Source organism: Dendropsophus ebraccatus, chromosome 6 (genome assembly GCF_027789765.1).
Source record: "Dendropsophus ebraccatus isolate aDenEbr1 chromosome 6, aDenEbr1.pat, whole genome shotgun sequence".
Classification (NCBI taxonomy): Eukaryota; Metazoa; Chordata; class Amphibia; order Anura; family Hylidae; genus Dendropsophus; species Dendropsophus ebraccatus.
Window position 1 is genome coordinate 66973041 of NC_091459.1, and position 72089 is coordinate 67045129.

The following is a 72089-nucleotide window of genomic DNA, read 5'->3' on the forward strand; positions in this document are numbered from 1 at the left end:
TTGTCAGCTTTTAATTACAGCTATATTCTCCTGGTCCTTCCTCGTCTCATCATAACAATCCTCTCCTTTCTGCTGGACTATACAATGCTTCAAGTAGCTGCGGCTTGGGGCTCTAATCCATGGAAGGCTTTGGTTCTCCTGGCAATGTCTCCAGTGACTCAGTTTTTTTACACCAGAACATTCAGCAATGCTGTAGAGGGGGTACTCTTTGCTCTTCTCCTGCTCCTTATATCACCTGGTGAAAGGAACCCTGTGACCAAGAATTGTAAAGCAAAGTCTCATCATCTTATTGGCCTGGTATTGACGGTCGGTTTTTTTAACAGACCCACTTTCCTCTGTTTTGCTTTTGTGCCATTGATATACCAGGCTGTCCAAAGGGGCAGCCGCAGGTCCCAGTTCTCACACACGTCCACTATTCTTACCATCATGAGGACAGTGCCTAGTGCAGTTCTCTGCTCAGTCCTATTTATAATGGCTGACACTATATACTACACAGGACATTGGCCACTTTCTCTGAACAAGAAAGAAGGCTTCATTGAGCAGCTAGTGAAAAACTCAATTATAACGCCTATAAACTTCCTGCTTTATAACATTAACCCTGAAAATCTTGCCCAGCATGGAGTTCACCCCCGAATAACTCATATTGCAGTTAATGGCTTCATGCTCTTTGGACTGTTTCATCTGTCTGCTCTGTGCTCTGGGATGAACATGTTAAAAACCAGGATGCGGCATAGATCTAATGATGAGAAGCCTTCTCCCCAGCTATCTGGTAACAGTTTACTGCTAATGATTTACTTTGTGCCGCTCATGCTTCTGTCGCTTTTTAACCACCAAGAACCTCGCTTCCTCATCCCCCTGGTAGTACCATTGGTATTATTAGTTTCCAATTATAAGAGAACAATGAAAACAAAATGCATTATTGTCTTGTTTAATGTCACTGGAGCCCTTTTCTTTGGCTGTCTCCATCAAGCTGGATTAATTCCTGGCTTGTTCCACCTCCAGCAAATTGTGCAGTCTAAATCCACTGCTGGCAACATGTCACACCATCACACTGTCGTCTTCACGCACACATACATGCCTCCCATGTACTTGCTGAACCTAAAAAAAAGGCAAACATCCGTGGATATTATCGATCTTGCTGGCTGTACTGAAGAGCTCTTGTGCCAAAAACTTCGAGAAATACAAGGTACAAGGAGAACTTTCAGTGAGAAATGCACAGGCGTCGGGGAAGACAGTGCATCATTTCATAGCTGTATTTCCTGGCACTATTACAGAAGTTGTGGAAAGTTGCAGATTAGTCCACAAGTATGAAGCCTTGTTCACACCACATCTGTCAATGGAGGACCCTCCCAAAATATCTCATTTGCTTACAGGCAGCTTAAAGAGTCAATTATCACTGTATATAATTGAGGTTGTTGTGGGGTAACGGGGATAACCTCAGAGTGGTGCACTTGCCTCCTTGGTTACAAAGAAAATATATACAGAAAGTGGATTACACATGGAAAACGGTTGGTTATTTTTTCCTTTAGCATTTGATAATGATATCAATGTAGTCTTCTGTAAAAGTGGTTATCCACCACTACAAAAACACGGCCACTTTCCCCCTACTGTTGTCTCCAGATTGGGTGGGGTTTCAAACTCACTTCCATTAAAGTAAATGGAGCTTAATTGCAAACCGCACCTGAACTGGAGACAAGAGAGGGGGAAAAGTGGCCATGTTTTTTGTAGCGCTGGATAACCCCTTTAAAGGGGTACTCCAGAGACTTTTTTTAAACCAACTGGTGTCAGAAAGGGTACTCCGGGAAAAAAAATATCTTTTGAAATCGAGGAACTTTCTGGTGTCAGAAATTTATACAGATTTGTAATTTACTTCTATTAAAAAAATCTCAAGTCTTAAATTACTTATCAGCTGCTGTATGTCCTGCAGGTAGAGGAGTTTTATTTCTTGTCTGACAAGAAATGTGTTCTCTGCTGCCACCTCTGTCTGTGACAGGAACAGTCCAGAGCAGCAGCAAAAAAATACTGGAAAAAATACATGACTTCCTGCAGCTGATAAGTACTGGAAGACTTGAGATTTTTCAATAGAAAAAAAATTACAGCTCTGCATAACTTTTAGACATCAGTTTCAAAACATTTTTTCCTTCTGGTGTCCCCCTTTAATCCAGACCAATAAAACTGAACAGGTTTTTCTGACAGTTTTGTAAGTTATGCTATGTGAAATATTCATTACTGGTGTATAGTATTAAACAGACTTATCTCGTATGTATTGAGCAGAGCACTAAACCTTGACTACAGCACTTAGTATAACAATCAATATGCATATGTACGTACCAGCATGGGGCTGTGACGGCAGTCTCTCCCCTGATGGATGGCATATTTCAAGGATCAGCTATGTTGGGTTTCAACATGCTCCATCATTTGCTTGTGTGGGATATAAGCCCCCACTTTATTTCTCCTCATCTAGGTATTCCAGGATTTTTGAAAATATAAATTGCTAAAGGTCTGATGGGGATTGTCACTATTGTGTGTACAGCGCCCATCAGAGGATTATCATTATTGGTATCAAATTATTAACTTTAAAAAATGCCAAAAACAGGGATTATTCCAAGTTAACCTAGACTTCACTTGTAAAAAAAAAACATGTTTTAAATTGCAAAACATCATAAAAGTACAGGAAATGTTTTGGTGCAATTAGAAAAAAACATTTTGGGGTAGATTTATCAAACAGGTGTAAAGTAAAATTGACTTAGTTGCCCCTAGCAACCAATCAAATTCCACCTTTCATTCCTCACAGATTTTTTAAAAAAAAATGAAAGGTGGAATCCTATTGGTTGCCAGGGGCAACTAAGACAAATCTCCCCCTATGTGTAAGAATTTATTTTAACTGACTAGTGTCAATGAATGTAAACAAATCACTAAATATAAAGTATACAAAATCTCTATGTTGTTAGAGGCCATGACCTTTGTATTAAAGGGGTTGTCCGGCGCTAAAAAATTATTCACAGAATAACACACATTACAAAGTTATACAACTTTGTAATGTATGTTATGTCTGTGAAAGGCCCCCTTCCCCGTGTCCCACCACCCCCACCCGGAAGTGTGGTGCGCTATACATACCTGTCACGTGCCGACCACGGTCTCCGATCCTCAGCAGTGACGTCTTCTTCGGGAGGCCGGCGGATCTTCCCGAGTGCCGGCCGCCCTCTGCAGCGTCATCCGAAGCTCAGCCGCGATTGGCTGAGCATAACTGTGCTCAGCCAATCGCGGCTGAGCGGCTGATGACGCGGCCACGTCATCAGCTGCGATTGGCTGAGCACAGTTATGCTCAGCCAATCGCGGCTGAGCTTCGGATGACGCTGCAGAGGGCGGCCGGCACTCGGGAAGATCCGCCGGCCGCCCGAAGAAGACGTCACTGCTGAGGATCGGAGACCGTGGTCGGCACGTGACAGGTATGTATAGCGCACCACACTTCCGGGTGGGGGTGGTGGGACACGGGGAAGGGGGCCTTTCACAGACATAACATACATTACAAAGTTGTATAACTTTGTAATGTGTGTTATTCTGTGAATAATTTTTTAGCGCCGGACAACCCCTTTAAATTATAAGTAACCTATTGAGAAATTGGTCTCCTTTGCTCGTATTTTTTAAACACACTCTCTGTAGCTCTTTCTTATAACCTGAAAGGACAATATACACCCATACAGATGTCAGGACAGGCATACATGAAGTCTATCAAATGCACCAGTTCCATTAGTTCAAACGGGCATGGTCATAAGTAGTGATGTCACGATACCAGAATTTTGATTTCGATACCGAACCGCTGTGATCTGTAGTTTTATTTAGTACCATCTTTTTATGGGGTACTGAATTGAGTGGTCTCTGCACTTGCTCGGTTTACCGTGCGTGATCAGGAAAGTGACAGGTAGTATGGACAATAACACTTCAGCTGCCAGGGATGGGGATTGTAGTCATGTAACACACAACTGCTATCAGGTGGGAGGATGGGGGTTGTAGTCATGTAACACACAACTGCTATCGGGGAGGATGGGGGTTGTAGTCATGTAACACTTTAACAATCAGAGGGTGATGGGGGTTGTAGCCATATAACACACACCAGCCAGCAGGGGGGATGATAGGGGTTGTAGCCATATAACACACACCAGCCAGCAGGGGGATGATGGGGGCTATAGCCATATAACACACCAGCCAGCAGGGGGGATGATGGGGGTTGTAGCCATACAACACACACCAGCCAGCAGGGGGGATGATAGGGGTTGTAGCCATATAACACACACCAGCCAGCAGGGGGATGATGGGGGTTGTAGCCATATAACACACACCAGCCAGCAGGGGGGATGATGGGGGCTGTAGCCATATAACACACCAGCCAGCAGGGGGGATGATGGGGGTTGTAGCCATATAACACACACCAGCCAGCAGGGGGGATGATGGGGGTTGTAGCCATATAACACACCAGCCAGCAGGGGGGGTGATGGGGGTTGTAGCCATATAACACACCAGCCAGCAGGGGGGATGATGGGGGCTGTAGCCATATAACACACCAGCCAGAAGGGGGATGATGGGGGCTGTAGCCATATAACACACCAGCCAGCAGGGGGGATGATGGGGGCTGTAGCCATATAACACACACCAGCCAGCAGGGGGGATGATGGGGGCTGTAGCCATATAACACACCAGCCAGCAGGGGGGATGATGGGGGTTGTAGCCATATAACACACACCAGCCAGCAGGGGGGATGATGGGGGCTGTAGCCATATAACACACCAGCCAGCAGGGGGGATGATGGGGGTTGTAGCCATATAACACACCAGCCAGCAGGGGGGATGATGGGGGCTGTAGCCATATAACACACCAGCCAGAAGGGGGGATGATGGGGGTTGTAGCCATATAACACACCAGCCAGCAGGGGGGATGATAGGGGCTGTAGCCATATAACAGACACCAGCCAGCAGGGGGGATGATGGGGGTTGTAGCCATATAACAGACACCAGCCAGCAGGGGGGATGATGGGGGCTGTAGCCATATAACACACACCAGCAAGCAGGGGGGATGATGGGGGTTGTAGCCATATAACACACCAGCCAGCAGGGGGGATGATGGGGGTTGTAGCTATATAACCGACATCAGCCAGCAGGGGGGGATGATGGGGGCTGTAGCCATATAACACACACCAGCCAGCAGGGGGGATGATGGGGGCTGTAGCCATATAACACACACCAGCCAGCAGGGGGGATGATGGGGGCTGTAGCCATATAACACACACCAGCCAGCAGGGGGGATGATGGGGGCTGTAGCCATATAACACACACCAGCCAGCAGGGGGGATGATGGGGGCTGTAGCCATATAACACACACCAGCCAGCAGGGGGGATGATGGGGGCTGTAGCCATATAACACACACCAGCCAGCAGGGGGGATGATGGGGGTTGTAGCCATATAACATACCAGCCAGCAGGGGGGATGATGGGGGTTGTAGCCATATAACACACCAGCCAGCAGGGGGGATGATGGGGGCTGTAGCCATATAACACACACCAGCCAGCAGGGGGGATGATGGGGGCTGTAGCCATATAACACACCAGCCAGCAGGGGGGATGATGGGGGCTGTAGTTTTACTATTCCTGGTGTCAGGGCATGCTTACCGGTGACCTGGATTTGTCTGTGATCTGCAGGTTACAGCCCCCCTCCCCCTCCCAGTCAGAGTCAGGCCGACTGTAAACCCCCCACATTGTGTCTGCTCCGGAGTCTCCTGCCGGCCCCGGCCTCCCCCCTCCTCACACTCCTGCCGCCCCCACCACCTCATAGTCCGGTGCAGATGTAGTGGCTGCATCTTCTGCCTACCCCTGCTCCAGCCTTCTCCTCTCCCGGACACCGCTCTCCCTCTCCAGCCCGTGACCCTGCTCTGCCCGCAGTCATTAGCAGCCGGGGTCTGCTACACACAGTAGCCGACCCCCGCTGTATATGGAGCGGGCTCAGGAGGGGGGAAATGCCGCTGTCAGTGTGACAGCGGCATCTATATAGTTACATAGCCGGCAATAGCTATGTGCCGGCTATTTGAATTTGGCGCCGACGGGGGAAGAGGGTGCGCGCTGAGGAGGTGACAGGTGGGAGCAGGGGGCGGCACACAGATAACACGGCCGGCGCTGATATAGCTGCCGGCCGTGTTCTCTGCGCTATACTTTATGTTAAACTGCATAATAGCGCAGTTTAACATAAAGTTTCGATACCAGGAAATCCTGGTATCGAACTGTTTTTCGGCCCGGAATATCGATAGTAGTATCGATATTTCGGTGCATCGTGCAACACTAGTCATAAGTCTTAATCAGTCTAGGTCTGAGCGTTCATACCCGTACCATATCGGGAGAAGGAGTGGGAGAGTCCCATGGTGCAGCGTGTTCTCTCCCTGCTCTGTGTAAGAACAAAACAGTCAGGCCCAGAATGAAAGTTTATGGAGCCCAACTTTTTCTTCTTACACAGAGCTGAGGGAGGACGAGTTGCAGTGTGGTCCTCTTTCGATCGGTACGGGTCTGAAAACTCAGATCTAAACCGATCAAAACTTTTGACATGTATCTATGACATCAATAGTAAAATATTCAACAGCATCCGATGGGAGTAGTAGTCTTCAGTAGAGCTTTATTGCATATTCCAGACAAGTAGCAATGTTTCGACCATCAGTTGGCCTTTGTCTAGCATACCTTGGGGGCTGTTGGACTTTACATTTCTTTGTTATGTCTCTATGACACATCAAAAGTTTTTACAAATGACAAGTACACAATTTTTTTTTTATATGTCAGAGGGACAAAATGTAATCATAGGTTGAAGTTTGATTTTTCAGACCTCAACCTATCAAAGTAAGCCAGGATAAGTTTTTGCAGGGCACCCTAGGGGTCCGTCTAGGTCACAGACACATAACAGAGAGAGAAGCATGTGGCAGTGCAGTCATCTCCCTACTAATTCTACTGATCAGTCTCTGCTGACACTCTTAGATAGCTGTTAGGTCAAGGAGAGACTTGGCACCTTTTATATATTTAATTGTGCTACCAGAATGTACAAAACTGCTTTGATTCTCTGGTACAAGGAGTCAGAGGCTTTTCCAAGCTCCTGATCTGCTGCAAACTAAATGCCTCCTCCCCCTCCCTGCTTGATTGACATCTGGAAGCAAAGACCCAAGCAGAGTCAGGTATGGAAGGGGGAGTAAGGAGATATCACAGCTTGCTGCACTTAGGAGCTTGGGAAGGCATCTTTTTACTATAGAAGAGCATTTTATATGTTCTTGAGGCACAGGTAAACTTGTGTAACTTGTGTCTCCTTATCTTAAAGGACAAGTGCCATGAAAAACTTTTCCCCAGTAATTGAAGCACATTACAAAGTTATATAACTGTGTAATATGCTTCAATCACCTATCTGCCTCCCTTCCCTGTCTTTTCCCCCCTCCACCCCCCACCAGGAAGTGTCCTGACTCACACAGACCTGATTACTGTCGTCACGGTCACCAGGCAGCTGCTCCTTCTTGTGAGGATGAGCCATCAGCAGGAGGGCTGCTCTAGATCCTGTTACACCAGCCTCCCCCTCCCCCTCCTTGTCAGGTGACTCTGCTTGCTCAGCTTATCTTCTCTAGTGACATGACTCCCTCACTGAGTCCACGGCAGCAGGAGAGAGGGGATGAGGGGAGGGGGGAGCTGCCTATGTGCCGAGTCAGTCGGAGGGAACATAAGCAAGTGACATGTGACAAGTGATGGCTTGCAGTTGTTCAGCCAATGGGAGCTGAGCAAGCTGTCATCTGACAAGGCAGGGGAGGGGGGAGGCTAGTGTAATAGGAGAAGGAGCTGAGAGAAGAGCTTGGTGATGGTGACCACCGTAATCAGGTCTGTGTGAGTCAGGACACTTCCTGGTGGGGGGTGGAGGGGGGAAAAGGCAGGGAAGGGAGGCAGATAGGTGATTGAAGCATATTACACAGTTATATAACTTTGTAATGTGCTTCAATTACTGGGAAAAAGTTTTTCATGGCACTTGTCCTTTTAACAGCAGATCCCCTTTAACCCTTTGAGGACCAGGCCCAAAATGACCCAGTGGACCGCGCAAATTTTGATCTTAGTGCTTTCGTTTTTCCCTCCTCCCCTTCTAAGAGCTCTAGCACTCTCAGTTTTCTATCTACAAGCCATGTAAGTGCTTGTTTTTTACAGTTGTAATAGTTGTACTTTGTAATGGCGTCATTCATTTTACCATAACATGTACGATGGAATTCCAAATATATTATTTATGAAGATATAAATAGGTGAAATCGTAAAAAAGAATGCAATATGGTAACGTTTGGGGGGTTCCTGTGTCTACGTAATGCACTATATGGTAACAGCGACATGATACTATTATTCTATAGGTCAGTCCGAACACAACCAAATGCAGGTTACACAGATTCTCTAATGTTATATATGTATTTTTTTATTAAATCCTTTTTTTGGCAATTAAATATTAATAAAATGGGCCTATTGTGACGCTTATAACGGTTTTATTTTTTCACCTATGGGGCTGTATGGGGTGTCATTTTTTCCGCCATGATCTCTAGTTTTTATTAATATCATATTTGTGAAGATCGGACGTTTTGATCACTTTTTATTGATTTTTTTAAATATATAATGTAACATAAAATCGGTAATCTGCGCACTTTTTCCCCTCTTTTCGTGTACGCCGTTTACCGGTCGCAATGACGCTTGTTATATTTTAATAGATCGGACAATTACGCACGCTACGGTATATTATATGTTTATCTATTTATTCATTTTTATATGTTTTATTTATATAATGGGAAAGGGGGGTGATTTAGACTTTTATTGGGGGAGGGGTTTTGGGGTAGTGTGTTAGTGTTTTGAACTTTTTTTTTTTTTACACTTTTGAAGTCCCTTTGGGGGACTTGTACATACACTACTTTGATTTTTACACTGATGAATGCTATGCCATAGACATAGCATTGATCAGTGTTATCGGCGATCTGCTCATTGAGCCTGCCTGTGCAGGCTCAGTGTAGCAGAGCGCCGATCGGACCGCATGGAGGCAGGTAAGAGACCTCCAGCAGTCCGTTTCAACGATCGGGATCCCCGCAGTCACACTGAGGGGGTCCCGATCGGTAAGTGACAGGGGACTCCCCCTGTCACTTACACTTAAACGCTGCGGTCGCGCCGCGATCGCGGCGTTTAAGGGGTTAATGACACGCGGCAGCGCGATCGCTGCAGCGTGTCATTACCGGTGAGGTCCCGGCTGCTCACTGCAGCCGGCCCCCGCCTCCTATGAAGCGCGCTCCGCTCCGGAGCGCGCTTCATAGCGGGAATAACACCCATGACGTAAGGTTATGTCATGGGTCGTCTGGGGACAGACTTCCATGACGTAACCCTACGTCCAGGGTCGTCTAGGGGTTAAATAGCTAACATGCAGGGGAATGTGAAAGCACAATTTATTCCAGTTATATAAGCCCAGGCTGATATTAAAAAACAAAACCACACACACAACACCGAAGCAACAGGAGAAATGTAAAGTGAATATGAACAGATGGGACAGATTTGGTGGAGATGTCGCTGAATCGGATAGTTCAATTCAGGAAGCAGAGCTGTAATAATGGGAAGGTGTAGGCAGCCTGGATATAGGGAATCTGACACTGTAACCGTTAGGACAAGGAGAGATATTGTATCTTCCATATATCTAGCTGTGCTTCCAACATGGAGAAACACTTTTATTCTTTTATGCAAAGTTTCAAATAGGCTGAGCAGCTGATGACGCGGCACAGGGGGCGGCGGCAGGAGGGACGGCCGGAGCGGTTCGGCCAGCCTCCCGAAGATGTTTTCATTGTCCCAAGATGGCGGCCGGGGGCCGACAGTAATGCGGTGAGTATAATGCACCACACTTCTAGGGTGGGGGGGGGGAACACGGGGAAGGGGGCCATTCACAGACATAATACACCACACTTCTGGGGTGGGGGGGACACGGGGAAGGGGGCCATTCACTTACATAACACAGATTACAAGGTTGTATAACTTTGTAATGTGTGTTATTTTGTGAATAAATGTTTAGCTCCACACTCCCCCTTTAGGTTGCTCCCTTCAGCGTGTGTGTTTTTCTGTTGGACAGAATAGCGCAGACCTCTGAACTTTTTCCTAGAGAGAGATAAATTTGTTGCATTTACACTATACAGTTTAAGGGTCCTATTAGATGGGCCAATGGTGGCCTGATCAATAATGTAAAGGAACGTAGATCTGCTACATAGATGCTCGTTTACTGAGCCTATTAAAAAGCTCAATAATTATTTAGCAAGGGCTGCATGGCCATCGTTAGTAATGTCTGTGCAGCCCCTGCCCTAAACCGTATACCTTACCCCCACCATGATCCCGATGTTCTTCTGTTCTCTCCTCACTTCCTGGCACTACCGCTGTAACCTCGAAGCCGGTCGTTGCACTGACAGGTAACTCAGCCAGTCACTAGCCTTTCAATTCAGAGACCTGCCCTGGCTCCAGGAAGCAATCAGACAACAGAAGAATATCGGGAGCATAGGGAGGTCATTTATACAGTTTACACAATCATCAGCGACCAACAATTTTAGATGAGGACCAAAAGACATGAACAGCCGATGATTACTGTCCTCCCGATGGTCTGTGCAGCCAAGAAATAAAAAAAAAAAAAACACACACACACTTGTCTGAACTACCCCTTAAAGGTCTATTATGAAATATTGCATTCAGGATTGGATATCATTTTGCTGGATGGAGACCTTATTCGCACGTTCTGCAATCATGGATCAACTTGATTTCAATTTTACTACTGAACATTCCGCTTTTTCACTGATCTACAATCTGTTCCATGAGAAAATAGCACACGTCCTAGTGCGTATCATATGAGCCAATAGTAAGCTACAGGATCCTTGGTATTTACAGGCAATAAAATCCAAGCAAACAAGTTTTTTTTTTTTTTTTTTTACAGATGCAATTACAGAATTTTTTTCAAGAACCAGAGTAAAAAAAAAAGTGACCCTCATCTTATAAGGCCAATAGGAGCCACATATATAAGGAATACCCCTTTAACTTCATGTGTATGTGTTGTACCATTATGTGGTGATCCTTCCTTCATGAATACAATTATCATACAGCAGCCATCTCATAAGTCACAACAAGCCTTTATTTCCTCCAAGGTTTGTGGACATGTCAGACGCTCTTCCTGCAGGTAATTCTTGTCCCATCCCCGGGCTGTAACTCGCCCCATGGCCACTAGAGGGCCCCAGTGTGCCAGGAAACAAGTGCGCGGCGGATGAGCAGAGGCTGTAGAGCTCCGGGCAGGAGAAGGTCACGCTGCTTCACCTGCCGCTTCCTTTCTTCATTTGCCCCCTCACCTCCTCCATTCCAGTCTTGAGCTCCTTGACGAATGTGTCTTTGATCCTCCCCACCTTGCGTCCCACCTCCCCCAGATCCCGGGAAGCCCCAGACACCTCCCGCTTCAGCTCCTGGACCGTGCTGGAGCGGAGCATGCGCTGTGCAGCGTCCCTGCCGGTCAGCTGCGCTTTAGTGATGGCGAAGGCGGTGATCTGCGCGGCTCTGCGGATGGGCCGGGACTCGGAAAGCTTCTCGATCAGCTGAGGGTTGTTGAGTAACGAGAACAAGAGCCTCCTGAGCACCATCTTAGGAGGACGTGTGACCTGAAGCACATAGACACAGCTGGTTACACCGGCGACTCTACAGCTCAACGGCCGCCGCATTATCCGGACCTACCTGCGTCTCTGGCCGCTAACCTACACACGCTGTCAGCTGTTTGCCCGCATCAGAGATGGCGGAAGCTGCTTCCGTTTTTTAAACCCGGAAGTGCTTCTTTACAGTGTCTTTTCTGATTGGCCCATCAGTGTCGTTAAACCAGTGTCGCTTTGCGGCTGCAGCGCTTTGTTACGTTTTCCGTGGAGGGTGCGAGTCGGAAGCTGTAAGGATGCTGAACGCATTGAAGAGTGACTCGTATGTGGAGCTGAGCCGGTACCGGGACCAGAAATTCATGGTAACACCCGTCTGCTGTGTCCTGCTGACTGCGGCGCTTCCTTCTGTAGGGCGCTCGCCCGTGGTTTCTCTGAACCGATCACAATCCTCTCATTTCCTGTGCTGTACGCGCAGTGCTCTGCTATCAGGCGCCCCCTGCAGGAGAAGGCGCGCCATGGAGCCCATAGCCAGCTCTGCGGCTGACACCTACATGTGTGTGATGGAGCAGGCAGCCACCCTGACTAGCAGGGACATAGGTAACATGGCAAGGGGTCAGGCCCCCAGTGACGCATGCCACTCCAAACCCGCATATCCCCCCCCCCCAACCACCTCACTCCACATTGCATAATACCACTGTACTATTACTCCATCACATCTACTATACAAAGACCAATATTCTCCCTCAGCAGTGACAATATAGAGGTAGATTTGGCTGGATTCTGCAGACTTTGTAAGTGATACATCCAGTAACTCACAGGGGGCAGCTTCTCCTCTTCTGACGTTTTTGTTAATCAAAGTTTTTTACTCTTCCTTTTCTTCTCCATCTGGCCATAATGAAAACGTCTTCAGCCATTGCTCGTCTCCACAGGATCTGGCAGACAGACGTTTTAGGCTTCTCTTTCCAACATCATTCTCATCTCTACACAAACTCCCCATCTGTATTGCTTCACACAGTATCTGTGCCCCCATATAAGCAGTTACGCTCATTATGTCCCTCCAAATAGTAGACAATCCCCCTCGGTGCTTCTTCATAGCACTGGGCTTCTCTGTGCACCTGTATAATATAGGCCTGGCCTCTATGCCCCCATGTAGTAGTTAGGTCCCGTCTGTGCATCCATCCAGCAGACTTAACTATGTCCCATACAGTGGTTAGGTGCCTCTGTGTCCCCATATAGTGTGTAGGTCACCTCTGTGCATCCCCCTGTTAGTTATCCCCTGCTGGTAAATTGATATACACCGTGTAGGCAATCCCTCTTACCTCCTTGTCTCATAGACAATTCTTCCTGTTATTCCCACTGTAGTAAGACCCCTCCCCTGTAGTATTCCACCCCCATCATGCTAGCCCTATGAATAAAAACACTATCCTGGCTCTGCAGTCCTCAGACATTCCTTTCTAGTGAGCTGAAGGTGTGTGGAACGCGGCATAGGTAGGTAGAATGTCCACAAACTAAGAGGGCAGGCCCGGCAGAGGATGGCACTAGCACACAGCCACAGACTAACGGCCCACCACACATATACACAGATACACCCAGCACTACACACAGGCATCGTCCCACCACACACAGAAACACGGATAGACATGTGATGAATGGGCAGAACACAGCCGGGGCTCCGACTTTTGCTGTTCAGCAGCTGCCTGCATCCATTGGTCTGTGTGACCCATGAATGCAAGCAGCTTGCTAAACTTTGGGACAGAGTGAGGTGGCAAGGGGGGCCCTGCCACAACCGTGACCGCTGTAGCTGCGCCACTGCCCACAAGGGGTTTTTCCTTTTACTTTTGACATGTCATTGAGATGGAGTTTGAGTGTTAATATTCCTGCAGCTAGTTAGAGCTAATAGAAGCACATAGATAAAGGGAACCTGTCACCCCCGTGCCGGGGTGATAGGCTCCCGACCCCCCGTTACAGCCCCCTATACTTACCTAATCCCGCCGGGTCCCGCTTCTGGAGGTGGTTGGGTGATGAAGATCTCAGCCGCTGCAGCCAGGCGCGCGCGCTGAGAGATGAGTCCAACACCCATAGAGAATGACAGGAGAGTCCAGCGCTCCGTCATTCTCTATGAGCGTTGGACTCATCTCTCAGCGCGCGCGCCGGGCTGCAGCGGCTGAGATCTTCATCACCCGACCACCTCCAGAAGCGGGACCCGGCGGGATTAGGTAAGTATAGGGGGCTCTAACGGGGGGTCGGGAGCCTGTCACCCCGGCACGGGGGGTGACAGGTTTCCTTTAAGCACTTCACTCCCTGGCTTGCTACGATCTCCATCTTGCTGTAGAAGATGACCACCCCATAGTCTAACAGTGAAGCTTGTTTCCTGTGGTGACCTGAGGAGAGAAGAGCCTGGCCATCTTAACACCCAGACTCTGACTGAGTTTCTAGGACGTCAAAAGATTTTTTGATTGATGGTGCCCATGTAAGGTGTGGCAACGGCAGAGGAAGGATACGGTCTGCCACTTTCTCCCACTATGCACATGCATCATCCTGTTTCAGCTATGTATTAATAGAGTTCAAGGTGTATACAAATCTAGCAAAAAACAATGTGTAATTCACTGAATTCATTTTTGTCATTCAGTCCTTGAAATATGTAATAAGGTATGCTTCTTTCTTTAATAAGGTAATATGTCTGTCACCACCTTCTTTTGGGAGATTAACCTTCTCTAGGCTGGTGAACCCCATTTAAGGAGTAGTGGCCCTTTAATATAATGGGCTCTATGCTTCTCCTCCATCCTTCACAGGTAGGATGTGTTGTTCAGAGGTCTGGAAGTGTTGTTTGCCATGTACAATGGCACAGTGTTTGGGATTGCAGAGCTCACCTTATCATATCTTTTCCCCCCTTCCCTTTAGGGTAACATAGACGATCAAGAGAAGCTCCTGAAGCAAAGCTGCACTCTGTATGTTGGAAACCTGTCATTTTATACTACAGAAGAGCAAATCCATGAATTATTCAGTAAAAGTGGGGATGTGAAGAAAATAGTTATGGGCCTTGATAAGGTGAAGAAGACGGCATGTGGCTTCTGCTTTGTAGAGTATCCTTTAACCCCTTAAGGTCAAAGCCAATTTTCGTTTTTGCGCTTTTGCTTTTTCCATTTTATGTTTAAAAGTCCATAGCGCTTGCATTTTTTCACCTAGAGACTTATATGAGCGCTTATTTTTTGCGAAACCAATTGTACTTTGCAATTACAGGCATAATTTTTCCATAAAATATGTTGTGAAACCGGAAAAAAATCATTTTGCGCTGTCAAATTGAAAAAAAAACGAATTTGTTTTGATTTCGGGGAGTTTTGCATTTACGCCGTTCGCCCTATGGTAAAACTGACTTGTTATGCATGTTCCTCAAGTCGTTACAATTACAACGATATATAACATGTATAACTTATATTGTATCTGATGGCCTGTAAAAAATTCAAACCATTGTTAACAAATATGTCACTTAAAATCGCTCCATTCCCAGGCTTATAGCGCTTTTATCCTTTGGTCTATGGGGCTGTGTGAGGTGTCAGTTTTTGCGCCATGATGCGTTCTTTCTACCGGTACCTTGATTGCGCATATACGACTTTTTGATCGCTTTTTATTACATTTTTTCTGGATTTGATGCGACCAAAAATGCGCAATTTTGCACTTTGGGATTTTTTTGCGCTTACGCCGTTTACCGTGCGAGATCAGGAATGTGATTAATTAATAGTTCGGGCGATTATGTGTGCGGTGATACTAAATATGTTTATTAATTTATTTATTTATTAATTTATATTTATAAAATGGGAAAAGGGGGGTGATTTGGATTTTTATTAGGGGAGGGGATTTTTTTATTAATAAAAACACTTTTTTACTTTTTTTTTTACATGGACTAGAAGCCCCCCTGGGGGGCTTGTATATACATAGCACTGATCTCTCATAGAGATCAATGCTGTGTATATACACAGCAAAGATCCATTAGATCGGTCATAGATTGCAATGGCCTGCTGCAGGCCACAGCAATCTATTGCCGAGCCGGGATCAGCGACATTCCGACGCTGAGGCCCGGCACGGGCAGAAGAACGGATCTCCCCCCCGCGATGCGATCGCGGGGGGGAGATCCGTGCCACTAGACACCAGGGATGCACGGAGGAAAGCACTTCAATGCAGCTGTCAGGTTTGACAGCTGCATTGAAGGGCTTAATTAGCCGGTGCGGCAACGGGACCCGCGCCGGCTAATAGAGGCACTGCCCGGCTGCAGATTGCAGCCGGGATCGGTGCCGTTCAGAGCACCCCCTGCGGCACCATGACGTATCAGATACGTCATGGGTCGCTAAGGGGTTAAGTGATAAATTTGACATTTGAAATTTAGCATTTTCTTATTGTTGGGCTTCTGAAAATAATAAAACAAATCTGGCTATTCTTGTAGTTACAGCCCATACTTCCATTACCTCCAGATGGCACTTGATATTGCAAGGAGGAGCACCTGTCCCTTATTTGTAGGTCTCCCAGAAGGAAATAGGCAGCACTTTGGGAAGCAAGTAAACAATGATTCCTTTATCAATCCATGTTGTAAAGTTTTAGCTCTTACGGTGCGTTTACACAGAGATTTATCCAACAGATATTTGAAGCCAAAGCCAGGAACAGAATATAAACAGGGAATGGGTTGTAAAGGAAAGACTGAGATTCCTGGCTTTGGTGTAAAAAAAGAAATCTGTCAGATAAATCTCAGTGTAAACAAGGATACTTGTGGATAAGGCCAAAAATACTAATTTTACTAGCAAAATGATCCTTAAAGTGAACCTGTCACAGATAAAAATCTTTGCCATGTCAACGAGACATTTTAAAGGGGTTATTCAGAATTAGAATAACATAGCTGTTTTTTTTCCATCTAAGAACAGTGCCACACAACTTGGCTCCATTCACTTCAATGGAACTGAGCTGTGATACCACACACAGAGAGGATGTGAGTGGAGCTGCTTCTGTAAGAAAACAGCTATATTTTTCTAATCCCGCATAACCTACCCTTTAACCTTCCACACTAGCCCTGTCAGATTAACCTTTGTGACCTTAAAACCAGTCTGTTCCTCAAATCTTCTGCTTAGGCGGACTGGCTGCTAAACTTTATGGGTTTAAAGTATGAGAATACAAAGGGGGAAGGACAGTCGATAAAATATAACTTTTATTCTTTGCAAATATAAAAGATTATTTCCACAAGGTGTATAATACAATAGTGAAATTATTTACATGAATACAAAAATGACGGTCTCAAGTACGTCTGGGAGTCTCCGTGTCTACTATTCAAGGTTCAAACCATACGTATCCAGTATTGTAGATGGTACAAAGGTTAATCATTATAAGAGACACAACCAATCTCCTTAAACAGACGGAGAGAACCAAGCACCGGAAATGATCAACTAACAAGTTACTACCCACTGTTAGGCTATGTTGCCAATTGCACAGAATGGGAAGTCAGGTAAGTCATGTATCCGTCAGATCCGCCAAAAGTACCAATAAACCACGCCCAACGCGTTTCAAAGACCAGTGTCCGTCTTATCATCAGGGGCCAGGTGGTCACAAATGCATGGTACAAATCGCAATCGTGAATTATCATAAACATGTATAAACAATATTAGCAGAGTCACATGTTAATTGGGATGGTGCTTTCAGTGGGGACCAGAAGTGGCCGTATACTCACTACCCAGGGAGCATCAAAAACCTGCTTGTAAAGTGTCCAGAATAATGCAGTGGCTGGTGCTGGACACTGTAAATAAAAACAAAGGGGGGGGGGGGGGGGGGCGTATGAGAGCCCTGCTCAAGCTGTGTTATGTAAGGTAATGCTTTGCCATACTTACTCTAATCAGCAGGATAAATAAGCCAAAGTGTGAGTTAGCCAAGCTGTGTGGGAGCCTAACCTAGAGACAGGATAATTACTGTATTAGCTAGTTCAACATCTATTTGGCACAAGCGAAACACCCACAATGGGGACATACTTACTTTCTGATCCGTCCACTAGTGTGATCGCATCCCCTCATCCTGCAGTGGCAGAATGCCGGGAGCGCTAATCGCGGCCCCGCTAAGTAGCGGGGACGCGTGTTCGTGCGCGTGTGACGTCACAGCAACCGCCGGAGCGCGCCAGACTCGAATCACTCCCCCAACCTGCCCAGTGGGAGTGGCCCGCCCTGTACTGTAAACAGAGCAGCGTGTCGACTGTCCTTCCCCCTTTGTATTCTCATTTGACAGTGAAGGATCTACATTATACTGTGGTTAGATGTGCCGAATTCACATTGTATATTTGGATTTTTGATTTCTTGACCCAGGCATGGCTGGTTTTGTGGCTAATTCTGTGGACCTTGAAAGTTGGCTGACTGAGGCAAAAGAGGTCTTTTCTGAGAAAACCTATTCCCAACCTAGATATACACCATCTTTGAGGGCAGCATTCAAAGAGCTACAGGTGTGTCATAAGCAATACATCACGTCTTGGTGGGAGGTTCAATCATTTGAGAACTACATCAAGAATAAAATTTTCCCTAGAGGACTTAGAAACCCTGTCCTCCCAGCTCCCAGACTACGCTCACCAGCACTCTTAAAAAAGTGGGAAGCAGAGGCGACAGCAAGCTCACTGAGACAATTGGGTTTCCTCCTAGAGGAGGAAAGAGTGAAGCTTGATCTAGCTAGTAAAAAACTTCAGGAGCAAAAGGACATCACTTTGAAATTCAACACTGATCCTGAATTCCCGGGCAAGGAAGCACAACTTAAAGCAGCTATTCAGCGCTTTCAATATCATCTAAAGGAAAGAAAGCATTCTCAATTTGCCCGGGACGTACAGGATTTCAGAGAAAATCGAGCATACTCTGTTCTGGAAAAAACTCATAGACAGAAGGAACAGGATACTGAAGTGTCCTCTTCCGACACAGAATTTTCTGAGTCTGAATCTCGTACCAGGGAGGGCTCTGGTAAGACTAGCGCATCAAAAAGAGGGGGAGGCAATAGATCTACTAGTAGGGCTCCCAACGTAGGCCAGTCTAACCAGTTCCAATGTGTGGACAACTCCTTACCTCCTTCTTCCTCTCAACCTTTTTTAGGCATGAAAAGAGGGAGGGGGAGATATGGTTCTCCATCAAGAAAGCAACCCCCTCGGGGTACCAAAAGCAATTGAGGGCACCCATTGGATCATCACAGATTATGAACCTATTCTCATATCCACTCACACCAACACAAGAACAGGTCCTCCTCCTAGGTCTTTCATTTGTCCCCACAACTAATTTTGATCCGTTTGTGTGGACAAAGGACCTTCACTTATTTGCTAGAAAGTTACGGTGGCACAAGCTGTTTAAACATAAGGATATCAGAGAGTGCCAGGAACTAGGCATCACCTTAGACGACCTTGGAGCGGTTAGAGACCTGACAGACCTTCTTGAATCAAACGAGACACCACCAGGTTGTGGCCCCTTGACTAATTGCAAGCCCAAGAGTACACGATTCCCCCCAGTAGGAGACATCTCAAGTATCGAGATTTTTGTAGACCTAGTAGAAAGAGATCTTAAAGGGCTAATGCCCACTTCTGGATACACTAACCTGATACATGGGGAGAGAAGCACTAAAAGAACTCCAAAACAACCCCCACTTAATAATTAAACAGGCGGACAAGGGGGGGAACACAGTGTTACTAAACAGAGAAGACTATGTTGAAATGTGCCACAGACTCCTTGATGACAGCCAAACCTATGAGGTGCTACCCGGCAACCCGACTAACACGTACAGACAGCAATTGGACCAGATTTTGTGTAGAGCAAGGGGGGCCAACTTGATTGATGACAACGAACTGGGGTTCTTACTCCCGAAATGCCCAGTCACCCCGACTTTCTACGCCCTACCAAAAATCCATAAGGGGACTAGCCCACTAAAGGGTAGACCAATAGTAGCAGGAATTGGGGGGCCTCTCACAAAACATAGGCATCTATGTAGATAAGATCCTGAGAGACTTTGTCTTGAGCTTACCCTCCTACACCAGGGACACCAGTGACCTGCTACAGAAACTCGAGTTCCTAATTGTGGAACAAGAGGTACAACTGGCAAGTATAGACGTGGAGGCACTATACTCCTCTATCCCGCACGACCAGGGATTAAGGGCTGTTGACTATTTTTTGTCATCAAGAGGTACACATATGCGGGCGCACAACCTTTTTGTGTTGGAAGTCCTGATATATATTCTAACCAAGAATTTTTTTCCTGTTTAATGGGAGGTTCTACCACCAGCTCAGGGGTACGGCCATGGGTAGCCCATGTGCGCCTACCTATGCTAACCTACTCCTGGGCTGGAGGGAGGCCACCATCGCACTCTCGGATGAAAGGGAACGACTTGGGGAGATGGTTCTATCCTGGGCCCGCTTTATAGATGATATCTTCATCCTCTGGTCTGGTACAGTAAACTATTTTTCTGAATACATAGCTGCCATCAACATAAACTCTATTGGTTTACATTTCACCTTTGAGATTAATGACTGCACACTAACCTTCTTGGATGTTAGGATCTCGAAAACTTCTCGAGGATACCTTGACACAACTATCTACAGGAAGGAGACCTCTACGAACAGCTTACTGAAATGGGAGAGCTGTCACCCGGTGCCCCTTAAAAGGGGTATTCCGAAGGGTCAATATCACCGTTTCAGGAGGAATTGTTCTAGGGAGAGTGACTTTAAGACACAAGCAAATGACTTGAGACTTAGATTTCAGGCTAGGGGATATCCGGGCTATACATTACGTAATGCATACAAGTCCTCCAAATCCAGGCAGAGAGAGGAACTGCTATCACCCAAACCTAAGACGGAGGAGCAGGGAGTTATGAGGATCATAGAGACTTTCGATAGAGCATCACAAGAAGTGAGAGATGTCCTTTCCCGCCACTGGAATATCCTGAGACTGGACCCAGACCTAAAAGACGTCATTGGGGAACGCCCACTTATTACATATCGAAGGGGGAGAAATATAGGGGACTTGGTCACACAGTCACCTCGACCCCACTCCCAGGCCGAACACCTGGCTCCATACGCTACAAGGTAGAGGGTGCTATGCCTGTGGGCACTGTAAGGCCTGTGACTACGTGACCAGAGCAAAATACTTTAGGAGCACAAGCACAGGGAACACATACACGATTAGCACTTTTCTCAATTGCAGTAGCAAAGCAGTGATCTATGTGGCCACCTGTACCTGCGAAAAACAATATGTAGGTAAAACGATCAAGGAGTGGTGGAGAAGAATTCTTGAACACCTAGGAGACATCAGGCACAAGCGGGACACCCCCTTGACGAGACATATTCATGAATCTCATGGGGGCAGCCTGGGTTGCCTCTCATTTACAGCTATAGATTGCCTTAAATCCTCAGCTAGAGGAGGGGACCTTGATAGAATTCTGCTACAAAAAGAGAGTAGATGGACCTATACTCTACAGACTATCTCCCCCCAAGGGTCTGAACGAAACCATCAACTTCGCCTGCTTTATCACTCACTATTTGAAGTCGCACTGGCTCTATCAGGCAGTTAGGGACGGTCCTAGTGGACTGCGGACTGAGCTAGTTGAGCCAGCAGTTCCAGTATAGGGCATACTATGGTATGACAGGATAGGTTCCTGTGTGGGACCGTCCTTTTTAGGACGGCCACCCCACCTAGGTACAGGGCCTATTGTTGGGATTTCTAGGGATACTATAGACCCCCTGTTATGCCAATCGACCAATTCCTATCTAATCACCAACCGCTAGTCATTTGAGTCATCTTTCTCCCTATGTGTCCAGCCATATCTCTAATGGTCACGGGTCGTGCCACTCCTACACTATTTAACAACGGGTGATATGTCTATTTGGAGTTATATCAGAATAATAGCTGACCTTCTTTAAGCCATTATGCCAAATAAATAGCAATCTCAGACCCCCCCCCTGATAGAAATTAGCTACATCCTAACCAGAATCAGTAAATAACCATTAAGCCTGTTTATTATTGCAGCGCCGATGAATACATTATATCAAGTGGCTGAACGGTGTCCCCCGTCTCCGGAGCACACTCTGCACAGACACGCTGCTCTGTTTACAGTACAGGGTGGGCCACTCCCACTGGGCGAGTTGGAGGAGTGATTCGAGTCCGGCGCGCTCCGGCGGTTGCTGTGACGTCACACGCGCCCGAACACGCTTCCCCGCTACTTAGCGGGGCCGCGATTAGCGCTCCCGGCATTCTGCCACTGCAGGATGAGGGGATGCGATCACACTAGTGGACGGATCAGAAAGTAAGTATGTCCCCATTGTGGGTGTTTCGCTTGTGCCAAATAGATGTTGAACTAGCTAATACAGTAATTATCCTGTCTCTAGGTTAGGCTCCCACACGGCTTGGCTAACTCACACTTGGCTTATTTATCCTGCTGATTAGAGTAAGTATGGCAAAGCATTACCTTACATAACACAGCTTGAGCAGGGCTCTCATACGCCCCCCCCCCCCCTTTGTTTTTATTTACAGTGTCCAGCACCAGCCACTGCATTATTCTGGACACTTTACAAGCAGGTTTTTGATGCTCCCTGGGTAGTGAGTATACGGCCACTTCTGGTCCCCACTGGAAGCACCATCCCAATTAACATGTGACTCTGCTAATATTGTTTATACATGTTTATGATAATTCACGATTGCGATTTGTACCATGCATTTGTGACCACCTGGCCCCTGATGATAAGACGGACACTGGTCTTTGAAACGCGTTGGGCGTGGTTTATTGGTACTTTTGGTGGATCTGACTGATACATGACTTCCCTGACTTCCCATTCTGTGCAATTGGCAACATAGCCTAACAGTGGGTAGTAACTTGTTAGTTGATCATTTCCGGTGCTTGGTTCTCTCCGTCTGTTTAAGGAGATTGGTTGTGTCTCTTATAGTGATTAACCTTTGTAGCATCTACAATACTGGATACGTATGGTTTGAACCTTGAATAGTAGACACGGAGACTCCCAGATGTACTTGAGACCGTCATTTTTGTATTTATGTAAATAATTTCACTATTGTATTATACACCTTGTGGAAATAATCTTTTATATTTGGAAATAATAAAAGTTATATTTTATCGACTGTCCTTCCCCCTTTGTATTCTCGTTTGACAGTGAAGGATCTACAATATACTGTGGTTAGATGTGCCGAATTCACATTGTATATTTGGGTTTAAAGTATGCCCTGCTAATTTTTATTACATACAGTATAACATCTCCCAGGATGCAAAGCCATGAACCATAACTACATACAACAAATCTGCTCTTTGTCAAAGGCCATGGCCTAAATAAGCCTGCTCTGTTTTTTTTTTTCCCTTATTTTTTTCTTATGCAGAAACTGTTCAGTTTTATGTCAGCAACCATGTTTCATTGATTTTAATATACCAAACCTCTGGTTTTTAAAAGCCGCACTGCGTTTTGTTTTTTGTTCCCCTATGCAGAAGAAGAAATGGCATGTTACTACTTCCTTAGGAGCTTTACACGTCTTGTGGGACATTTTTGAAGCTTGCATCCTTAGCGTACACCGTAGAGAAGACACAGAGTCTTCTCTGTGGCATAAATCATGGACAAAATTTCAATCTGCTCAGGAGCAGGTTTAGGTATTGCCGGATTAACTAAGGTGTGCACCTCTAAGGGTGTGTTTACACAGACAGGTTTATTTGACAGATTATTAAAGCCAGGATTAGATTTGTAAAGCGAAATCTTAACCTTTTTTCTCTGAGTCTGTTCCTGGCTTTGGCTTCAGTAGACTGTCAAATAATTCTAGATCCAAATGTGCAAAATAGCAAATGTAAACCCAGCTTCAGCCAGTGCACTGGCTGGAGCTGGATTTACATTTGCTATTTTGCACATTTGGATCTACATTCTTGGATGTGATTCGGCCCATTTTCATCCGTGCTCCACCGAGGGTTGCTATATACAGGCTAAGGACTTGGGTGAGCTGATTTTTCCTTGTTTTTTTGCCATTTGTCAAATAAATCTGTGTAAAATCACCCTTAGTGAGGCTGGTGGAGCCTAATTCAAGACTGGTGTACAAGTACACCAGTCGTAATAAATGTTCTCCTTGTGCTTAGTTGGCTACACTACCTCTTCTGCCCGATCCTTTGATCAGACATGGATAAATGCACCTTTGCACTGGGAAGGTAGGTTGCCCTTGCAGCTGTTATGACATAATTCACTTAGTTAGGCTGCATGCACAAGTCCCATGTTCGCTCCGTGAACACTGGACAAATGATCGTGGCTCTGTCATTGCAGTGGTGCAACCATTCAAACAGTTTCCCCATTCCCGTCATATTAATAAATCATGCCGTTTGGGGAACACTCCAGTATAGGCATTCCACGTCTGTGCTTCACGGAGTGAACATGGGATGTGTGAATGCAGCCCCTTTAGGCTGTGTACACACAGTATTTTTCCTCAGTATTTTTCAACCCAAAACAGGAGTGGATTGAAAACACAGGTTAAAATAACTGTTGCTGTTTTAAAAAAACAGCAATTGCCATTAAATGACGGCCATCCACTAAGTTTCAACAGTGTGTAAATATAGCCTTTCTGTGTTTTCAATCCACTCCTGGTTTTGGTTGAAAAATACTGAACAAAATACTGTGTGGGAACATGGCTTATTTGTTATGCATCAAAAACATAGTGGGATACCACAACACAGTGTTCACCATTATTTACATGTGTTAGTTGTCATTGGTTGCCATATAGTGTATCAGTATGTTCTTTATGCAGACACTGCCGTTCCTTGTATTTAGGAGTTAGTTTGGAACAGTGAACATAGGTTTTTAGAAGCCCGTGCACACAATCCTAATCTCACTCACACCATCATTTGTGCCTCCACTGATAGGTCTTTGCCATCAGACAGTACTCCAGCGTTTTACCTTCTGGATTTCAGTCCGTGTTAAAACTGACCCTTTGCATCTTTTTTGTCTGATAAGTCACCAAGGATCATGATTAACAACCTTATGTATTTGGACCTTGACTCGGACTGTGGTACGCATAGCATTAAATGCATCTGTATACAACTGTATGCACCTAGTGATTATTGTGGTTATTAAAAATACCCACGCAAGATACTCGCTGGGAACTAAATGGTGGCATTGGCTTGTTGTTGCATATCTTTGTGCCCTGTGTGCATTGTGTTGGAGAGGTACTCGAAATAGTGATAATTTCTGTAAACATATTAAAGCCTTAACATTGTACTCAGATACTACACCAGAGCAGACACTGAACATGCAATGAGATTTATTAATGGAACTCGGTAAGATGATAGAATCGTCCGAACAGACTGGGATGCAGGATTTAAAGAAGGCAGACAGTATGGACGTGGAAAATCAGGTGGTCAGGTAAGATTAAAATCCATTTATTTGAAATCATAACTCTTAACGCCTTAAAGACCTGACAAATTTCCATTTCCATGTTTACGCTTTTTCCTCCTTGTGCTTAAAAGGCCATAGCACTTGCATTTTTCACCTAGAAACCCACGTGAGCCCTTATTTTTTGTGTCACTAATTGTACTTTGCACATGAAAAACAAAAGCTGGAGATGCACTACTCTAAATATTCAAAGCACATGTAAATAACAATAAGAAAAGTGGGTGCACAGAGCCCGCATACCACACAAAATACTGAAAACAAAACACTAGTAAGTATGCAAAAGGGGCAATGGCACACCAGTATTGAGAATGAAAATATCTTTATTTAACAAATCATGAAATATAAAGGGGAAAACACTTGAAAAAGGTTAAAAACACTTAAAAAACAGAACAAGAGACCATGATTGTAATCATGTACTCAGGGCCAATAGTGGAGAACAATATACTCCAGGTAAAAGTCTCAAACCCCATCCAACAACAATATGTAAGTCACTAATCACCACCGAAAAAATCGATCTCAGATGAACACATATATGTACAGATAAAGTGCAAATGCATGAAAGATGGATCAAATCAAAGATGATAATGAAAAGTTATGTGACAAGCACAAAAGAACAAAAAACAACCATGCAACACCTAGATGAGATAGGGTACAAGAGATCAAGACGAAATGTGGTGAAAGACAGGGGGGGGGGAGAGGCAAGTAACCAGTAACTATGGCCCAATGATGTCCCACGCGTTTCATCCTGGGAGCAGGACGGAACGCGTGGGACATCATTGGGCCATAGTTACTGGTTACTTGCCTCTTCCCCCCCCCCCCCCCCCCTGTCCTTCACCACATTTCGTCTTGATCTCTTGTACCCTATCTCATCTAGGTGTTGCATGGTTGTTTTTTGTTCTTTTGTGCTTGTCACATAACTTTTCATTATCATCTTTGATTTGATCCATCTTTCATGCATTTGCACTTTATCTGTACATATATGTGTTCATCTGAGATCGATTTTTTTCGGTGGTGATTAGTGACTTACATATTGTTGTTGGATGGGGTTTGAGACTTTTACCTGGAGTATATTGTTCTCCACTATTGGCCCTGAGTACAGGATTACAATCATGGTCTCTTGTTCTGTTTTTTAAGTGTTTTTAACCTTTTTCAAGTGTTTTCCCTTTATATTTCATGATTTGTTAAATAAAGATATTTTCATTCTCAATACTGGTGTGCCATTGCCCCTTTTGCATACTTACTAGTGTTTTGTTTTCAGTAATTGTACTTTGCAATGACAGGCTGAATTTTTGCATAAAGTACACTGCGAAACCAGAAAAAAATTTAATGTGGTGAAATAGAAAAATAAAAACATGGGGGGAGGGGGGGGTTAGTTTTTACGCCATTCGCCCTGGGGTAAAACTGTCTTGTTATATATATTCCTCAAGTCGGTACGATTACAACGATATATAACTTGTATAACTTTTATTTTTTTTAATGGCTTTTAAAAAATTAAAACCTTTTTTAAAAAAATAATTGCTCTATTTTCATGCTTCTAGCGTTTTTATCCTTTAGTCTATGGGGCCCTGTAAGGTGTCATTTTTTGCACCATGATCTGTACTTTCTATCGGTACCTTAATTGCGCATATGCGACTTTTTGATCGGGGGGGGGGGGGGGCAATAGATTACCTCCCACTAGACAACAGGGAAGTAAAAACCCCGCATTTTAAATGCAACTTTGACAGCTGTATTTAAAAAGCTAATTAGCGGGCATGGTGATCGGATGGTGCCTACTAGTAGCCGTGGTCCTGGGCTGCATAAAGCACCCGGGATCGCGGTGGTTCAGAGCGGGGTTGCTGCATGGCCCCCTCTGAACTGTTAACGACCGCAGGGCGTAAATATACGCCCTTGGTCGTTAAGGGGTTAAATAGTACACACTTTAATTACATTTTTCCTCAGGTCCTTTGCCGTAAGTAAACTTGCTCACCTATAGGACTCTAATCTCTCATGTGGTGATGTGTCCCTAAGAAAATCATAGGGATGCACTCGAGATTTTTTTTTTTTTTACCAAGCTTGGACTGTATAGGGAGTCATTTCATTATAGGTGCTTTCCAGTTTCTGTTTACTTCTGTACATATAATGTACCGCAGTGCTTCTCGAACTGTGAGGCGGGCCTCACCAATGAGGTGCCCTTTAGTTGCTGGTAAAACACAGCTTGGGAGGAAGTTCTCACAAAAGTGACCACAAATTGCACTGTCTTTTCCCTGACTGCAAAAATCTCTGCTTTAGGGTGCCTTCACACACATCTGATCCGCAGCAGATTTTCTGCTGCAGATCCGCAGCATATTTAATCTATATAAGTGAACACCGCATGAGATCTGCTGCAGATCCTGTACGTGTGAATGCACCTTTAGGAACATTATTGACTTATTTTGTACTTATTTAATGTTATGCAGAAATTAGGAGACAAATGGAGGGTAGATTAGGCAATAGTTTTTATATTTGCATGGATGTCTATCATAGATGGTGAGGCCCCAGCTTCCTCTTGGTCAGTTTGGTGAGGCCCAGGCATCATTTTGTCTGTTGGCTGAGGCTCCATTAGTAAAGGTTTGAGAAGCACTGATGTACAATGTATACATACGTTACACTGTAATGTAAAGTATATAATTTCTTTTCCTAATAGGTCAGAGACGAATATCGCCAAGATTATGATGCAGGAAGAGGTGGTTATGGTAAAGTCGTACAGACATTCTGAAGGCATGCGGACCTTTCCAACGCATACAATAGAAGTTTGGCGTTTTGTATCTTACCAGCTATTTCTATGAGAATGTTTTAAGCTGGTCTTTATGTAAAGGACAATACAGATGCTTACAGTGCTATTTGTTCTTACCTTTTTGTTTCTCTTGTCCTATGGGTCGTATATTACTACTCACATTTTTGAATAAACTGTAAAAAGCTGTTTAACAATTTTACATCCAGCTGAGGTTATCCTTTATTTCATGGGCTTTTTAGTACTAAGGTTTCTTTAGTGATATTAAACCAGCTTGTGACTAGTAATGAGCGCAGCTCTAGCGTGGTCGGTGCTGATTGTTCAGCACGTGATTACCGATGTCTGAAGAAGTTGGATGCAGCCCTAGGGAGTCTGGAAAAACATGGATACAGCCGAATAGTAGACTGCAGAGAGCATTCAGGCCATAGTCTTGAACTCAAAATGTGGAGTTTATGTTGGTTTAACCCTTTAAGGACAGAGCCTGAAATGGCCTTAAGGACAGAGACAAATTTTATGAATATGACCAGTGTCACTTTATTCATTAATAACTTCGGGATGCTTTTACCTATCTGGCCGATTCTGAGATTGTTTTCTCGTGACATATTGTACTTTACATTTCTGGTAAAATGGAGTCGATACTCATAACAAATCTTTATGAAAAACACCAAAATAACGTGAAAAATTGTGAAAAAATGCATTTTTCCAACTTTGAAACCTTTCTGCTTATACAGAAAATGGTTATGCCACATAAATTAGATATTAAATAGCATTAGCAACATGTCTACTTTATGTTGGTAGCTTTTATTAAACTATATTTCATTTTTTTTAGACAATAGGAAGCTTAAAACATTAGCAGCAATTTTCCAAATTTTCTGTAAAATTTCTAAATCAGATATTTTTAGGGACCTTTTCAGGTTTAAAGTGTATTTAAGGGGACTGTATGTTAGCCCCACAAAGCACCCCATTTCAGAAACTGCACCCCCCAAACTCTGCAAAAGCACATCCAGAAAGTTTTTTTAACCCTTTAGGGGAGTCACAGAAATAAAAGTTAAGTGTGTAAGAAATTTGAAAATTGTAATTTTCTGTGCAGAGATTTTATTGTAATCCAATATCTTTCATAATAATAAACCTATTAGCAGAGAAATGCGCCCCAATATTGATTGCTCTGTTTCTGCAGTTTATAGAAATATCCCATATGTGGCCCTATTGCGCTATTTGACGCAACCACAAGCCTCAGATATAAGGGATCGCCTAGTTAATTTCAACGCCTCTGTTATATTTGGTCATTTTTGACTGTACCACTTCAGGTTGGCAGAGGCTCTGGGGTGCCAAAACATAAAAAACACCCTTAAAGGGACACCATTTAGAAAACTAGACCCCTCAAGGAATATAACAAGGGGTCCGGTGAGCATTTGGACCCCACAGGTGCTTCACAGATTTTCAGAACAATGTGGTGTAAAAAAGGAAAAATTCTATTTTTCACACTAAAATGTTATTCTAGCTTCCATTTTTACAAGGGGATAAAAGAAAAAAAAAAAAACACCAAACGTGTAGCGCAGTTTCTCCCGAGTACGGAAATACCACACATGTGGACATAAAGTGCCAAGCGGGCGCAGGACGAGCCTCCAAAGGGAAGGAGCGCCAATTGGCTTTTGGAAGCTGGATTTCACTGGAATGTATTTCAAGGGTCATGTCACATTAACAGAGCCCTCGTGCTGCCAAAACACTGGAAACCCCCCCACAAGTGACCCCATTCTGGAAACTACACCCCTCAAGGAATCTAACAAGGGGTGCAGTGAGCATATGGACCCCACTGGTGACGGGCACAAATGTGGAACAATGTGACGTGAAAGGGAAAATTTTCATTTTTTCACTTTCACGGCACAAATGTGCCCGTCATCAATGGGTCCATATCCTCACTGCACCCCTTGTTAGATTCCTTGGGTGTAGTTTCCAGAATGGGGTCACTTGTGGGGGGTTTCCAGTGTTTTGGCAGCACGAGGGCTCTGTAAATGCGACTCCAAAATCCAAATGGCGCTCCTTCCCTTTGGAGGCTTGCCCTGCGCCTACATGGCGCTTTATGTCCACATGTGGGGTATTTACGGACTCAGGGGAAATTGCTCTACACATCTTGTGTGCTTTTTTTCTCTTGTAACCTCTTGTGAAAATGAAAAATTTAAGGCTAAACCAACATTAGGGTGCATTCACACCTACAGGATCCGCAGCAGATTTGATGCTGTGTTCAGTTAATTAAATAAAATCTGCTGCGGATCCGGTAAGTGTGAACGAACCCTTATAGTGTAAAAAATGTAATATTTCATTTTCACGCCATATTGTTTCACATTTGTGCCGTCACCATTGGGGTCCATATGCTCACTACACCCTTGTTACATTCCCTGAGGAGTGTAGTTTCCATAATGGGGTCACTTGTGTGGGGGGGGGGGGGTTCAACTGTCTTGGCAACACAGAGACCTTTTAAAAGCAACGAGGCCCTCGAAATCTATTCCAGCCAAATCCAGCCTCCAAAAGCCAAATGGCGCTCCTTCCCTTTGGAGGCTTACCCTGCACCCACATGGCATTTTATGTCCACATGTGGGGTATTTCCGTACTCAGGGGAAATTGCTCTACACATTTAGTGTTTTTTTTTAATCTTTTAACCCCTTGTGAAAATGAAAAAATCCAGACAAGATCAATGATTTAGTGTAAAAATTAAAAAATTTTTATACTAAATGTTGGTCTAGCCTTGATTTTTTTCCTTTTCCACAAGGGGTTAAAAAAGAGGATTTTTTACTCACCGTAAAATCTCTTTCTCGTAGTCTTCATTGGGGGACACAGATACCATGGGTGCTGTGTCCCTCAATAAGACGCACGAGAAAAGAGGATTTTTTACTCACCGTAAAATCTCTTTCTCGTAGTCTTCATTGGGGGACACAGCACCCATGGTATCTGTGTCCCCCAATAAGACGCACGAGAAAAGAAAGTGAACACAACGTGTAGGGTAATTTCCCCTGAGTACAAAAACACCCCACATGTGGATATAATGTGCCATATGGGCACAGGGCATGCCACCAAAGGGACAGAGCGACATTTAGAGGCTGGAATGGAGGATGGAGGCCATGTCGCAATTACAAAGCTCCTGTGCTGCCAGGATAGTAGAAACCCCCCACAAGTGACCCCATTCTGGAAACTACACCCCATAAGGAATCCAACAAGGGGTACATATGACGGGCACATATGTGGAACATGTGCCGTGAAAATAAAAAATACAATTTTTTCATTTTCACGCCACAAATGTGCCCGTCACCAGGGGGCCATATCCCCACTGCCCCCCTTGTTAGATTCCTTATGGGGTGTAGTTTCTAGAATGGGGTCACTTGTGGGGGGTTTCTACTGTCCTGGCCGCACAGAGGCTTTGTAATTGCATCATACTATCCTCTAATGGGAATGGCGGCCATACCTATTTAGCTGGGGAAAAGGGACAATTCTAATTTATTTGGGGGTATTAGGCCAATTATTAGTTTATAAGGTTGAAAATGACAGGTGTCCATCAAATTCAACCTGTGTTGATCCAGAGGAAGGCAAAACACCCTCGTAAGGCAGACGACAGTAGCCTCATCACTGGGAAAAAAAATCCTTCCTGACTCCATAATGGCAATCAGAATAATCCCCAGATCAACGTGACCCCTGAAATAGGAATAAAGGACAGAATTTATAAAATGTAGAACTCCAATGACGTGTGGTGCGCCTTGAAGCGATCCAGTACGCAGAGGCCGGGGTGATCAGGACAGGTGCCACACTGGAAAATGGTATCCTTCCTGATCCCCCTGTTACGCCACACTCTGCACTTCTTCTGGGGTCTCCTGGTTTCCAGTGTGGGACGTCACCTGGAAAATGTTGCCCTGGTGCGATATGGGGTCCTTCATATCCAGAAGTGCTGGGTCCGCTCCATGGCTGCTAAATATTAGGGCTTTATTACTACTTCTGATATTTTCGGATCGTGCCACAAGCTACAGTAGCTCGGACAGCGAGGGACCAGAAGAGGGGGTGCTGGTATAAAAGTTATCCCCGTACAGGTGGTAACCTTTATCCAGCAGTGGGAAGATCAGTTCCCAAACGATCTTCCCACTAACTCGGAGGATGGGGGGGGGGGGGACATCTGGGGGCTGGATTCGGGTGTCCCTTCCTTCATACACTCTAAGGGTACGTGCACACTGCGGAATGGTGAAGGATAACCCGCCGGCGGACTGATGCAGACGCGCGTCTCTTCTCGTGTCGCACTCCATTCTTTGCACGGGCGGATTCATTCTTTGGACGGACAACGGAATCTGCCCGTGCATAGAATGGAGTCTATGACACGGGTGGAGACGCGCGCCTGCATCAGTCCGTTGGCGGGAGCCAGCTGCGGAATGCACAAAGGGTTATGCTTCGCCATTCCGCAGTGTGCACGTACCCTAAATCTGTAAGTTTACCCTGAGGTACTCTCAGAGTTTGGAGAATTTCACGCCATACCGTCATCTCTTATTGGGATGGTTCTGGCGGAAAAGACTTATCTGGGGGGCAGCATACGCTACGCTACCCCAGACACGTCACTGGATGATGATGATGGGGATGAATGGAGGAAAGAAGGATCCCCCCATTCATCCTCACTGGCTGTTTCGGTGTCGGAGGCAATAATAACGTATGCCTCTGACGCCGAAAACACCCTGGGGGCCATCTTTATACGAGGATTGGTATATGGGGTATGTAAATGTGTAGTGGTGTAGTGTAAAACTTTATTCCATGTAGTGTGGTGTAGTGTAGTGTTTTTTACATGTTTTTTTGACAGTAAGAAAAAATATCCCTACGCCAAGAAAGGAGCTGCTGATAAATGCCGCACTTATGTGCGGCACTTATCAGCAGACAGTGGCGGTAGGATATAGGGGGGGAAAAACGCCCCTACGCCAAAATGGAGGAGTTGCTGATCAGTGGCACACTTACATGCGATGCTGATCAGCACTCAGCGGCGTTAGGGCGCAAAAAAAGAAGAAAAAAAATTGGAAAAAAAAAAATCTTTTTAACCCAAAGCAACTGATCAGTGAATGATATTCACTGATCAGCCGCTAGGGGGCAGTAGAGAGACACTGCCGGAGATTGCAATGCCCGCCGGACGCCCAGATCTGGTGAGTATGGTACACCTGCACCACACACACACCTGTTCTGCACCCCTCAGCTACCTAGCTGAGGGGTGCAGAACCCTGCAAAACAGTTTTTTTACAGTATGATCTCCGTGATGGGCCGGCCAGTATTGGCCGGCCTATCACGGCGATCGTGGGGGTGGCATCTGCGCCATCTTTGGTGGGGGACACTAATGGCGATTGGTGCTATCTCGGACAGCACCAATCGCCATTGCTTTCCGGGTCACCGATGACCCGGAAAGCTGTTTTCAGCTGCTATATGCTGATCTGTATTGATCAGCCTATAGCAGCGATCGTTGGCACGGGAGGGGTTAATCACCCCCCGTGCCGACGAGCAGAGATGCTATACATTATAGCAGGCCATCTTCCCCGACCGTTGTGTGTGAACACACAGCGATCGGCGAAACATCGGGTGTAAGTATACGCCCGTTCGCGTTAAAGCCCACCCTGCGGGGGCGTATACTTACGCCCGATGTCGTTAAGGGTTTAAAGTAACAGTGATTATTACAATCTCTGTGCAAATACATGAGATTATTCAGTAATGAGCAGCATATGAGTGAATTTACAGTATAAACAAAGCAGTTCATTAGCTTGGCAGTCAGCTTATCAGCCAGCTGCCTTTGAACTCTGTGCCGCTCCTCTCCAGGTGCCTGGAAAAGCTGGTGCCTGGAAAAGGACCTGGATCCAGCTTTTCCAGGCACCTGGAGAGGCACTGTGTACTAAGGCATCCAGCTGATGAGCTTCATTTATACTGTAATCTCTAGTCAGCAGTCAACTGCTGTTTCTCCAGCTGTTATGAATCTTCTATTCCCATCACAGCTGCAGCTCATGAAGAAAGTTGTAGTTTCATCATAGTTGGAAGGCTACAGATTACTGAACCTTGATCTATGTCAAACTAATGTGGCAGAACACTCTTCATTTAATTCAAGAAATCTTTAAAGGCTGTTCGGGGGGGGGGGGGGGGGGGGGGTGACTTACAATCGTTGTACGTATGTCTTTTCATATATAAAAGTCATACATTTTTGTCCAATCACTTCATTGTGTAAAAATTAGCAACTTTTCTAAACCATTACATCTATTCTCAGAAAAGAACTAAATGAAAGGAAGGTGTTAAGAGTGTACCTGTCTGCACACCCGCTCACCTGATTGGTGGTAAATTCCACTCTGTGCCCAGAAGTTCCATGGCTATGAATAGAGATGAGCAAATCTACAGTAGGAAGCAAAGCATTTCCTTCCTATCTGCATTCTGCTTATCAGGCTGTGGGCTTTAAAGTCTTCTTTGCTCTGTGCCGCTCCTCTCCAGGTGCTGGAAAAGAATGGATCCAGTCCTGGGAAACTTTTTCAATTTCTCAGGACTGTATCCATCCTTTTCCAGTACCCAGGGAGGAGAGCAGGGCAGACAGCAAAGCCCTGCAGGCCAATGAGCAGAATCCTGATAGGAGTGAAACACTTAATTTTACTACTGTAGATTCGCTCGTCTCTAGCTATGAACATGCTGAGACTTTAATGTGCTGATTCTGATTTAATTGCACTTTAGAATATCCGAGTCTATGGAACAGGCCATGTGGTCTTCCCTTAAAATTTCGGAACATGTTCTTTAGTGGGAACATACCCTAAAGCAGTATGTCAGGTCCTGGGACTGTAGGATGAGCACACATATTCAATAGTTTGTACAGTTGGATACAATGAAAATAAATTCAAGTAAAGCAAAAGGTATTCATAATTCCATATTTTTTAAATCATGCGTTAAAGTGGATTTTATCTTTTAGGATATGTATACATGCTGCAGGTGGCATTAACCCAAAATATCCCCCCAGACAACCATAATACAACCACAACTGCAGTTGCAAGCCTGACAGGATCTTTTAACCTAAAATAACATATAAAACTAGATTTGCATTTCCAGGGAAATACATAGTGCTTGAAAAGAGCGCCCCTTTACCAGTGACTTCTCTTTAAGAGAAACTTTAACCCTTGATACCCTCCCTTTAAGAGCGACTTTGGTACAGTCTCTTAAGGAGCGACTTTGGTGACAACGCTTTGAGTAACCTATATAATGTCCCAATAAGACCAGCTTAAGTACTCTCCCTTTAAAAGCACTTAGGTACCACCCTTTGAAGACCAGCTTAAGTACTGACCCCTTAAGAGCGGCTTGGGTACAGTCCCTTTAAGAGTGGCTTGGATACAGTCCCTTTAAGAGCAGCTTGGGTACCGTCCCTTTAAGAGCGGCTTGGGTACCGTCCCTTTAAGAGCGGCTTGGGTACCGTCCCTTTAAGGGCGGCTTGGGTACCGTCCCTTTAAGGGCGGCTTGGGTACTGTTCCTTTCAGAGCAACTCATGTAATGCCCCTTAAAGGGTGACTTGGGTATTTTCCCTTTAAGAGCGAATTGAGTACCGTCCCTTTAAGATCGAATTGGGAACCATCCCTTTAAGAGCAACTTATGTAATGCCCCTTTAGGAGCGACTTGGGTACCATTCCTTTAAGAGCGAGTTGGGTACCGTCCTTTTAAGAGCGACTTGGGTATTGTCCTTTTAAGAGCGGCTTGGGTATTGTCCCTTTAAGAGTGGCTTATTTAATGCCCCTTTAAGAGCAACTTGGGTACCGTTCCTTTAAGAGTGACTTGGGTATCGTCCCTTTAAGAGTGACTTCGGTACCGTCCCTTTAAGAGCGACTCAGGTACCGTCTCTTTAAGAGGGGCTTGGGTACAGTCCCTTTAAGAGCGGCTTGGGTACCGTCCCTGCTACATGGCTGCCTCACCTGCTACTGACTGACCTCTGCTACTTATAATGGTAAAGATCATTGCTCAGTTACCATGACAATCTTACTCATGTCAGGGAGACAAAATCATTAAGGACCTTCCACATATTACATCATCTATTGGCCAATAGTGGACATGTGACTGTGGATGTTGTGATACATGCCTGACGGGACCTTAGAGTTCCTATTGGCTGCTATATTTCAGCATATTTGCTGTGATTGGCTGTCAGCGGTTAGATGTGGCCATTATTTCCAACGGGCCATTATTTTCTATGGGAAATTAGGGGTCTTTAAACCTAAATTTCTTAAAAATGACAAATCCGATGGGAATCGAAAATAGATAGCACACCTCACACCGCCGAGGGCTTCGAAACACAGTTTGAACGGAGTCTGTGCGCAAAGCGGTTCGGGCTGTATTAATCGCAGAAGAATGTCTGGAAGAAGAAGAATACGGATTACAATATAATACTAGATTTGCATTTCCAGTGAAATACATAGTGCTTGAAAAGAGCGCCCCTTTACCAGTAACTTCCATTTAACTTTAATCCTGGGTGCCGTCCCTTTAAGAGCGACTTGGGTTCCGTCCCTTTAAGAGCGACATGGGTCCCTTTAGGAGCGACCTGAGTCACTTTAAGAGCGACGTGGGTCCCTTCGCTCTTGAAGGGACCCAGGTCACTCTTAACGGGACCCAGGGCGCTCTTAAAGGTACCTAGATCACTCTTAAAGGGTCCCAGGTCGCTCTTAAAGGGACCCAGGTCTCTCATAATGGAACCCATTTCGCTCTTAAAGGGACCCAGATCACTCTTAAAGGGACCAATTTCACTCTAAAAGGGACCCAGGTCGCTCTTAAAGGGACCCATTTCGCTCTTAAAGGGACCCATTTCGCTCTTAAAGGGACCCAGATCGCTCTTAAAGGGACCAATTTCACTCTTAAAGGCACCCAGTTCGCTCTTAAAAGGACCCATTTTGCTCTTAAAGGGACATATTTCGCTCTAAAAGGGACATATTTCGCTCTTAACGGGACCCAGGTCGCTCTTAAAGGGACCCAGGTCGCTCTTAAAGGGACATATTTCGCTCTTAAAGGGACCCAGGTCGCTCTTAAAGGGACCAATTTCACGCTTAAAGGGACCAATTTCGCTCTTAAAGGGACCCAGGTCGCTCTTAAAGGGACCCATGTTGCTCTTAAAGGGACATATTTCGCTCTTAAAGGGACATATTTTGCTCTTAAAGGGACATATTTCGCTCTTAAAGGGACATATTTCGCTCTTAAAGGGACCCAGATCGCTCTTAAAGGGACCCATTTTGCTCTTAAAGGGACCCAGGTCGCTCTTAAAGGGACCCATTTTGCTCTTAAAGGGACCCAGGTCGCTCTTAAAGGGACCAATTTCACGCTTAAAGTGTCACTGTCGTGAAATTTTTTTTTTCAGAAATCAATAGTCCAGGCGATTTTAAGAAACTTTGTAATTGGGTTTATTATCCGAAAAATGCATTTTTATCATGAAAAAGCAGTTTGAAGCTCTCCCCCTGTCTTCATTGTTCTCCTATGGAGAGAGCTAAAGAAAAGACCAAAACAGGACAACAAAGAGTTAATCTACAAATCCCTCACGGGATATCTCCTGTGACAGTCACCAGTGACCTGTCTGAGCTCAGATTACAGCTGTCACCCAGCTCCGTGCCTGTAATCCTCTGTTATCTGCTTTCTGCTGCCGGCTAACTCCCTCCTTCCTCCTCCCCCCTCCCCTCTCCCTAGAGCAGACAGGGTACGTCTCCTGCAACAAGTCACAATTTTCAGATTTTTCAGAGTGGATGAAAAAGAGGAAGGAGGGGGGGGGAACTGGGAAAAGGCTTTTTACATGCAGATAATGGCAGATTTGGCTAATAAACCCAATTACAAAGTTTCTTAAAATCGCCTGGACTATTGATTTCTGCAAAAAAAAAAAAAAAATACGACAGTGACTCTTTAAAGGGACCAATTTCGCTCTTAAAGGGACCCAGGTCGCTCTTAAAGGGATCCATTTTGCTCTTAAAGGGACATATTTTGCTCTTAAAGGGACATATTTCGCTCTTAAAGGGACATATTTTGCTCTTAAATGGACCCAGGTCGCTCTTAAAGGGGCCCATTTTGCTCTTAAAGGGACATATTTTGCTCTTATAGGGACATATTTTGCTCTTAAAGGGACCCAGGTCGCTCTTAAAGGGACCCATTTTGCTCTTAAAGGGACCCATTTCGCTCTTAAAGGGACCCAGATCGCTCTTAAAGGGACCCATTTTGCTCTTAAAGGGACCCATGTCGCTCTTAAAGGGACCCATTTTGCTCTTAAAGGGACCCAGGTCGCTCTTAAAGGAACCAATTTTGCTCTTAAAGGGACATATTTTGCTCTTAAAGGGACCCAGGTCGCTCTTAAAGGGACCCATTTCGCTCTTAAAGGAACCCATTTTGCTCTTAAAGGGACCCAGATCGCTCTTAAAGGGACCCATTTCACTCTTAAAGGGACCCAGATCGCTCTTAAAGGGACCCATTTCACTCTTAAAGGGACCCAGGTTGCCCTTAAAAGGACCAATTTTGCTCTTAAAAGGACATATTTCGCTCTTAAAGGGACATATTTTGCTCTTAAAGGGACCCAGGTCGCTCTTAAAGGGACCCATTTTGCTCTTAAAGGGACATATTTTGCTCTTAAAGGGACATATTTCGCTCTTAAAGGGACATATTTTGCTCTTAAATGGACCCAGGTCGCTCTTAAAGGGGCCCATTTTGCTCTTAAAGGGACATATTTTGCTCTTATAGGGACATATTTTGCTCTTAAAGGGACCCAGGTCGCTCTTAAAGGGACCCATTTTGCTCTTAAAGGGACCCATTTCGCTCTTAAAGGGACCAAGATCGCTCTTAAAGGGACCCATTTTGCTCTTAAAGGGACCCATTTGGCTCTTAAAGGGACCCATTTTGCTCTTAAAGGGACCCAGGTCGCTCTTAAAGGAACCAATTTTGCTCTTAAAGGGACATATTTTGCTCTTAAAGGGACCCAGGTCGCTCTTAAAGGGACCCATTTCGCTCTTAAAGGAACCCATTTTGCTCTTAAAGGGACCCAGATCGCTCTTAAAGGGACCCATTTCACTCTTAAAGGGACCCAGATCGCTCTTAAAGGGACCCATTTCACTCTTAAAGGGACCCAGGTTGCCCTTAAAAGGACCAATTTTGCTCTTAAAAGGACATATTTCGCTCTTAAAGGGACATATTTTGCTCTTAAAGGGACCCAGGTCGCTCTTAAAGGGACCCATTTTGCTCTTAAAGGGACCCAGATCGCTCTTAAAGGGACCCATTTCACTCTTAAAGGGACCCAGGTTGCTCTTAAAAGGACCAATTTTGCTCTTAAAGCGACATATTTCGCTCTTAAAGGGACCCAGGTTGTTCTTAAAGGGACCAATTTCACGCTTAAAGGGACCAATTTCGCTCTTAAAGGGACATATTTTGCTCTTAAAGGGACATATTTCGCTCTTAAAGGGACATATTTTGCTCTTAAAGGGACCTAGGTCACTCTTAAAGGGACCCATTTTGCTCTTAAAGGGACCCATTTCGCTCTTAAAGGGACCCAGATCGCTCTTAAAGGGACCCAGATTGCTCTTAAAGGGACCCAGATTGCTCTTAAAGGGACCCAGGTCGCTCTTAAAGGGACCCAGGTCGCTCTTAAAGGGACCCATTTTGCTCTTAAAGGGACCCAGGTCGCTCTTAAAGGGACCAATTTCACTCTTAAAGGGACCAATTTCACGCTTAAAGGGACCAATTTCGCTCTTAAAGGGACCCAGGTCGCTCTTAAAGGGATCCATTTTGCTCTTAAAGGGACATATTTCGCTCTTAAGGGGACATATTTTTCTCTAGAAGGGACCCAGGTTGCTCTTAAAGGGACCTTGGTCGCTCTTAAAGGGACCCAGGTCGCTCTTAAAGGGACCCATTTTGCTCTTAAAGGGACCCAGGTCGCTCTTAAAGGGACCAATTTCACTCTTAAAGGGACCAATTTCACGCTTAAAGGGACCAATTTCGCTCTTAAAGGGACCCAGGTCGCTCTTAAAGGGATCCATTTTGCTCTTAAAGGGACATATTTCGCTCTTAAGGGGACATATTTTGCTCTAGAAGGGACCCAGGTCGCTCTTAAAGGGATCCATTTTGCTCTTAAAGGGACATATTTTGCTCTTAAAGGGACATATTTCGCTCTTAAAGGGACATATTTTGCTCTTAAATGGACCCAGGTCGCTCTTAAAGGGGCCCATTTTGCTCTTAAAGGGACATATTTTGCTCTTATAGGGACATATTTTGCTCTTAAAGGGACCCAGGTCGCTCTTAAAGGGACCCATTTTGCTCTTAAAGGGACCCATTTCGCTCTTAAAGGGACCCAGATCGCTCTTAAAGGGACCCATTTTGCTCTTAAAGGGACCCAGGTCGCTCTTAAAGGGACCCATTTTGCTCTTAAAGGGACCCATTTTGCTCTTAAAGGGACCCAGGTCGCTCTTAAAGGGACCAATTTTGCTCTTAAAGGGACATATTTCGCTCTTAACGGGACCCAGGTCGCTCTTAAAGGGACCCAGGTCGCTCTTAAAGGGACATATTTCGCTCTTAAAGGGACCCAGGTCGCTCTTAAAGGGACCAATTTCACGCTTAAAGGGACCAATTTCGCTCTTAAAGGGACCCAGGTCGCTCTTAAAGGGACCCATGTTGCTCTTAAAGGGACATATTTCGCTCTTAAAGGGACATATTTTGCTCTTAAAGGGACATATTTCGCTCTTAAAGGGACATATTTCGCTCTTAAAGGGACCCAGATCGCTCTTAAAGGGACCCATTTTGCTCTTAAAGGGACCCAGGTCGCTCTTAAAGGGACCCATTTTGCTCTTAAAGGGACCCAGGTCGCTCTTAAAGGGACCAATTTCACGCTTAAAGTGTCACTGTCGTGAAATTTTTTTTTTCAGAAATCAATAGTCCAGGCGATTTTAAGAAACTTTGTAATTGGGTTTATTATCCGAAAAATGCATTTTTATCATGAAAAAGCAGTTTGAAGCTCTCCCCCTGTCTGCATTGTTCTCCTATGGAGAGAGCTAAAGAAAAGACCAAAACAGGACAACAAAGACTTAATCTACAAATCCCTCACGGGATATCTCCTGTGACAGTCACCAGTGACCTGTCTGAGCTCAGATTACAGCTGTCACCCAGCTCCGTGCCTGTAATCCTCTGTTATCTGCTTTCTGCTGCCGGCTAACTCCCTCCTTCCTCCTCCCCCCTCCCCTCTCCCTAGAACAGACAGGGTACGTCTCCTGCAACAAGTCACAATTTTCAGATTTTTCAGAGTGGATGAAAAAGAGGAAGGAGGGGGGGAACTGGGAAAAGGCTTTTTACATGCAGATAATGGCAGATTTGGCTAATAAACCCAATTACAAAGTTTCTTAAAATCGCCTGGACTATTGATTTCTGCAAAAAAAAAAAAAAATACGACAGTGACTCTTTAAAGGGACCAATTTCGCTCTTAAAGGGACCCAGGTCGCTCTTAAAGGGATCCATTTTGCTCTTAAAGGGACATATTTTGCTCTTAAAGGGACATATTTCGCTCTTAAAGGGACATATTTTGCTCTTAAATGGACCCAGGTCGCTCTTAAAGGGGCCCATTTTGCTCTTAAAGGGACATATTTTGCTCTTATAGGGACATATTTTGCTCTTAAAGGGACCCAGGTCGCTCTTAAAGGGACCCATTTTGCTCTTAAAGGGACCCATTTCGCTCTTAAAGGGACCCAGATCGCTCTTAAAGGGACCCATTTTGCTCTTAAAGGGACCCAGGTCGCTCTTAAAGGGACCCATTTTGCTCTTAAAGGGACCCATTTTGCTCTTAAAGGGACCCAGGTCGCTCTTAAAGGGACCAATTTTGCTCTTAAAGGGACATATTTTGCTCTTAAAGGGACCCAGGTCGCTCTTAAAGGGACCCATTTCGCTCTTAAAGGAACCCATTTTGCTCTTAAAGGGACCCAGATCGCTCTTAAAGGGACCCATTTCACTCTTAAAGGGACCCAGGTTGCCCTTAAAAGGACCAATTTTGCTCTTAAAAGGACATATTTCGCTCTTAAAGGGACATATTTCGCTCTTAAAGGGACATATTTTGCTCTTAAAGGGACCCAGGTCGCTCTTAAAGGGACCCATTTCGCTCTTAAAGGGACCCATTTTGCTCTTAAAGGGACCCAGATCGCTCTTAAAGGGACCCATTTCACTCTTAAAGGGACCCAGGTTGCTCTTAAAAGGACCAATTTTGCTCTTAAAGCGACATATTTCGCTCTTAAAGGGACCCAGGTTGCTCTTAAAGGGACCAATTTCACGCTTAAAGGGACCAATTTCGCTCTTAAAGGGACATATTTTGCTCTTAAAGGGACATATTTCGCTCTTAAAGGGACATATTTTGCTCTTAAAGGGACCTAGGTCACTCTTAAAGGGACCCATTTTGCTCTTAAAGGGACCCATTTCGCTCTTAAAGGGACCCAGATCGCTCTTAAAGAGACCCAGATTGCTCTTAAAGGGACCCAGATTGCTCTTAAAGGGACCCAGGTCGCTCTTAAAGGGACCCAGGTCGCTCTTAAAGGGACCCAGGTCGCTCTTAAAGGGACCAATTTCACTCTTAAAGGGACCAATTTCACGCTTAAAGGGACCAATTTCGCTCTTAAAGAGACCCAGGTCGCTCTTAAAGGGATCCATTTTGCTCTTAAAGGGACATATTTCGCTCTTAAGGGGACATATTTTGCTCTAGAAGGGACCCAGGTTGCTCTTAAAGGGACCTTGGTCGCTCTTAAAGGGACCCAGGTCGCTCTTAAAGGGACCCATTTTGCTCTTAAAGGGACCCAGGTCGCTCTTAAAGGGACCAATTTCACTCTTAAAGGGACCAATTTCACGCTTAAAGGGACCAATTTCGCTCTTAAAGGGACCCAGGTCGCTCTTAAAGGGATCCATTTTGCTCTTAAAGGGACATATTTCGCTCTTAAGGGGACATATTTTGCTCTAGAAGGGACCCAGGTCGCTCTTAAAGGGATCCATTTTGCTCTTAAAGGGACATATTTTGCTCTTAAAGGGACATATTTCGCTCTTAAAGGGACATATTTTGCTCTTAAATGGACCCAGGTCGCTCTTAAAGGGGCCCATTTTGCTCTTAAAGGGACATATTTTGCTCTTATAGGGACATATTTTGCTCTTAAAGGGACCCATTTCGCTCTTAAAGGGACCCAGATCGCTCTTAAAGGGACCCATTTTGCTCTTAAAGGGACCCAGGTCGCTCTTAAAGGGACCCATTTTGCTCTTAAAGGGACCCATTTTGCTCTTAAAGGGACCCAGGTCGCTCTTAACCTCTTAAGGACATAGGACGTACCGGTACGTCCTATGTCCTCACTTGCACTTCAAAGAGGGGCCGCGCGGCGGCCCCGCTTTGAAGTGCCGCGATCCCGGGTGCCGCGTGTAGCCCGGGACCGCCGCTATTAGCGGGCACGGTCTGATCGCCGTGCCCGCTAATTAGCTAATCGGAGGCAGCTGTCAAAGTTGACAGCTGCCTCCGATTACCGGAGGCAACGTTTCCCTGGTGTCTAGTGGGGGAGATCGCTCCTCCGGGACCTTGTCCCGGAGGAGCGATCTCCGTTACTGATGCCGGCCGGGGACGCGTCCAAGACGGCTCGGCACACGTTCGTTTTCGGCTGCAGCAGCCGAAAGCAAACGAGTGCCGATCTCATGGATCTCTGCAGCATATCTATGCTGCAGAGATCTCAATGAGAGATCCAAGTGTATATACTAGAAGTCCCCCAGGGGGGCTTCTAGTATATGTGTAAAAAAAAAAAAAAAAAGTGTTGTTAATAGTAAAAAGCCCCCTCCCCTAATAAAAGTCTGAATCACCCCCCTTTTCCCAGGTTTTAAATAAAAGTAAACAAATAAATAAATAAATAAACATGTTTGCTATCGCCGCGTGCGTAATCGCCCGAACTATTAATTAATCACATTCCTGATCTCATACGGTAAACGGCGTCAGCGCAAAAAAATCCCAAAGTGCAAAATTGCGCATTTTTGGTCGCATCAAATCCAGAAAAAATGTAATAAAAAGCGATCAAAAAGACGTATATGGGCAATCAAGGTACCGATAGAAAGATCACATCATGGCGCAAAAAATGACACCTCGCACAGCCCCATAGACCAAAGGATAAAAGCGCTATAAGCCTGGGAATGGAGCGAATTTAAGGAACGTATATTGGTTAACAACGGTTTGAATTTTTTACAGGCCATCAGATACAATATAAGTTATACATGTTATATATCGTTTTAATCGTAACGACTTGAGGAACATGCATAACAAGTCAGTTTTACCCCAGGGTGAATGGCGTAAAAACACATTTCCCCCAAATAAAAGAAATGCGTTTTTTTTTTCAATTTCACCACACTTCGAATTTTTTTCTGGTTTCGCAGTGTACTTTATGCAAAAATTCAGCCTGTAATTGCAAAGTAAAATTAGTGACGCAAAAAATAAGGGGTCATGTGGGTTTCTAGGTGGAAAAATGCAAGTGCTATGACCTTTTAAACACAAGGAGGAAAAACCGAAAACGTAAAAACGAAAATGGGCCATGTCCTTAAAGGGTTAAAGGGACATATTTCGCTCTTAAAGGGACCCAGGTCGCTCTTAAAGGGACCCATTTCGCTCTTAAAGGGACCCATTTTGCTCTTAAAGGGACCCAGATCGCTCTTAAAGGGACCCATTTCACTCTTAAAGGGACCCAGGTTGCTCTTAAAAGGACCAATTTTGCTCTTAAAGCGACATATTTCGCTCTTAAAGGGACCCAGGTTGCTCTTAAAGGGACCAATTTCACGCTTAAAGGGACCAATTTCGCTCTTAAAGGGACATATTTTGCTCTTAAAGGGACATATTTCGCTCTTAAAGGGACATATTTTGCTCTTAAAGGGACCTAGGCCACTCTTAAAGGGACCCATTTTGCTCTTAAAGGGACCCATTTCGCTCTTAAAGGGACCCAGATCGTTCTTAAAGGGACCCATTTTGCTCTTAAAGGGACCCAGGTCGCTCTTAAAGGGACCCAGGTCGCTCTTAAAGGGACCAATTTCACTCTTAAAGGGACCAATTTCACGCTTAAAGGGACCAATTTCGCTCTTAAAGGGACCCAGGTCGCTCTTAAAGGGATCCATTTTGCTCTTAAAGGGACATATTTCGCTCTTAAGGGGACATATTTTGCTCTAGAAGGGACCCAGGTTGCTCTTAAAGGGACCTTGGTCGCTCTTGAAGGGACATATTTCGCACTTAAAAGGACCCAGGTCGCTCTTAAAAGGGACCCGGGCTGCTCTTAAAGGGACCCACGTCGCTCTAGCGACATGGGTCTCTTTAAGAGCGACATGGGTCCCATACCTTTTGGAGTGTCCCGTCCGTTTAAGAGCAACTTGGGTCCCGTCCCTTTAAGAGCGACTTGGGTCCCGCCACTTTAACAGCGACTTGGGTACCTTTAAGAATGACTTGGGTCCCTTTAAGAGCGACATGGCTCCCGTCCCTTTAAGAGAGACTTGGGTCCCTTTAAGAGCGACTTGTGTTCCTTTAAGGGTGACCTGGGTCCCTTTCAGAGCGATCTGAGTACTTATAATGGTAAAGATCATTGCTCGGTTACCATGACAATCTTACTCATGTCGGGGAGACAAAATCGTTAAGGACCTTCCATGTATTACATCTTCTATTGGCCAATAGTGGACATGTGACTGTGGATGGTGGGATACATTGCATGACGAGACCTTAGAGTTCCTATTGGCTGCTATATTTCAGCTATTTGCATATGTGCTGTGATTGGCTGTTAGCGGTTAGAGTGTGGCCATTATTTGCAATGGGCCATTATTTTCTATGGGAAATTTGGAGTCGTTTAACGTAAATTTCTTAAAAACGACAAATCCGATTGAAACGAAAAATAGATAGCACACCACACACCGCCGAGGGCTTCGAAACGCATTTTGAACGGAGTGTGTGCACAAAGCGGTTCGGGCTGTATTACGTGCAGAAAAATGGCTGGAAGAAGAAACGGAAGAAGAAGAAGAATACGGATTACAATATAGTGCTTTTCAAGCACTATATAATAACCATAAAATATATATCTATTATTTAGGTCATTCAGGGGTGGGGAACCTCCGGCCCGCGGGCCATTTCCGGCCCCTGAGACCTCCCGATGCGGCCCGCGGCCCGCAGTTCCCCTGTGATGTGCGCCGCTCTGGAGGAGGAAGGAGCCGGCATACACAGCATCCTCCGGTGTCTGTGACAGCTGCCGGACACAGGAGGATGCTGTCTATGCCGGCTTCTTCCCCAGCAGAGCGGCGCGTGTCTTCAGTCTCCTGCGGGCCGCGCGCGATGACGTCATTTCATTGCGCTCCGCCTGCCGGAGAAAGACCAGCACAGAGGACCTGGGACAGAAGAGGACATGGGCAGCGTGGGAGCGGAGGTAAGGTGAGTGGGATGTTTATTTTTTTTATTTGGGGGTTAACTAGGCCACCAGGGACATGCCTGATGGGGTTTAACTAGGCCACCAGGGACATGCCTGATGGGGGTTAACTAGGCCACCAGGGACATGCCTGATGGGGGTTAACTAGGCCACCTGGGACATGACTGATGGGGGTTAACTAGGCCACCTGGGACATGACTGATGGGGGTTAACTAGGCCACCTGGGACATGACTGATGGGGGTTAACTAGGCCACCTGGGACATGACTGATGGGGGTTAACTAGGCCACCGGGGACATGACTGATGGGGGTTAACTAGGCCACCGGGGACATGCCTGATGGGGGTTAACTAGGCCACCTGGGACATGACTGATGGGGGTTAACTAGGCCACCTGGGACATGACTGATGGGGGTTAACTAGGCCACCTGGGACATGACTGATGGGGGTTAACTAGGCCACCTGGGACATGACTGATGGGGGTCAACTAGGCTACCAGGGACATGACTGATGGGGGCCTACCAGAGGCATGACTAGGCCTACCAGAGGCATGACTTGGGGGTTAACTAGACTACAAGGGGCATCACTGGGGGGTTAACTACAATAGCAGGGGCATCACTGGGGGTTAACTACAATAGCAGGGGAACTAGGGGAACAATACTTTGCCTTGCCCTGGGTGCTGCAAACCCACGCTACTAACTGCCGCACATGGTATGCGGCCCTCGAATGATTTTATTAATGCCCAACCGGCCCTCCACATGGAAAAGGTTCCCCACCCCTGAGGTCATTAGTCCTGCAGGCTCAGACGTGTGGCCGCATTATGGCTGTCTGATTGCGGCCTTAGGGTCCTATTCCACGGGCCGAGGAGGGCCCGATCATCGATGTAAACAAGCGGCGATCTGCTAGATCGCTGCTCGTTTACTGGGCGTATTCCACGGGCCGATGATCGTTGAGCGATGGCTGCAGGGACATTGTTACCGATGTCCTTGCAACCCTTGCAGCATCATACATTACCTGTCCAGGCTTCTTCTCTGCGCTGTCTTCATCCCAGGGTCCCGCGCTCTCTATCTTCAGAATAGCCGGTCAGCTGACAGGCCACACTCGCGGCAGTCCCGGCCTTTGATTGGCTGAGTGCTCTGTCAGCTGACCGGCCATTCTAGAGCGCGTGGGACCCAGGGATGAAGACAGAGCGGAGAAGAAGCCTGGACAGGTAATGTATGCTGCTGCTGCTGCTGGTTGTCAAATCGTCGGTCGCCTGCCGCGCACAGCTATTCAACCGTAGCGATGCGCGGTGGGGGAACGATGATTTTAGGTCTGGCCCTAAATGAACAATCAGCCGATGACACGATCATCGGCTGATCGTTCTCTCTATTTCACCGAACGATAATCGGCTGAATCGGGCCAAATGGTGCGGACCTGGCCGATTATCGTTACTGTGGAATAGGGCCATTAGACTCTTCTCATATTGTGTTAGCAATGTTTATTCTCCCTTTATGCCTAGAAAACTTTCAATAGGCCATTATACTATCCAAATATATGACAAAGCTGCACAGTTTGTTGCTGTGTTTACAAAACAGTAGTGTGGCCCTTCCTATATACCTGATGAAGCAACCGGCTACAATCATGCTCAAGTTCTACATTCTCTTAGTATAGAGATAATACATAACATATCTGCATACAGTGGGGTAGTATTTAGAGAACTATTTCAGCAAGGAGGGACTAGCAGATATGGGTCTATAAATATGTGGTCACAGCTGTGGCACTTGAGCAGGTTGTACCATCTCCTTGACATCTGGTTAAGAAAGAAAACAATTTTGTGCGTTTGGCTATCACAGTCCGCTCCAGGAAAGTTTACCTTTATACCATTAACTGCCTGCAGCAAACGGAACTAACTGATTCCCTTTAGTGCACACCGCTATGTGTAAGTTCTTATGGTGCGTTTACACAGAGATCTATCTGACAGATCTTTGAAGCCAAAGCCAGGAACAGACTATAAACAGAGAACAGGTCATAAAGGAAAGACTGAGATTTCTTCTCTTTTCAAATCCATTCCTGGCTTTGGCTTAAAAAATCTGTCAGGTAAATCTCTGTGTAAACACACCATAAGTCACGGCTTCAACTCAGAAAAATCATCATCATACTCCAGTCCTGCTTAGTTCAGTAAAACCAGATAGGATGAGTCTAAAATCTAAATTAACAGTAGATGTGATATAAACAAGTTTCAATTTCCTTTTTTTTTTTTTAGTTATCATGGAAAAAATGGCACTTCCTGTTTTCTGACACTTTTTCTCAAGAAACAGAAAACAGGAAGTCCTGTGTATCCCAGGCCATCTGAGCACTCACAGAGAAGGCAGTCATGTTATTGACAGACATATTGAGCTGTGACTCTCTGTACTGGCCGGAATTCCTGTGTTTAGTCAGTTTTTTTTTTTTTTTTTCAACCAGTCAGAAAATCTGCCTTCAGGAGACTGGAGCTGGATTTCTGATAAGTTAAGCTTTGTTTTACAGCATGAGAACAAAAAAAATAATCAATGTATATTGCAAACTTGCTTTATATCACATCTACTGTTGATTTAGATTTTAAAAGTTAAACGACAGGTATACTTTAAGGGTGCCTTCACACCCTTAATAACGCTGCGAGTCGGCTAGGTCCTGGCAGATCACTGTCATTACATAAACGCAGTGGTCTGAACGACCGCTGCGTTATGTAAATCTGCCGGCCGCTTAACCCCTTCTGATGCCGGTCGCCTCCCGCTCCGCTCTGTATACATACCTCCACGGGGTCCCGGCGTCCTGCTCTCCCGCCCGGCCAGTGTGTTGCCCTGCCGCAGCCATTGATTGGCCGGGCGGGAGAGCAGTACGCCGGGACCCTGTGGAGCGAGAACAGGTAATGTATACAGAGCGGAGCGGGAGGCGGGCAGCATCAGAAGGGGTTAAGCGGCCTAGCAGGACCAGGTAGGTGTGAAGGCACCCTAAAGCGTAACTATCATTTTTCTGAAAACAATAAATATCAATAGTACAAGAGAAACTCTATGAAACTCTGTAAAAGGTTTTATTTAGCAGGTGTTTCCTTCTTTACCTCCCCCCGCACTTCAGAAGAAGCAGGATTTCTGTTTCCATTATGCTCTATGGAAAGGGGAGGGGCTAAGAGGAGTGAGTGAACACGGAGGAGAGAAATATCAGTCCTGTACAGCACCATGCAATAATCTTCCACCAAGTTCCTAGATAAGCACTGACCTTTCTGACCTCTGAATCCAGCGTTTTAGATGCCCAGACAGTCTACACACAGCTGACCTTCATGTCTCTTCTTCCTGCTCCCTCAGCCCCTCCCCCCTCCATAGGATATAATGGACACAGCAGAATCGGTCTTCACTGGCTTCTCTGTAATGAAGACGGATTTGCCTGATAATGAACAGATAAGTGGGAAAAGGCTGCGATACTGGTTCTTGAGTACAGAAAGAGTCTTTTACCTAATAAAACCTATAACAGAGTTTATTAAAATCACTTGCACTATTGATTTGTGCACAACAAAAAAATATGACAGTTACACTTTAAGGGTCCTATTAAGGGTCCTATTAAACGATCTCAAACAAGATTGTTTATCATTCACCTTATTTACACAGAATGATGGTCGTTAGTTACGATCGTTACTACGATCGTTTAGGGTCCATTTACAGAAAGATTATTTGCCAAAGATTTGAAGCCAAAGCCAGAAACAGACTATAAACAGATCAGGTCATAAAGGAAAGCCTGAATTTCTCTTTTCAAATCCATTCCTGGCTTTGGCTTCAAATCTTTGGCAGATAATCTGTCCGATAATCTTTGTGTCAATGGTCCCTTACTCCATCTGATCCCAGCAAAACAATGAACAATGTGCAATTACACTGAACGATTAGTGAAAAAATGCGGAACTTAAGCGAACGAATGTGGAATTACACTGAACAATTAGCGATGATTTTAGGTTCAGATCTAAATCAACGAGCAACACCACACAAACTATTTTTTAATCGTTGCCTGCAATTACACAGAACAATTATCATTTAAATTCAAAAGATTTAACGATTTTCCGCACGATAATCTCACGTGTAATAGGGCCCTAAGTCTAGGTCTAAATTCCTTACCTTCATCCTCTGCACTGCTTTGGGATAGTTGTTGTTCATTTAATATACTAATGAGGCATTTCAGTGCACTGGGAACAAGGCTACCACCTTTAGTGCACCGATCTGCCCTGGCCAGCCCACAACTTCTACTAAATATTGGGGCAAAGCTCTGCTCCATTCTGCTAATGTTACTTAGGAGAGGTGGGCCAGCCTACCCACAGTGCACCCAGACTGCTCATAAGCATACTAAATAAACTTGTAATATCCCCAAAAACAGTGCAGTAGCACCCTATAGGTACACATCAGCTGCTTCTAACGTGCTGCCTTTAAGAAAATCATTAATGGCTTTCCTTAGGTAAGGCAGTCTTGCTTTTTTGTAGGGCAATAAAACCCATTCTTAGTATAAAATATATGGACAGCCAATATGGCTTCACTAACAAAGTGTCACAGTCATTCTCTTTACACTGACCACAAAAATGGGGAGGCACTGTTCGATTAGTAACTTATCAGAATAGAACTAACCAGAATACAACTTTTTCCTTCTTATTCAGACTTGTGCCCTGGTGAAGGGTGGACTCACACAGGGTTGTAAAATTTTTTTGTTTTTAAGACCACCATTGTGGTTTTAACAGTCAAAGCCAGAAGTGGATTAAAACATAAAGGTAAATGCAAAGGAAGGACTTGCACTTCTCTCTGGTTCCACTTCTGCCTTTGGCTCAAAAACCACAGAACATAATACCTTATTATCCTATAGTACGGTTCCAAACCTTTTGTACCTTAAGGGTACAAACACACAGGGCGGATCTGCAGCGGATTTCTCACTGCAAATTCGCAGCGAAATCTGCTGCGGATCCCTGGCGTTGGGGCAGAACAGGGCGTTTAGCCGGGAACCACCAAAGCAAGCCGCATCCTGGAGCAGGTACAGTATATGCTCTGTCTGGCGGGGGGGGGGGGCGGGGGTTAGGGTTAACAGGGCGGTCTCCTTGGGATCCGCAGCGAGAAGTCGGCGGATCTGCCTTGTGTGTTTTGCACCCTAAGAGTACATATAATGGCAATTAAAAGTAGAGATGAGAATTCATGAATTTGGAAACATTTGCTGACTGAAATTTTGATGTGGTATTATACCATCAAAATTGGCATTGTATAGTGGGTAGGATATACTGTCTGCAACAACATCAACTGCCATGGCCATAATTCAGGCTGCCAATAAACTGAACATATTCTTCATGGTTTCCACATATACAGAAAGACTGAGGCATATGAAATAAAATAGTATCATTGTTGAAGCAAACATTGCGCAAATCGATCAGGTCCACAATATTCTTTGTGGAACTAACCATAAAAACATGTACTGTAAAGGAAGGTGTGAGATGCAATAAATAAAATACGCCTGGTCAAAATATACGTAATGAATCATTTTTCCATTGGAAAAACATTTTAACGTAAATACAGTTTTAATAGTTACAGGAAAAAATTTACCTGTTCATATATTTAAACAAAATTAAAATTTTCTTTGTCACTTCTATCTACAAGTCAAAAGGTGCATCAAATATACAGTCTTGGTTTTACTGCTGCATGCTTTTGCATAATTGCATGCTTACATAATAAATAATAAATACCAGAATCAAAATGAAGCCACAAAGATGTCATGGCAGCTTTTCCATGATGTCCCACAAGCTGACCAATTCAAGCCGTCCAAATCAGATGAATTCAACAAAATAAAAAGAGCATTTGAGGTAACAATGGAGGGCCAGCCACCCTTCTAAAGTTATGCTTAAAAGTTGTGGAAGTATTAAATAATTCAAGTACAGATTGTATGTTTTCAAATGGGCCACAAAAGAGCAGCTTTAATATTGTCTTCAATCTATAAGTCTGCATTCGCAGAGTTCTTTGTATATCTGCTTCCGGATACGAGGCATGTTTTCTTGGGAGAACGCAAAAGGCTGTTCTTGAGCGAGGCACTTGCAGTACTAAAAGAAAAAAGACTTGTTATAAATAAAGCATAATAATCCATACAGACAACTACATGGATCAGTGAGGTCCATCACACACATCTCTATTGTTGCCAATCACTGCTCTTTAATAGGATACGTTTGCTGGCATTTCATGACAACTGAGCCATATGGTTTAGGTAAGGAAACCGCAACATTTCGATAAATATTGCAAATATGAATAGGATACACTGGAGGGAACATAACCTCTGCATGTGCACCTAGCTGAAGCTCAAATCTGCTGGTGTGGATTTCAGTAAAGGCGCACTGGCAGCTCAGATACCCCTGGATTTACTTAGAGGAGTGCACCCCTACATAAATCTAGTGTGCTGTGAGCTGATGGGGTTAAGAAAGCAGAGTGAGATCACTGTTCCAGAATGCGCCATGTTTCTCAGTCAGCCTCAGCGCAATTTAAGACTGTCCAGCTAAGTCGCTCATAGAATTATAGTTTTAGCATATCTGGACCCTAGTCATGGATCAGTCACAGATACACAAGTGCCAAAGTGCTCGATATGGCTAGTGCAAATAGCTAGGCACTTACCTGAAGCATAAACACGCCACAGTCAAAGTCATTCTTCTGTTGTGGAATGCACTGATACAGGGGAAAAAAAACGGTTAGATTATTCTTACTCAATAAAACACAAGTAGGTATTCATTTACTCTAAATCTGAGGTTATGCAACTAGTTACTGTAAACGTCCAACGTTGCTTCCACACTCATTGCAATAGAAATGCACAAACCATTTTCCTATTTTCACTTCTTTTATACTTTATTCTTCTACTGATGAGATCATTCCTGATTTGATGCTGTAATAATCGAAGATTGCTGTTTTTTCATCAGTAATTAGTTATTCCTGCTAGACTGAAACCCCTGGACTTTTTACCTTTTTTACAGTAGTCTGCCAACCATGAAGAAATTCAGGACGATTTTTTTCCCTGGCTTCTGTCATAAGGTACTTGAGGATGTTCTGCAGAAAATATAAAGCAATAATATTTCATTAAAGGTAGCTTCACATGTACCGTATCGCTGCGTTTTTGGTGCGATTTTTACGTGCGAGTTTTGATTTTCACATGAAAATCATGTGAAAATCAAAACTCGAACATAAAAGTCGCACCAAACACACAGCGATAAAAACGCAGCGTTAAATACGCAGCGATACGGTACGTGTGAAGCTACCCTTAATCAACACAAACCACCTCAATAATTCTATTTCCTGTAGACAACATGGGGGAGATTTATCAAACATGGTGTAAAGTGAAACTGGCTCAGTTGCCCCTAGCAACCAATCAGATTCCACTTTTTATTCCTCATAGACTCTTTGGACAATGAAAGGTGGAATCTGATTGGTTGCTAGGGGCAACTGAGCCAGTTCTACTTTACACCATGTTTGATAAATCTCCCCCTATATGTTTAAAAAGGTTATCTGTTTTGCAATATGATTTAACCCCTTCCCCCGGGGCACTTTTCGGTCACTAGACACCAGGGATAGCTTGTTTATAGCCATTTAAATGTAGCTGTCCCCGGCTGGTGATTGCAGGCGGGATCCACACACTACTGAGTGGGGTCACAGCCCATGTGTGTGTGTGTGTGTATATATTTATATTATATATTCATACACACACACAGTATTTTTGGGCGTATAAGATGACCCCCAACTTTTCCCATTTAAAATCCTTAAAGTCCAGTAGTCCTGTTTCAAAGTTTTTCAGCACCTGCCCTATAAGACGACCCCTGACTTTCCAGATTTTCCTGGGGTAAAAAGTAGAGATTATATATATATATTATATAATATATATATATATATATATATATATAATCTCCAGACTACCCCATTAGGAGTGGTATTCCTATGATTTTTTTATACTAAGTTGTCCAGAATCCTTAATGCTGATGGCAGGGGTGTATCTCTAGGGGTGTATATAAGCCAGAATGCAATATATGGATAAAATATGGAATTAATAACTTCTTTACAATTCTGTAATTTTTGAGTTATTTTAACAAATTTAACTACAGCCTATTCTGAGTCTTTTAGCATTTGGTTAGACTGATTATATAATATGTAACCATTAATATTTAGACACTGTCTAGGCTCACTGCTAAACCTGTCTATCCAAGGTTAATGAAACACTATGACTACCTTGGCCAGTGTGAGCATGAATAAAAGTAAACTAGACTAATGTGCATGCACCAAGCCGCATTGGGAATTCAGGTGGATTCCTTGAAACAGGTCCTGCAATTATGCAATTTGCCCTGCATTGAAAGTAAAGATGCCAGTCCCTTACCTCTGTACAAAATTTCAAATGTAAGCCTTGGGAGTCATAAAAAGATATAGTCTTATTTGGGATGTGGACACCGACAAGGGCCCAGTGAACTTGTAAATGTATGGGAATCAACAGCAAGGTCTTCCTGAAAAGGTCCACCTAGAAAAAGCACAGTAATACGACACTAAGCAAAGCAATTAACTCAATGTACTTGTAAAGTTAGGTTTACCAAACAGAAATCTATTAGAGACGATTATACAACATGGAAGCTACTTGAGGGAACTGCTTATGTGAACTTTCACAATAAAACTATACTGGATGAAATAAAAAAAACTTGCCTTTTTAGTCCATCGTTTCACCCCATCATATCCTTTGGTCACAAGTTGTTTATGAAAAAATGTGTTAAAGAAGTGAATCTGCCCAAAAATAAAATAAACCAGGTTAGAAAGCAGTCTATGCAAAGGTATCTCAAACAGACAATATGTTTCTGATAAGGCGAAAAGATTCTGGGGGGCATTTATTAAGTCCGTCGTTTTTTACGCCGGACTTAAAAATGCCCCCGCAGCTCCGGCGCTACGGAGATTTATGTAGAGGCGGACTGCCTCTACATAAATCCGGGGCGCACCGCCGAAAACCTACGCCAGCTGAGGACTGGAGTAGGTTTTCGGCGTATATTTGGGCGGAACGGATGGTAAATCGCGCGGACTCTGCACACCCCCTTTCCGCCCCCTGGCGTACTCGGTGGAAAGTGCCGATTTGCAAATATTTTATTCGCAAATCGGCCATTTGCGTATAAAACAATACACAAATCGGCACTTTCCGCCGAAAATCATCCATTCGCAGGATGATACATGTGGCCCTCTGTCTGTAGTGCATCAAGGCCTGGATAATAGGCTATTCCTTTAGGGTGGGTTCATACTGAGGAATTCTTGCGGATAAACTCTGTGGAATTCCGTCGGCTGTCCGCGCGCACGGCCGCGCGCCTTTCCGCCGGCTCCATAGACACCATTCTATGGGACGGCGTATTCCGCTATCCGCTGAAAGTAGTGACATGTCACTTCTTTCAACGGATAGCAAAATAAGCCTGCCCATAGAATGGTGTCTATGGAGCCGGCGGAAAGGCGCGTGGAATTCCGCAGACATTATCCGCGAGAATTCCTCAGTATGAACCTACCCTTACTGTGTAGCATGTATAGTGGATCCATATAAACAGATGAGGTTACAGGGACTATGCTATAACCTCTCTGACATGAACATTAACATTGCAGCAATTTAAGCATGATAGCATTAACACCTCTTTTGTAGGTTTCACACCTGCACGTTACATGCTAATTCTGCTTTGCAAGTGGTGAAATTAATAGTGAAAATTTACACTACAGCCACTAGATATGAAGCATGCTGAAGTTACGTCACATTTCCTAAAACTCCTTGAAGTCATATTTGGCAAAGCTTCTTAACCAACTTTAGATGGTGATACTGCCACACAGAAATATACAACTAAAAAAACCCACCTTGTCTGGTGCAGTATCCATTATGAGGTCACCATACATGTTAATGACCTACCAAAGAAAAAAAAAAAAAAAAACAGCATTATCACAGTAGTGGAAAATAGAGAGCCTTTAAAGGGCTTCTAAAGTAGTTATCCCCTATATACAGTATATGGAATAAAATGTATATTAGTAAATATTAGAAATAAAACAAGTACATTTTGCCTGTAAAATAACGTTTTTTCAACATCGCTGCAAAAAAAAACCTGTGTTGGAACACTGCCTAAGGGTATGTGCACACTACAGAATTTGCGCATAGAACTTGAAGCGGATTCACCGCGCACCCCCCTTGAAGTTCCGCCCATGCCATAGACTCCATTCTATGCTCAGGCAGATGTTACCCTCCACCCATGTCAATTATATGGGCGGACGGCGGAATCTGTCCAAGCATAGAATGGAGCCCATGAGATGGGCAGAATTTCAAGCAGGGACGCGAGACGGAATCCGCTTCAAGTTCTATGTGCGGATTCCATAGTTTGCACATACCCTTACTGTTAAACAGCACAAATCTGGCACAGTGTATTTTTTTTATAGTGTGTAAACCATCAAAATGCTTGTTAATAAATAACAAGCAAACAAAAAGATCTTAAAATGTATGGCATTCCAAAAAAATAAATAAATATGTAGACACAAGTAGGTAAAAATGGAGGTAATTAAAACACTTCAGCGCTTCCTACCTGGTCGTTGAGCCACTGTTGTTCATCGAGGGTTACAAGATCTTCCAGGTAAAGTGTGTGTTTTTTGTAGCATACCTGGAAACCACAACCAGGAGTTTTGGAATTCTTGGCTCTATACTTTGCCATTTCCTTTCTAATGAAGGGTATCCTAAGAGAGGACATATAGTAAGACAGAAATTACTAGTTGTACATTGAAATTTTAATGCCTTGACCAGATTCCAGGTTGCGAGTCTCAAAACATGGAAATAGCCAGATATCCCTAGCCTGTTGCCACGGGGTGCCTCCATGATGAGAGCACCACACCACCCCGATAGATAGCCCCTTAAGTCCCACTCTGTTGCGAGTATTGGAACATAGAGAAACAACAGGGTGGGCCCTTTTGTGTCAAAGTCTAACTCAAGGTGGGAGTATTGCTACATGACAGGGGGTTGCCAATGCAGGCATCCATCCACAGACAGCTGTTTCGGGGTATTTGCCCCTCGTCAGTGTGGAGCAGGATTCTGGCTAGTTGGGGCAATGACAAATCAACCAACAAAACACTGTAGTCACTGAACTCAAGGAGGAGATCAGTGAAAAAATTCCAATGAAGTTCTAAATCAAGAGTCTCCACTGATGCCCCCAAAAATTAAAATATGCAAAACATGATTCCGTGGAGCCTGGTGTGGTGCTCTTCCCATCATGGAGGCACCCAGTGGCAACAGGCAAGGGATATCTGGCTATTCCTGTGTTTTGAGACTTGCAACCTAGGCAACACGGACTCTTGTTTTGCACTGTTTTTCACTGATCTCCTTCAGTTCAGTAATTACTGTGTTTTGTTGCTTGACCAGATTCAAAAAGCATCAACAGGATAAAAGGGAAGGAGAAAATGCACTTATCCTTACCCCTCTGCTCACTCTTGGCCCCGCGCCACCACTATAGCTTGAGCACACAAGCCCCCAGGTGGTTGTTACAGCCCTCAGTGTATTTCTCTGGCACAGAGTGATACACTGAGCACATGTGCAGCGTGGCTCTCTGTCTCAGACACAGGGATGTCGATCTAGGTGCAGTGCCAAGTCCCCAGTGATTATGGAAATAAACTGCTCGTCTCAAGGGTCAGATGAGACGCTGTGCATATAGCCAGAGAAGAGGCACATAGAACTAGGGCTCTATGAAAATGGCATTTTTCAAGCACAGATAAGAAAACCAGACATTTGAGAAACAAAACCTGTGCATATGCTGAGAAAACAAACAAACTCACAGCTGACTACATTTGGGGCACTAAAAGCAACGGGGCCTAAGTTCTTTAGGAACGTGTGATCTTGATTGTTCAGAGTTTGCTTTTTGTTCTTTGGTTGTTAAACAACAAAAAAAAAAATCTAAACTGTCCCTAGATGCTTTCATTATGTATTCTTCATACATTGTCTGTTAATTTGGTTAAAGGAGAAGTCCAGCAAAATTTTTATTAAAGTACAGTGGTGCCTTGGATTAAGAGCATAATTCCTTCTGTGCTTGTAATCCAAATCAACTTTTAAACCAAAGCAAATTTTCCCATAAGAAATCATAGAAATGCAGACAATTTGTTCCACATCCAAAAATAATGATTTATAATTCTGAACAACATGTAAAACAAATGAAAGAAACATTCAGAAACAGCTGAATATGTGATATTATAAGTTACTGTACAGTAATGGAGAGGATGGGAAACACAAGGGCGGACAGAGACTGCAGGCAGCATGAAGGAATGAGCGGGGAATATGTGGGCACATAATGCAGCACTGTCTGTCTGGGGAGAGAGGGGTTATAGCTATGAAGAGATTACCTCCACCGTTCTGTCCCCTGATGGAAGCTCCAGCCTAAAGTGGATCTGACCCAGGAAGTCTCCCTCACCTTCCAAATCATAGCAGAGTACAGGACTGTAGACGCCACTATGCAGACCATGCCCTCCTCCACTCGTGCTCCAACCAGGTCTTAAACCAAAGCAATGCTCTTAAACGAAGTCACAATTTTTAAAAACTGTGAGCTCTTAAAGCAAATTACTCTTAAACCAAGGTACCACTGTATTGTATTGCCCCCCAAAAGTTATACAAATCACCAATATACAGGGCACTGGAGGGACACTAAGCATCCCTCTGTCATCATCCTCTCCAGCAGCCACAGCCTGCACAGCTCTGTGAGTCGGGTCTTGACCAGGGCTGTGGAGTCGGTAAGCCATAGCTCCGACTCAGACTCCTGAATTTTATCAGGACCGACTACGACTCCTGCTTCTTCATAAATGGCCAGTCATATACCAGGGGAGTTATTTATCATACTGGCTCAGCAGCTTCTCCCTAATGTCCTACATGATCCTGGGGCGACTTCTGAGGGAATAAGGAAAGATATAAAGCAGCTTCTCCTGTGTGTGCAGTGGATGCAGCCAGTCTCCAGCCTCCATGTCCTGAACAACTCAGAAGTAGACTAGATGGAGCAGGTGGTCTTTTCCTGCTGACAGTCTATGTTTTTAACTAAATATTCACCATACTTAAAGAAACACTGTGATATAGAGGTCAGCCATAGTGATATACAGGGGGTCACACATAGTAATATAGAGAAGGGTCACACATAGTGATATAGAGGTCACACAGTGATATAGGTGGTCACTGTGGGGGCACGCAATTGTACGCACACACACACAGCTTGCTGCAGCCATAGCATACACGCGCGCGCACACACACACACACACACACACACACACAGCCTGCTGCAGCCATAGCGCGCGCACACACACACAGCCTGCTGCAGCCATAGCGCACACACACACACAGCCTGCTGCGGCCATAGCGCACACACACAGCCTGCTGCAGCCATAGCACACACACACACACAGCCTGCTGCAGCAATAGCGCACACCACACACACACACAGCCTGCTGCGGCCATAGCACACATACACACAGCCTGCTGCGGCCATAGCACACATACAAACAGCCTGCTGCAGCCATAGCGCGCGCACACACACACACACACACACACACACACACACACACACACACACAGCCTGCTACAGCCATAGAACACTGAAGAAAAACACACAATCTTCTCCCAGAGAGAAAACACCACACTGAAGACAGAGGTTACAGCTACACTACTTTTGTCTTCTCCTCCTCCTCTATATTACAGAGATGTCTTCATATACAGTCATCCAGCATCCAGGAAGAGAACAGCACAGATCTCCCCCCACACAATAGACTCTTCCAGCTCAGAAGCAAACTGCCAAATAGTGACCGACAACTTTTCCATGACCCCCCTAGTAATAAGGCCAGTGTCCTATTAGAATATTGCTCATAATATATATTCATGAGCAAAACTTGTAAAATTCATGTTAAAATTCAATTCTACATTTTTTAAAGATTTTTTTTAAGCTGGAGTCGATACATTTTTTTTCAGACTCCAGCCAAAACTAGCTTCAACTCCGACTCCACAGCCCTGGTCGTGACATCACCATGTTATCCAGGAAGTGAAGCCTTGATGCAGTAGTAAGTGCAGGGAAAAAAGCACTTTATGTGCATTTCCCATAATAAGTGTCTATTGGTGATTTGTATAACTTTGAGGGCAATACAATACTCTAATAAAAATGTTTACCAGACTTCTTTAAAAATTTCTTAATATATGCTGTACACATTTATTACTGTTGGACGGTTTTCATAAAAAAAAAAAAAAAGTAACAGGGTCCATACCTATCTGTATAACAGATACTTTAGCACTAGAGATGAGCGAACCTTGAGCATGCTCGAGTCGATCCGAACCTGAACTTTCGGCATTTGATTAGCGGTGGCTACTGAACTTGGATAAAGCCCTAAGGCTATGTGGAAAACATTGATATAGTCATTGGCTGTATCCATGTTTTCCAGACAACCTTAGAGCTTTATCCAAGTTCTGCAGCCCCAGCTAATCAAATGCTGAACGTTCGGGTTCGGATCAACTCGAACCCGGTTCGCTCATATCTATTTAGCACCCTATTTATTGATTTTTATTTTGACATATCCATGCCAGGGAGGGCTAAATCGTGATGCGAACATACAACCATTCCTCTAACATCCTCATATCATAGACACAGGCAGCATAAACCTAGTGACATTTAACAGAAACCTGTCTATTTTACCCAGATATTGTAAAATAAAAATGGTCTTAAAGTGTCACTGTTACAAAAAAAAAAAAAAAAAAAACTTTTGACACATTAAAGAAATGTCAAAAGTTTTGATCGGCCCAGGCCCAAGTGTTCCGACCCACACAGATCAGGTGAACAAGCGGTGAGAAGACTGCTAAAGTGAGTCCTCTCCCCGCTCTTGAGTTATAATGGAACTTTATGGGGCCCAACCTTTTTTTTTTTTTTTCTAAGTACAACACTTTTTTTTTTCTAACTCAGAGGAAATAGAGGACGCGCTGCAGTGTGGTCTTCTCCCCGCTCTTTCTCCCAATTGGTACAGGTCTGAAAGCTGCGACCTGGACCATTTAAAACTTTTGATACGTCTTTATGACATGTCAGAAGTTTTTTTTATTATGACAGTGACACTTTAAACAGTGAGGACTAAACACCAAGTTTCCACAAACTGGTTTTTACTTATACTTACTTCTCCTAATTTATGGAGCACAATACTAGGTATACCGGCCTTACAGAAAGGTAAATCCCATGGGGGAGATTTATTAAAGGGTGTAAAATTTAGACTGGTGCAAACTGCCCACAGCAACCAATCACAGCTCAGCTTTCCTTTCAGCACTGCCTAAAGCCGAGCTGTAATTGGTTGCTGTGGGCAGTTTGCACCAGTCTAAATTTTACACCCTTTGATAAATCTCCCCCCATGTGTTCAAGTGAGCAAGAAAGTTAGCATCTGCCTAAAATCCCAAGGAGGCCCTTACACTAAGTAATGATTACTGCAAAAGAAACCTAAGAGAATACATTAATCAAATCTCGTTCTATCCCTGTGTCAGGTTAAAGAGGACATACCTGGTGGTACATCCTCTTTAAGAATACAAAGAATAATGTAGTTTTACAATGCAGAACAGTACTGAACACTTGAAAATAATGCAAAGAATAAAACTTCTATAAATACACTGTCTCCACCTTACGCATAGTTGCAATGATCTGAACCTGGCAGTGAAATACTTCCCACCACTTGAAGGCAGCAGGCACTAGAGATTTTCAGAATACCATCCTCACACTACCTGTGACAGGGTAGTCAGAAGCACTTTCAATTACATACTATCACAGTGGCTGCTCGCTAGATCACTGGCCTTGTTGGGGGGGGGGGGGCAATATATATTTATTCTTATCACATGATTTATAGTCAATTCTCCAGCTGAAGATTTGTATTAAAAGTATTAAATATCATACCTGTCAGAAAAGTCTTGGTTAAAAACCTCTTTTAACCGGAGAAGTAGGTCTCTTTCAGACACCGGAATCAAACTACCGTATTTCTTTACAGCTTCATTTAGGAAATCTTGAAATAAGCGGAAAAAAGGAGACATTAAACAAAATATACATCAATTGACGTCAGCTGGACTGGGGGAAAGATTTTCTTAGTGACCATGATTGAGTGTCCTGTTACACGATGTGGCAGAGTGACAGTATCCACATGTGCTTTATGCTTCACCTGTGCATGCAGTGCAACCACAGCAATGAGCTGTAAACTAAACACAGCGTCCTGCTGCTTAGTCCGTCATGTACAGGCTTCCTACAGCAAGGACTTTGATTAGCCCATCCATGGGTTTGGTTTGCTCATACAAATGAGCAAATAGTCTTTGAGAAAGTTGCGTGAGCAATGAAACATGTCAGACGCTGGGCTCTTTAATACTCTTCCCTGTCTGCCACATAGGAGAACACTGATATTGACACACGGGGGGCTAGATATCAGAGCGTTATGCGCAAAAAAAAAGAAAATCGCTCCTGGGGCAGTGTTATCCTTCTTTTACATCACATTTAGGAAGAATCTAAACTAACCGGGGTTTCTTGATCTTTATCCCCGGGGGGCTAGTAAATTGATTGTGGTTACTCTGATGGGGGTACTAACCGACTAGTGATGCTTTCCGACCCTTAGATGTCTAGTGGATAAGGTGCAACCAACAATCGCACCTTGGACAGATAGTGGAAAGCCTTTTAATTCACTGTTCACACTTTGCGTCTTTTGTCTATTTTCAATTTGTGCATTTTTAATAGTGATTCATTAATAAAAGTTATATTTTAACCAATAGGGAACAGAGGTGTTCATGGGGATTATCCTCAGTAGTCTCTTGTCTTGATGATACCTCCTATTGGACTTGGGATCCATTTGTCCAATCTTATACAAATGATGTCACCAGCCACATACTAGACTAACCTGGAAGATGATTGCGCTGTAAAAAACAGATTGGTGGGGTTCTCAGTGGTGAGACTCCCGGCCGATAAGCTACTAGCTCCATGGTGAAGGTTCAACAACTGGGAACCCCACCAATCATCAAAATAAAGGTAAACTGTCGCCTCACGTAAATAGAGCGCTAAACCTGGCAGTGTTAGAAGTCCCATAGAGAATGAATGGAGCAGAGTGGCATTGACTCGTGGGACAACTTAGTGAGGTATAAGCGGTTGGATCCCCATTTTCAGCTTATCCCATATGCTTTGGATAGAGGATATACAAATCTAACCTACTGATGTCTTCCATTTGTGCACAGGGCGCTGAGGATGACTGTACCTTCATCCTTTCTGGGTATTTAATAGTTCTATCCACAGGCTAATCGGGAGCTTTGGCACAGTGGGGGGATGGAATACTGCCCCCAGAGCACAATCCACCACTGGCCCGCCCTTCCCTCCTAATAAATATCAACAGGACAGGCCGGATCAGTTTTCTAGAGGTGTAGTTCCGCCCCCAGTGCTTCAAAGAGCTTGATTAGCCTGTGGCTGTAAATACTTAATACACAAATGGCGCAGAGGATGAAGGTAAGAGGCTTACCTTCATCTGCAGCACCCTGTGCACATGTCAAAGGATTCTCCACACAACAGTAACACTTTAACAGCCCTCAGCAGATCTGGGACTTGAAAAGGCCTCTAACATTTTGCACCATAGAATAACAACATTTTCCTATTTTCTGGAAGCACAAATAGATACATGAAAGGTATCATAGGTCCCCTTGACGCAGCCATCTAACAGTGTCTGCAGTTTGGAACCTACATTGCTGCTAAAAGATTCACTGGCCCTTTCCTAGTCACCCTATAAGACCAGTAAAATATCAATAAACTTAAGAGTCAGTCTTTTTTTTTTTTTTGCAGAAATCAATAGTACAGGCGATTTTAAGAAACTTTGTATTTGGGTTTATTAGCCAAATATGCCATTATCTGCATTTAAAAAGCCTTTTCTCAGGTCCCCCCCCCCCCCCCCTCTTTTCCAACCACTGCAAAAAAAAAAAAAAAAAAAAAAAATTCAGGAAATTGTGACTTGTTGCATCAGACGTACTCGGGAGAGGGGAGGAGGGAGTTAGCCACAGCAGAAAGCAGATAACAGAGGATTACAGGCACAGAGCTGGGTGAACACTGTAATCAGAGGTCAGAGAGGTTAGTGGTGACCGTCAGAGGAGATAAAGTGTGAGATATTTGTAGATTAACTCTGTTGTCCTGTTTTGGTGTTTTATTCATCTCTCTCTATAGGAGAACAATGAAGACAGGGGGGAGAGTTTCAAACTGCTTTTTCATTATAAAAATGCATTTTTCGGCTAATAAACCCAATTACAACGTTTCTTAAAAACGCCTGGACTATTGATTTCTGCAAAAAAAAAAATAAAAAAAAATTCACAACAGTGACACTAACTTATGAGGGACCTATAATATACAGGAACATACCGCAAATACTCGATGCAACTTGTTCATCCACAACATTGCTGAGAATTTTCTGTCCATTCTGCAGGCCCTGTATATCCAATCCTTCAGCCAGCTGGATGGGACTTTTACAATAAGGGTGATCCAACAATTTGGTGCAAAATATGTCAGAGTCTGTACTGTCATCCAAATCCATAGAGCAGGGGCCATCCCCATTCTCTGTTACTTCCATGGAAACATCTTCCTGACATCCAAATGTACCACTTGCACATTCTTGCAATTTTTCAGGAATCAGGGGAATCGGTTCATCGTCCTTATCACCATGGGCAGTTGTTTCCTCCTGGCATGATATATATACTTCTTTTTCAGTAAGCAATACACACAAGTCATCTGTCTGGTTATTAATAACATGAACATCACTTGTTTTCTTGGTCAAGGTGTCCGTGCCGCACCACTGGGCAGGGGAGCAGAGCAGTGGTTGCTGGCTGTCTCTTAACACAGAGACACTGGACACAGCATTTCCAAATGGAGCTTCCACACTCTGCAGCTTGACAGCATCACCTTGTAGGCAGTTTTTGGCCGTGCATTGTGGGATCTCATATAAAATTCCTGAAGTGTTATTGTTCATATCGTACGACCTCCGTCCAGCTATTAGGTATCTCTGAAGTTGCAACTTCAAAACAGAGAATACTTTACGAATCCTGCTTCTCAGAGTCTTCTTGCAGCAGTTCCAAAAACCTTTCTGAAACCACATCCAGTTAAAATCCAGTAGTCTATAGCTTGTCTTTCTTGCTCTGAGCTTCTCAGACTGTAATTTACCACAGGCTGCAATCTGAAAGAGTTTTCTCTGCATCATAAATAGAGGTACTCTTCCGATGTTGAGCCAATTGCAACTATTCATAGGCCATAACCCTCCAAAGTACTGTTGTTTGACCAAGGGAGAATGTCTATTTCTGTGGCACCTAGCAGCCACAAGACCGCCGGCACTTGCAGTGATCTTTGGGAGCACGCTCTCTCTCGACCATTTTGAAGATCGTTTTTTTTCGGGATGTGGAGTTTTAGGTCCTTTCATTTTTTAGCCACATAAGCTTGATGTTACCCTTAAAAGAAAAAAAAAATGCTTAGAAAATCGACCTGACCTGTGTCCCAATATTATCTTACACATGCATTATACACAAACTACATGTTTCTTTAACACATCTGTTTATCATGCTGCAGCATTCCGTAGGTTTGCACAATGCATGGAAATATCAATATTATTAGTTAGCGCTGAAAACTGATTTGATACCAGGATTCACTGGTTTTCAATGCTGTATGTTAAGCTGTGCAATAGTGTGGCATAACATACAGTACAGAAAACATGGAAGACAGCAAGCTCAGCGCATACCATGTTCTCTGTGTAATGCTCACCAACTGCTGATGTGAGCTAATGTGAAAACCCCCCCCCCCCCCCAAAAAAAAACCACAAACATATTTGGTATAATTGCATACGTAATTGCCAGAGCCATTAAATTATCGCGTTCCCAAGCTCACATGGTAAACGTGGGGGTTTTTTTTTGCCAGTGCACGATTGGCTGTAGCCCCAGACGTCTTCTGTTACGCACAGCCAATCGCCGGCTCGAGGGAGGGCTGGAGCAGTCAGGCCTGCCTCCCGAAGAGTGGCGTAATCGTTGCAAGATGGCGGCCGGGACGGAAGGGGTCGACAGTGATTATGTGAGTATGCAGTATTACACTTCTGGGTCAAGTCTCTGGGGAAGGGGGCCATTCACATAAATAACACACATTACAATGTTGTTTAACGTGTGTTAAAAGTTTTTCACTGCACTACCCCTTTAAGTCTTGTGTTGGTTTGGCAGGAAAATAAATAAAATAAATGCAGGAAGTCCTGGCCAGTACTGAGTGTCTGGGCTCAATATGTCCATCAGTCACATGACTGCCTTCACTGTGAGCGCTCAGATGACCAAGACTTCAGGTGACTAGACCTGGATACAAGTAAGTGTATCTTTGTTTTACAGCATGATAAAAAATAATTGCAATATGTGAATTGCAGACATGCTTTACTTTACATCCCCTGTTGATTTAGGTGTTAAAAGTTATAAAGGAAAGGTACCCTTTAACCTGAAACGCAGTGGTAAAGATTCTGTATTTGTAGGACAGCAGTATGCCATCTCTCTCACACATGCATGCCTGCCCTTTTGGGGAACATAGTACCAGGCCAGACTGTATCTACTGTTGATCATTGCCAGCATTAGGTTCGTAAAAGTGGAGAAAAGTCTACAGATTTCAGCTGGACCTGGTGTGACCTGGATTTTGGTGTAACCACAGCAAAAACAGTGCTATTCTCCTGCAAGGGCGCAAATCACAGGAAAATATTGCCCTTTGTGCAGAACTTTATCAAGACTCTGATTCAATCTCCTCAAAAACACAATGTGTGACCACAGCCTAACATCTATTAGGACAGACACAGGCATTCGATTAACGCACTTTTCTGGCGGCAAATCCTGCGGGGTCTAATAGAGTTCTATAATACTGTCAGTTCAGGTCATTTAAATTCTGGTCAAAAAAGAACTTGCAAACATAAAATGCACATGTAAGGTTTGTGCGAATCCGGCCTATGAAACATAGAAGAACGTTAATACTGCACAGATTTTTCAGGTAAAAACAAAGGCTATGTTTACACAAAGAATTAAAATCCAACCCTGGATTCATGCAGCAGATGGGGAATCAGAATTCAGCTTCCCATTGAAGTCAATGGCATGGCTTTTAACATGGAAATTTGCACAATTTCTGAGTGACAAGAACATAATTGTATAACAAACAGCCAATGAGAGGGTCTGGCTGGAGGCCCTTAATGCAGGAGGGAGGACATAAGATTTTACATGTATGGCCACAGTCAGAATATATTCTGTGATAACATTTTGCCCCCAGCTGATGAACCTGAGGGGCGACAGACAAAGAGGGCATACCTTTACATATGATCAGCCATTGTCATGCATGCATGTCCATGGCTGGGGATCTACAGAGGCAGCTCACCCATAGGAGAGACACCTGCTTCTCCTGCACACCAATGTATACAGAACAAAGGCACAGCATAGACGCTCTGTAACCCCCCTATGGTGAAGGCCCCCAGACACACACACTCTATGGTGCTGATGCCACAGGTGTACACACTCCACCATAGCCCCCCACTCACTTTGTGGCCCCCCCAGACACACATACTCTACAGCCCCCCACAGACACACACTCTGTGGCCCCTCCATAGTGCGGGCCCCACAGACACTGCAGGGTTACCCCAGGTCAGCAGTCTCCACACTACAGGGGGCGGACATAGATTTACCTCCGCAGAGCAAGCCATGTGGCGGATCCGGCTCCTCTCCACGCTCCTCTCCATGCTCTCACACATGTCAGTAGACGGGCTACACGATCCAGAGGACAGGGAGAGCACTACGGGCAACGTGAGCGTCCTATAGCCAGGCCCATACACAGGCAGCCCGCTGGCAGCACGGTGCCGGGGCTCGGCTCTCACACACCGCCTCCGCTACAGCTGCTGTGTCCGCTCCGGGCTCTGCTGGAGGGGGCAGCCGGTACACTCAGCACACAAAACAACTGCCCCAATCCTCCGGCTTCCTCCTGGCCAAAAACAGTACGACGCCTCCTGTACGGAGCATCACAAGGGACAAACAACCAGCAGAGTGCGAAGCACAGCCGGGGAGGAGCACGTGACCGCCTGAGCACTGGCCCGGGGCTGCCCCTTGTTCCGGGGGAGGGCACAGTGAGAGTGATGCGCGGCTAGCCCGGGTACAGCGAGAGAGGCAGCTGCCGGGCTCTCGCCAGAGCGGTTACCCAGTCAGTGTGTTTTATAGGGAGAAACATTAGCGGCTCTTACACTTGGACCTTTCTCCAGAGCTGGGGAATCATCGTATGTTTCTGACCCCCCCCGCAGCGCTCTTTATCGCCCCCTGGAGGATCGGAGCGTGGAAGTGGAGATCCTTGGACCCAGGAGTGTGGGATCAGCTGATCGCTCAGCAGTCGGATGTTTTTAGAAACTTTACAAAACTGTTTTCTATTGATAGATTTCCCAGCTTCTTACCCAGTGCCCCCGGCCTGCCCGGATTTATACGGATTATCCCGGGATTTACCGAGATATCTGGGGGGCATCCGTCCCGTGCGGATTCACTACGGAACTACAGCGACCACTGTCACCATGGCAACCCGTTAGCGCGTCACTCACGATTACCGTGAGTTCGATCCCTTTCCCCGTTGCAGAGTGCAGCACTGTGTACACCGGCAGGTTATAAGACCAATGCCGCAAGTGGCTATAAAGAGAAGGAAGGTTTAAGGGAGCTCACAGAATTGTGCCAGTGCCCAGCAGTAATGTTGTTCGGTCACGTGTCCTCCTAGGCATCCCGAAGGGTCAAGATGGCAGCCGAAACGTGGCCAACGCAGGGGCGGCTAGCCCAATGCAAACAGGCAACACAGACCTAATTAATGAGTCACCATTGAATCTATTAGAATACATACAATGACACTACAAAGGAACAATAGGAATTTTTTTTTTTTACACTTATACTAGAAGCCCCCCTGGGTTACTTCTAGTATATACTCACTGATCTCTCATTGAGATCTTTGCTGTATACTTATACAGCAAAGATCAATGAGATCGGCACTCGTTTGCTTTTGGCTGCTGCAGCCGAAAACAAACGAGTGCCGAGCCGGGATCAGCGCCATCTTGGCGGAGACCCTGGCCAGCACCAGACACGGAGATCGCTCTTCTGGTAAAACGTCCCGGGGGGGGATCTCCGCCACTAGACACCAGGGAAGTGCTGCAGAAGGTAATCAGATGCAGCTGTCAACTTTGACAGCTGCATCTGATTAGCGGGCACGCCGATCGGACCGTGCCCACTAATAGCCGCGGTCCCGGGCTACACGCGGCACCCGGGATCACGGCGGTTCAGAGCGACCCCGCTCTGAACACCTCTTGCGGACGCATGACGTACGGGTACATCATGCGTCTTTAGGGTGCGTTCACACCTACAGTATCTGCAGCTGATTTTCTGCAGCAGATTTCAGTTAAATAACTGAACACAGCATCAAATCTGATGCTGTGTTCAGTTATTTAACTGAAATCTTCTGCAGAAAATCAGCTGCAGATCCTGTAGGTGTGAACGCACCATTAAGAGGTTAATATCATCTCCTGATTAGAATGCAACAGTAACCTCTGTGTTTCGTCAACTTTTCTCTATTGTGTCATTCAATCCCCATGGAATCAATGGGTGTATGTATTAAAGGAGAAGTCCTGTGTGGGACAATTTTCTGCAAAAGAGTCGGGGAGGAGGTGGCTGCACGTAACAACATGCACCTACCTCGTGCAGGGGTCGGCTGCCCCTGCTCCGCTTTCTAGTCCTCCGGCCACTTTTGAAAAAAAGTGACTTTCTCTTTAAGACCTAAAGCCCCTTGCCCATTTACGTTACTGCCCATTTACTAAGAGATGCACAACTGGAGGGGAGGTGTCTGATTTTAGTTCTGTGGGGTACACTGGGAGCTGCTAACAGTAAATGCAGTGAGTACAATAAGGCCTCATTCACACATTCAGTAATTTTCCTGGACCGCAAAACCTCCCGCTATTTTTACTCTGTGGTCTGTATGAACTCATACATATTTGCATCTTTAATTGCATCCGTTTCCGTATCCATCTCCGTAAAATGTGAATAGTACTAGTTTGCATAGATTCGTTCAGCTTTACTGAACGTGTGAATAAGGCCTTACTAATAGTCAGGACGGGGAGGTAGAGACAAGACGAGACAGTGGACCCTAAGGCTGAACCCACCCAGCCGCGGACAACCACGAAAACGTGCCTTTCACTTAATAAGTGTAACACTGAACAAGACAGACAAACACAACAAAAGAGAGTCGACAAGCCAAGTCAGAACCAAATGGACAACGCAGTACAAAATCAGGAATCAAACGGATGGTCAAAAAAGTCTAGCGGGAGGTCAGGTAGCAAGTCAAGCAAACAGAGGGGTTAGGAACGGGGATCGCAGGAGTAGACGGGGAGCTGGGATCAAGGTATGAAACCTAATTTCCAGCAGGGAAAAACTGGCTCTGCCTTCATTTATGAGGATCAAGAGCCCAGTCCGGATCTCCATTGGACCGGTGCTGTGATCCTCAAGGTTCCAGACAGGTAGAGGCATCTGTCAATCAAAAACACTGCTCAGCTGCAGCGATCAAGGCTAGCAGTGAGCAGTGTAACTCCTGCATTGGCAGGAGGCTGAAAAGAGAAGCAGGTGTGTCAGACAAAAGGTAAGAACCGGCCTAGTTCACACCAGGCTCTCTGCACATTCCTGACTCTAATACTGTACAACCCTTTAAGCGCCGTTGGAGGCCATGCCCCACCCCCACAATATTCAAATCAAGTGAAGATTTGAATATTGTGATCAGGCCCATAAAGATGGAGGCATTGTTTTGCAAGATCAGGATGTTTATCAGCGTGAGGCCTTCTGCATACTGGCAGACACTGATTACTATGAATAGATACAATGGTTCCAATGGGTGTATAACCATCCACAGTTATAATCACATAAATCCTAATTATCACACACCCATAGTTATTATTTAAAGCCTTAAGTAAACATTTTATACCAAAAAAACAAGAAAAAGGCTTTTACTCTTAAAATATTTCCTTTATTTTAAATTTAATTCCTAACTAGGATTCAACATAATTGTGGCCACCTATCCACCATACAAAAAACCTATCCACGTAACAAAAATGACTCGCCCATGGCAGTGTGACACGTTCACCCCTACGCACGTTTCACGTTGGCTACGCTTCCTCAGGGGACGCAAGTGATCCTGCTAAGGAAATCTTCGATGGAATATAATACGCTATCCTATTGTAAACAAAAAAGAGAAAATTCTTGTCGGTTACAGCACCAAATAGGGCCCTCTATTATCATTTATCTAAAATTCACAAAGATAAGACAACTCAGGAGGCCGATTGTTTCAGGTATAGCTTCTTTGATCAATCAGTGGTCCAATATTTTTTGGATTTACATTTACAAAAAATGGTAGTTAAAGAAAAATTTTTATCGTTGGACACTACCTCCGTTTGTTAGCATTTCTCAATCCAGCTGGGTGCCGGTATTTGGGTAAAAAACTTCTTTTATTCTAGCAGCACACTGCAAAATAGGTGTGGCCTACAGCATCCTTCCCGTAGTCCTGCAGCACCTCTCTCCCCGTATTTGATCTCTGTCGTCACGCCCCTGGGCTGGATATTCATCTTCGGCAGGCCTAAGGTAAAGATGCATTAGGCCCTGCTCCTTTGACACTGCGCCGCTGAAAAAAAAAGTTTTTTACCCGAATACTAGCACCAGGCTGGCCACAAGGGAAGCCCAGGATCAGGCATGGATTGAGAAAAGCTAATGAACGGTACCAGAAATGTGGGGGCCATTCAGATTTGCTTTCAACTTTTGCTTTCAACTAT

General features: G+C 44.7%; 2 protein-coding genes and 1 pseudogene across 4 annotated transcripts; 1 reads left to right on the forward strand and 2 right to left on the reverse strand.

Moving 5' to 3' along the window:
* Nucleotides 1–869: 869 nt before the first annotated feature.
* On the reverse strand, nt 870–12098 carry LOC138794870 (protein NCBP2AS2-like). 2 transcript variants are annotated; one of them, XM_069973793.1, is made up of 3 exons: nt 11766–12097; nt 11390–11692; nt 894–1098 (listed from the first exon to the last, which is right to left on the reverse strand). In XM_069973793.1, exons 2-3 carry the CDS (start codon nt 11672–11674, stop codon nt 1039–1041), a joined length of 345 nt encoding a protein of 114 aa, XP_069829894.1. In that variant the 5' UTR covers nt 11675–11692; nt 11766–12097; the 3' UTR covers nt 894–1038. The 2 variants fall into 2 exon arrangements, with proteins under 2 accessions (XP_069829893.1, XP_069829894.1); XM_069973792.1 differs by having other exon boundaries at nt 870–1098; nt 11390–12098.
* On the forward strand, nt 11473–27964 carry LOC138794869 (nuclear cap-binding protein subunit 2-like; annotated as a pseudogene).
* A 23684-nt stretch (nt 27965–51648) lies between these two features.
* On the reverse strand, nt 51649–68802 carry SENP5 (SUMO specific peptidase 5). 2 transcript variants are annotated; one of them, XM_069973795.1, is made up of 10 exons: nt 68700–68802; nt 64634–65709; nt 62159–62264; nt 56813–56960; nt 56100–56147; nt 54927–55004; nt 54610–54747; nt 53211–53294; nt 52869–52919; nt 51649–52306 (listed from the first exon to the last, which is right to left on the reverse strand). In XM_069973795.1, exons 2-10 carry the CDS (start codon nt 65679–65681, stop codon nt 52196–52198), a joined length of 1812 nt encoding a protein of 603 aa, XP_069829896.1. In that variant the 5' UTR covers nt 65682–65709; nt 68700–68802; the 3' UTR covers nt 51649–52195. The 2 variants fall into 2 exon arrangements, with proteins under 2 accessions (XP_069829896.1, XP_069829895.1); XM_069973794.1 differs by lacking the exon at nt 68700–68802 and adding an exon at nt 67947–68629.
* Nucleotides 68803–72089: the final 3287 nt, after the last annotated feature.

Coding starts and splice junctions, on each gene's coding strand:
- SENP5 (XM_069973795.1), bottom strand. CDS start 65,681: ATGAAAGGACCTAAAACTCCACATCCCGAAAAAAAACGATCTTCAAAA. Junction 56,961..62,158: donor AACCAAGACTTTTCTGACAG/GTATGATATTTA, acceptor GTCCTCTCTTAG/GATACCCTTCATTAGAAAGG. Junction 52,920..53,210: donor GGCAGACTACTGTAAAAAAG/GTAAAAAGTCCA, acceptor CCCCTGTATCAG/TGCATTCCACAACAGAAGAA.
- LOC138794870 (XM_069973792.1), bottom strand. CDS start 11,752: ATGCGGCGGCCGTTGAGCTGTAGAGTCGCCGGTGTAACCAGCTGTGTC. Junction 1,099..11,389: donor TCAAGACTGGAATGGAGGAG/GTGAGGGGGCAA, acceptor CCTTTTTTTTAG/GTTCAGCAAGTACATGGGAG.